At 43.1% G+C, this 65,450-nt stretch overlaps 1 protein-coding gene across 1 annotated transcript; it reads left to right on the forward strand.

The window, feature by feature from the left end:
- Positions 1-5,788: 5,788 nt before the first annotated feature.
- On the forward strand, positions 5,789-33,588 carry CASP10 (caspase 10). The gene is made up of 9 exons (XM_044913377.1): positions 5,789-6,135; positions 7,621-7,714; positions 13,952-14,087; positions 18,249-18,358; positions 23,322-23,362; positions 25,028-25,103; positions 26,301-26,409; positions 28,588-29,080; positions 32,532-33,588. Exons 1-9 carry the CDS (start codon positions 5,789-5,791, stop codon positions 32,677-32,679), a joined length of 1,554 nt encoding a protein of 517 aa, XP_044769312.1. The 3' UTR covers positions 32,680-33,588.
- Positions 33,589-65,450: the final 31,862 nt, after the last annotated feature.

Consider the following 65,450-nt stretch of genomic DNA (forward strand, 5'->3'; position numbering starts at 1 on the left):
GACCCTTAACTGACTCTGCCACCCAGGTGCCCCTATATACTAAAATTATAAGGTAGTTATATACTACAAGTGACTGTGTGTTTCTCCATCTTTCAGCTTTTCTACATTAAATATTGGAAGTCCACCCCCTCTTTTTTTTATTTATTTTTTTTTTTAAAGATTTTATTTATTTATTTGACAGAGAGAGACACAGCGAGAGAGGGAACACAGGCAGGGGGAGTGGGAGAGGGAGAAGCAGGCTTCCCGCGGAGCAGGGAGCCCGATGCGGGGCTCGATCCCAGGACCCCGGCACCGTGACCTGGGCCGAAGGCAGGCGCTTAACGACTGAGCCACCCAGGCGCCCCTACCCCCTCTTTTTTTTTATTATGAATTTTTTAATAAGAAAAGAGACATGCTAAAACAGATCACTTTGTAGTATAGAGAATCCAAAATGGGTCACACTTTACTTGTCTAGTTGCAATCTCTTGCCAGTTCACTATTTGGACATCTCTGCTGGGGTCCTTACCCGAGAGAGTCTTCCCCTTCAGTTCTTGGCTTCACCATGCTCCCATATACTGAGAATAAAACTGGTTCTGGCAAGGTCTGGAGTGTGTGGATAAGGTGTGGAGTGAGGGAGTGGGGAGGGCCTGCTACCTCAGGACCAGGGGTGGGACTGAAAATTTCAAGGCACAGAGCTCTTCTCTAGCTGGCATACCCATCTTCCCCATCACCCGTGTCCATTTTTTTTAATTCACAAGTATACACTTACAAAGTTCCCCTTCATAAACTTTGAGGGTGGAGAGCTTGGACCAAAGCCTGGATGTAAAGGAAAGCTTACTACGACCACCACCAGCCACTCTGAAGGCGGAACTAAAGAGAAGCAATCCAGTGTTTTCCTTTTGTCACCAGGGCAGCGACAGACTCTCACCACTGTAAAAGGCTATATGGGTTTTGGCTGGTTCTTCATGTCAACCCAGTTGACGGCAACCAATCAGGAAAGATGCAAGAAATGTTTATTCTTTCCACCACTCTCAACTTGCCATCAGCATGTCCTCAGTTACTGTGCTCTAAATTGGAAGAAGTATGAAATACTGAATACAAATAAAATGGAGTACCGTCTCACCTCCGTAACTTGGTTCGAGTGTTTCCACTGAGTACTAGGATAAAAGGTGCAGTTTTACTGCATGTATCTCTATTCTACTTCTCCTTTGCACGCTTAGCTCAAATACCTCCTCCTCCTCCAAGGCATCTTCATCGGGATTCCTCCCTTGTTCCTGGGTCTCCTGTGGCACTTAGGTGAAGCCTCGTTGCAGAATCACCACATCCTGCCCAGTGGTTACAGGGACCACGGCACATGGAGGTACAGGCGGCCGTAGCCTTGGGATCGAGAGCATGGGATCTGGAATCAGAGAGACCTAGAATCCCCATCTCTTCCTAGCTTTGGGATAATGGCAAGATACTTTGCATCCGTGAACTTTGATTTCCTCATCTACTGACTATAGCTAATAACACTGACTTTAGACAGTTCATCAGAAAAGAAGGGGCCAAGAAATGGGAGTAGTCAGAATTATTTGAAGGCAGACGTGTTTTATTCACCTTCCTTTCTAATTGTGCCCAATTCCGCGCTGTACACAGAGGAAGGGCTTGCTAAATACTTAATATTGTTGCATCAAATTTGAAAAATTTGGGTGAGGAGTGGTAGTTTTGCCAAACTACCTTCTGAAATGCCGCAAGGAATTGAAGACTAAGACTTAGGGCTTGTGTATCTTTATCTTTCAAAAAGAAAATTGTGGCAAAATATACATAACATAAAATTTACCGTTCAAACGATGTTTAAGTATATGATTCAGTGGCATTAAGTACACTTACCTGGTTGTGCAACCATCTCCGCTAGGACTTGTCTGTCCTCGTTTCTTTCTTCCTTCTCCGAACCATTTATTTATTATTGGTAGTAGTAAAGAACATTTCCAAATGGCATACACTCCAAACACAAATGGAACTCCCTATCTCCGTGCTCACGCCTGTCTGTAGGGGATTTATGGAAGTCATACCCACACAATCATTTCCTCATCACTCAAAGCCACAATCGGGTTTTTCACACTTGTTTCCAGGACCAACGAGGTGTATCTTTTGAACGGTTTACTAAATCGATTAAACTGCTCTGCCCATAGTATGCTTTAAGTTGTAAGTTTTTTGAAAATTAAAGTACAATTGACATACAATAGCCTGTTAGTTTCAGGTGTACATAATAGTGATTTGATACTTTTGTACATTATGAAATGATCCCCATGTTAAGTCTAGTTACCATGTCACCATACAGAGTGATTACAAAATTATTGACTGTATTTCCTATGCTACACATTACATTCCCATCACTCATTTATTTTATAACTGGTAGTTTGTATCTCTTGGTCCCCTTCACCTATTTTAGGTGTCCCCACCTCCACCCTAGTAACCAACAGTTTCCTCTATTTATGAGTCTGTTACTGTTTTGTTTCGTTTGTTTGTTTTATTTTTTAGATTCTACATATAACTAAAATCACATGGTATTTGTCTTTCTCTGACTTATTTCACTTAGCATACTAACCTCTAGGTCCATCCATGTTTTCACAAATGGCAAGATTTCACTCGTTTTTTTAAAGATTATTTATTTATTTATTTGACAGAGAGAGAGAGAGCACACAAGCAGGGGGAGCTACAGGCAGTGGGAGAGGGAGAAGCCGTCCTCCCGTTGAGCAGGGAGCCCAATGCGGGGCTCGATCCCAGGACCCTGAGATCATACCCTGAGCCGAAGGCACGTGCTTAACCGACTGAGCCACCCAGGAGCCCTGATTTCATTCATTTTTATGGCTGAGTAATAGGGCTTGTCTTTCTTAAACATAGAAGTTCTCTGGATGATGCCAAGGATATGAAAATGGCACTTTAATATATTTGTTAATAAAGCATCATAAATCTTACTTTTTTTCAGAGATAAAATATCTTTCTAAGATTCTGCACTTCTCAGAGCCCTGCACATTTGAATTAGCTGAATGAATTATAGTGTAGTGACTCAGATTTGCTGGTTTAAATTTTGGCTTTCCCGCTAGTTCACAGTGTAATCTTGGACAAATTACTTAAACTTTCTATGTCTTAGTTTTCACATCTTAATAGAGGGTCATACTAATAGTATTTATCTTAGAGATTTGGGATGATTAATTGAAAAAATTAATGTGTGCCTCACACATGGTAGTTGGCATATAAGTATTAGGTATTGTTTTTATTCTTAGAAATAATGTCCTCAAAGTCTCTTTCCTGCTGCACTTGAATGTGATGTGAGGCCAAAGAGTTCATCAGTTTTGTCTGCTGATGTGTTCCCTGCAAATCCCTCCAAATGGGCTTTTGGTCCCTTTTGGTCCCTTTTTTCTGCCTTAAAATTTTATTTTTTTTGAGAGTTAAGATGGTTGACCACTATTTCTCGTGCTTTTTGGGTTTTATTTTAAAGGTTAAGCGAGGTTGGGGAAGGAGATGGTTAGGAAAATAAACTCTCTTTTTTCTTCCTTCCTTCTCCCCTTCCTCTTCTCTTCCCTCCCTCTTTCTTTTTCTTCCTTCTTTTTTTTTTTTTAAGATTTTATTTACTTATTCATGAGAGACAGAGAGAGAGAGGCAGAGGGAGAAGCAAACTCCCTGCTGAGCAGGGAGCCCGACGCAGGACTCGATCCCAGCACCCCGGGATCATGACCTGAGCCGAGGGCAGACGCTCAACCAACTGAGCCACCCAGGTGCCTCCTTCCTTCCTTCCTTCCTTCCTTCCTTCCTTCCTTCCTTCCTTCCTCCCTCCCTCCCTCCCTTTCCTTTCTTTCTCTCTCTCTCTTTCTTTATTTTTCCCTCCCTCTCTCTCTCTCTTTCTTCTTTGATTCATCAACCTCAGTGATCCAAGGGAATTGCTAGAACACTTAGTGACTTCGAAAAGTACATTTGTAGGAGCCCTTGGTTTAACCTGGGAAAATCCCGAGCCGTCCAGTTGTGGAAAGTTGTGATTCTTGCCTGTAGGAGGCGCTCTTTGTCAGTGTTATCCTAAACCTGGAAGAGGGAGGGGGAAAAGGCAGGCGAGGCAGCCATGACGTAGGCAGGAAATAAATTGTAAGGCTACCCAAAGAGAAGATCCAGTTTTCACTTGCAGAGGCAGCAAGTCTTGGGTTCACTTCCCGCGCAAATGGGAGTTTCTCTGGAACTTGGATTACGCAGAGGATTCTAATTTCTTTAAAACTTTATTTTCAGACAATTTCCCCTGGAACCGTTTACCTCCAGAGAATCAACGGAATTGGATCTGAAGGTATGTAATTACCACCTTTCTCCTGCTGAGGTCTTGCACTCTAGCCTTGTTTCTTGCTTTAGTCACAGACTAAACTGTGTTGCAAAAACTCTTGTGGGCAATGGCATTATTTCTGCCTGGATTTACTAGCCGTGTCAGGGAAAACGAAGGTTTAAAAAGCCTTAGGAAAGCTCCAACACAGACTTTTACAGGCGGAAATATGCTAGTCCATAAATGCAAACAAAGTCCGGCGGACTCATTGAAGTCTGGCCAACTGAAGTGGAGACAAAGTCTGGCCCACTACAGATTGGAATTTTTGGGAAACTGCAGGGCAAACGTACGATACCTTAGAATTGGAATCCGTCTCCAAGAAGCCATTCATTTGGTTTCTGGTATCACAGACTACTCCGAGAAGGGAAGACCTCATGGACGATCACATTAAAAATACCATTTTTTGTTTTCTTTCTCTGTCTCCCCCTCCCTCTTTCTCTCTCTCTAAGTAAGCTACACACTCAATGTGGGACTTAAACTCACAACCCTGAGATCAAGAGTCACATGCTCTACTTACTGAGCCAGCCAGACACCCCTCTATTTTCTTTTTCTAACAATGAAAGTAATATGTGTTCATTGCATAAAATCCGAGAAACTCAACAGGAGCCAAAAAGAGAATTTATAGTATCTGTATTTATACCACCTAGGTATAACCACTCTTTGTTACTGATGTTTTTTGTTAATATTCTCCTTCCTTTGGAAAGTGGTTTCTTGTTTCTAAATAGACAAGTCTTGCAAAGAGAATATATACCTTGAGGCCTTATAGAATGAATAATATTACTGAAAAATTTTATTCGTTCATTGCTCCTCTGATTAGAATGGAATTTAGTATAGAAAATACCATATGAACTTTATGAACTGATCGGGTGGAAATACTAATTTAGGCAATTTGTGACTTCCTTCAATGATTTGAGCAACTCTTGTCCAAAACCACCCTTTCTTTTGGGGTCTAGGATTATGGCTTCTCTTTTTGTGCGATATGGACCTGTCCCGTTATGGTTGTTCTTGGATTAGTGGACACTTCTGAAATATAAATCCCCAGACTGCTTTATTTCTAAAATGAAAGGTGTAAAAAAAATAAAATAAAATAAAATAAAATGAAAGGTGTAAATCTAAGCACTATTTCTGCCATTTGGTGGAAATGAATTAAGAGTTCTAACAGGGAGAGATTGTGCTTTGTCATCTTCCCTTTTCACTAGCTTTCACCAGGGACATTTTGATTTGGGAGAAATGAAGGTAAATTGGGTTCCAAAAAAAGCTCCCTCCAGACCTCCAGAAGGGTCACCACGCAAGTGTTGGGCTCATTTTTTTGACTATTGGTTTTTGAAGCAAGCTCACAGGAATTTTTATTTTTCAGCACTTTTGGGAAAGTCTCATGCCTGGAACGGAGGAGGCCTGGGAAGTTGGGGTTCTGTGTATACCTTCTCTCTCATGTGCTGCCCCACCTCTGTCTCTTTCAGGCTGGCCATGACATCTCAACGTCAAAATTCGGGTTTCCGTTCAGATGATATTGGTCAATCGAGCTTCCGTGGGAAGCTTCTGACTATTGATTCAAAGCTGGGGAACCAAGATGTGGAGGGCTTAAAGTTTCTCTGCCGAGACTGCGTCTCCCACAAGAAGCTGGAGAAGTCCAGCTCAGCCTCAGACATATTTGATCATCTGTTGGAAGAGGAGTTGCTGAGTGAGGAAGACCCCTTCTTTCTAGCGGAACTCCTCTACATAATCAAGCAGAAATCGCTGCTGCGGTACCTCAGCCAAAGCAAAGAGCAAGTGGAGAGTTTGCTGCCTACCCGAGGGAGGGTCTCTCTGTTCAGGTGAGGAGGGGTCTGTGATCAAGACGGTGCGGGGCGTGGGTGTTCCATCTAGTTTGTGTTCATTCGGGCCACTGGGCTTTGAAAGGAGGCTGGGGGGGCGCCTGGGTGGCTCAGTCGTTGGGCGTCTGCCTTCGGCTCAGGTCATGATCCCAGAGTCCTGGGATCGAGCCCCGAATCGGGCTCCCTGCTCAGCGGGAAGCCTGCTTCTTCCTCTCCACTCCCCCTGCTTGTGTTCCCTCTCTCGCTGTCTCTCTCTCTGTCAAATAAATAAAATCTTTAAAAAAAAAAAAAACCTGTTTAAAAAAAAAAAGAAAGGAGGCTGGGATTAAGATCTTTTTCTTATCTATGTTCTTGGATGACACAGTGCTTCTAAACCAGGAGATCTCTCCAAGGCAGGTACTCATGAGATGAGAGGTTGGGAGGTCAGCAAGGGTTTTCAAAGCCCCACTCTGGGCCTGGCAGTGGCTGCCCTTGGTTGGCTTCTCACCAACAAAGGAAGCCTGCCTCAACAAAGCAGGCCTTCCCTTTCCTTTTACTCTCCCATTCACAGACAACCCTTCCTGTGAGTCACTGTGGGGACTCAAAGGGAAGGAATGCATGTGTTCTTGAGGCCAAATAAGCAAAATGAAAAAGGAGATGTGTCTCTGGGGTAGGGAAGGACATCATTTATGCCATGTCCAGTTTCAAATTTTCATACATTTTTGGGTGAAGCCCAGAGAGGTAAAATACAGACATTTTACCCGTGGGGTGACATACAGGCATCTGGTCTATCATGGGTCAGACCTTAGATAACACGATTTTATTTATTTAAGATTTTTTATTTGTAATTGAGATATAATTGACCTACAACATTATAATAGTTTTAGGTGTACAACATCATGATTTGATATATGTATATATTGTGAAATGATCGCCATAGTAAATTTGACATTCATCACCACATATAGTTACAAATTTTATTTTTGTGACGAGAACTTTTAAAACCCACTCATTAGCAACTTTCAAATATATAACACAGTTTAGTTGATCTTTGAGCCTGCCTCTACCGCTTATTGTGTTATCTTTTTAAATTTTATTTTATTTTTAATCTTATTTTTTGAGAGAGAGAGCGAGCACGTGTGTGCGCGGGGGCGCGGGGTTGGGGGGGAAGGGAGACAGAGAATCTTAAGCAGACTCCATGCTCAGTGTGGAGCCTGATGCAGGGCTTGATCTCACAACCCTGAAGTCATGACCTGAGCCAAAATCAAGTCAGAGACTTACCCGACTGCACCACCCTGGCGCCCCCTTACTGTGTTACCTTAATGTAAGAGGCCACTTAAAGCTCGGAGTTTTAGTTTTGAATCTGTACAGTGGGATTCAAAATTGTCTACTCATAGGTTGTGATCATTCACGTGAAAGAGAATGTTTATAAAAAAAGCACTTGATTTACTATGCTGTCCTCTGCAAGTGTGAGGTTTTATTTGTCTCTCTGGATGTGTGTCTTAGAAACCTGCTCTATGAACTGTCAGAAAGCATCGGCTCAGAGAACTTAAAGGACATGATCTTCCTTCTGAGGGAATCGATTCCCAAAATCCAGATGGTAAGTGTGTCATATAGAGTAGGGTATTTGTGAGCACTGCCGTAATCAGTGTTGGAATATGCCGGACAGGGTTTTCAGGAAGGGTTTTTATTTGCTGGAGATGATGTCATACAGCGCTTAGGAACATTGACTTTGGTGCTGGACGGGCCTGGGTTCTAGTCCTGGTTCTAGCGCCTTGATGTGGGGCGAGTGATTGCAGCTTTCTGAGTCTCTGTTTTCTCATGTGTCATATTGCGGACAATCACACTCCTTCCTTCCAGGACTGTTGGGAGAATTCGACAACATAATGTGGGTAAAATTCGGCACCTAGTAATCAGGTTGTAAGTGGTTAAACTGCTCTTGGCACCCACTGTGTTTTCCCGTAGAGAAATGTGTGGAAATGAGGAGGCAGGAAATCATGGCAGAGTGAGAATGAGTCGTTCCTCATCTACAGTAGGTGTGCTTTCTGAGGGACCCTGCGTGTCCTTTTGAGGAACTTTGCATTATCTCCTGTGTAGGGGTTTTGTGAAAATCAAATGAGACATATGTTTGAGGATGTGCTTTGTAGAGGGCTGTACAGGTGTTTTGAATTAATGGTAGTATTTTTAATAATAACATAATTGCTGTCTATTAATATTATTGCTATATGGGTCATATTTAAGGGTAGCAAAGTAGCAGCAGGTCTCTCTTCCAGGCCTCAAAACTTTGTATGTTTTTCTTTTGATTCTAATATCAACTTGTAACAAGCAAGTTAGTTAACTTAGGAAGGGGCCACTTTTCAAATTTTACCCTTTAACATTACTTTATAATTGTGCTATTCAACGGCTATTTTGTTTTTTAAAGATTTTATTTATTTATTTGACAGAGACAGAGATAGCAAGAACACGGACACAAGCAGGGGGAGTAGGAGAGGGAGGAGCAGGGAGCCCGATGCGGGGCTCGATCCCAGGACCCTGGGATCATGACCTGAGCCGAAGGCAGACACTTAACAACTGAGCCACCCAGGCGCCCCATCAGCCGCTATTTTTATTAGATTTTAAGTTATGCAATGTCTGATAACATACAAAAAACAAGTAACGTGTATAGAAGTTATGAAATGTAGTACTAAGTGAACAGCCATGAACCACCCCCCATGCAACTTAGGAATGCGAATATCACCCACACTCTCGAGCCTACATTGCACATGTAGCCCTCCCATATCACATTCTCCTGAGATCAACTGATATTATTGACAAATAAAATTGGTTTTCAGAAAAATCACTGAGGAGTGGGAAGCTGTTTTACATGGGGTGGGTCAAATGAGGCCTGTGTAACTAATTCATTAAATATATTTCCTGGTGTCCGACCTGTAGACCTGAGTAGGTTCATTTTGTTTACATTGCTCACAGTCTTTGAGATCTTTTTTCCTCTTTTAGAGCCCTCAGGGATTTTAGTCTCTATATCTTTTGATGAGTCATTTCTTGAGGCTCCTTTTTTCTTGAGGTTGGTTGTGGGTTCTGTGGGGTTGGGGACTGAGGCTTACTCATCATTATAGGTCCAGAACCTTGTAGAATCTGTTACAAAATGGTGCTCTGAATGAAAGCATGAATGAATGGGATGGATACAATCTTCCTTTTCTCTTTCTGAGAAAATGGCCTGAACCCTTTCTGTTTATATGCTTTTACCATGAATAACTAGAGAGATTAGCAGGATGAACTAAGCCACCTTGATGGGATGGGCAAAGATACATGGCTAACATTCTTATACTTACTGCCACTTGTCAGAATCTAGTAATTTTCTCCCTTAGATAGCCCCTGAAAGTTCTGATACATTTTTGTTTTTGTTTTTTACACTTCTTTTCTTTTCTTTTTATCTTTTTATTCTTTAAAAAAAAAAAAAACCAACAAGACACAAGTGTAGAAAAATGACATAAAACAAACATACAGATTAATGAATTATTATAAGGCTCATCCTTTTGAAACCATCACCCAGGTCAAGAATTTGAATTTTACCAGTCACTCGAGAAAGCCCTCCATTTACCCCATTCCAATCACAACCCTTCCCACCCCCTAGAAGAACCACTGTCCTGGCTTTTATAGCAACAATGTTCTGATGTTTCTTTATGGTTTTATCATTTACCTGTGCATCCCTAGATGTCAAGTTTAGTCTTGGCCAGTTTTTTTCTTTTGAGTGTTTTTTAATCTACAGGTTAAACTCCTCTCCCTCCAACCCCTCCCTTTCTTTTTTTTTTTTTAAAGATTTTATTTATTTATTTGAGAGAGAGAATGAGATAGAGAGAGCACATGAGAGGAGGGAGGGTCAGAGGGAGAAGCAGACTCCCCGCTGAGCAGGGAGCCCGATGCGGGACTCGATCCTGGGGACTCGATCCCGGGACTCCAGGATCATGACCTGAGCCGAAGGCAGTCGCTTAACCAACTGAGCCACCCAGGCGCCCACTTTTTTTTTTTTTTAACATTTATCTGTTGAAGAGGCCCGGGACAATTGGCGGGTAGAATTTCCCCCAGTCTGAGTTTTGTTGATTGTGTGTGCTTGGTACCGTTCAGCACGCTCCTGTCTTCCGCATTTCCTGCAAACTGGCAGCTGGATTCAGAGGCCAAATGTCTCAGCATTAGAAGAGATTTCCTATAGTTTGAAAAGCTCTCCAGGTTATTCTGATAATATTCTCTTCCAGCTTAGAGCAGCCTCTCACAATTTCTCTAGTCTCTGGGTTTATTAATACAATGAAACCACTCTCTGTGGTTACACCTCTCCCTGTGTCATGAAAGGAAGTTTATACTAACCACGACAGGGTGGGGGATGAGGAGATGGGCAGGAGTCCCTGGTATGCTTCACACCAAGCCATGATTTTCTAGTAGGAAAAACTGGGGAGTGTATTTCTTCCTGTACTTCCTATGTGGGTCTTAGACCTTAGCTTGCAGGCATCTGTGGTTTGTGGCCAGAAGCATTCCAGACATTTTGCCCCCTGCTAAATTAGCTTTTAAGTCATTGAAGGCCCGTTCTCAAGTGACCAAAGGATTTTATGCTTTTCTCATTCAGTACGATAGTAAAAGGAGCAATCACGGTATTTCCCTGTGGCATAGAACTGTGGGAATAGCCGGTCAGATTCAGGAAAAGTACACTGCTTGGGTTCCAAATGATCTCAGCTTTATTCCTAAGGAGATCTATTTCTTCATGTGAGAATTGTGGCTGAGTTATATGCCCTAGATAATCCAGATTGATCTCTATTGGATGTTCTTGAAGTGGGTAAAGGACAATCTCTAGCAACCCAGATGAAGTTTTAGTACCAGGGCTTCATAAGGCTGCATTATCTGCTGTTGCGATTGCAAAATATTTTGTCACAGAAATAAATTGTTTAGCAGCCAGGTGGGGAGGGCCTAAACTTCCCTCAGTCAAAAAGGAAAGGTTCTAAATTCACAGGGTCTCTCTCGAGTTAGAAAAATGACCATTGTAGGGTGTTCTAGGATTCCTTTTTGATAACTTTCGTACAAGTTCATAGGAGTATAGCTGCCTTCACACCTTCCGAGAGACCCAAAAACAGTCCGGAAATCCGTTCTCGGGTAGTAATCAAATGAACGTTGGATGTAAAGGAAACCACACCCAAATCTACTAGCTTAGCAAAGAAGCAGAACAAAAGCTTTCAGACACTTCCTGCTAGTATTTACTGGGGTGGTGTTCTTAAAGTACGGATTCTATTTCGACTGTGTGTGTGTGTGTGTGTGTGTGTGTGCGTGTGTAGAAGGTGTCATTTACCAAACATCGTATAAACTGTCTTCAAAGTATGAAGAATTTCCATCACTGCTTCTAGAATCACGTTCAGTCCGTTTTCTTCCTCCTGGTAGGATGCTGTCAAAAATAGGGGTCTGTTTTAAGGTTCAGTGAGAGCTCATTTTCATGTGACCCACTGCAGAACTTTGGTGGATTCTCTCTGACCCCTTTGCCCAGCTGATCAACTCTGGACAAATCTTTCTGCACCCCCTTCTCTCTTCTGCTTTATTCCCTGGCCAAGCTATTGGTGTGCTAGGGCTGCAGGTGGGGACATATATTCTTCTTTGCCTTTTTGGCTCTCTTCCCTGTCCCTGGAATTTCTTAAAAAATTATAATCTCTCAGGGGCGCCTGGCTAGCTCATTTGGTAGAGCATGTGACTCTTGATCTTGGGTTTGTGAGTTCAAGCCCCACATTGGGTGTAGAGATTACTTAAAAATAAAAATCTTTGGGGTGCCTGGGTGGCTCAGTCGTTAAGCGTCTGCCTTCAGCTCAGGTCATGATCCCAGGGTCCTGGGATCGAGCCCCGCATCGGGCTCCCTGCTTCGCGGGAGGCCTGCTTCTCCCTCTCCCACTCCCCCTGCTTGTGTTCCCTCTCTCGCTGTGTTTCTCTCTGTCAAATAAATAAAATCTTAAAAAAAAAAAAAATAAAAATAAAAATCTTTGAAAAAAAATTTATAATCTTTCTTTGATCGGTTGAGAACAGAAATCAAGTAAGATTTTGTAACTCTGGCCTTTCCCTTGTTTGTTGCCATCTTGAGTGCCTTATTTGGAAACACCGCACGCACGCACGCTCGCACGCGCTCAGTAACCCTTCCTCATCCTGTGTTATTGCTGTCTCCCTCCTTCCCTCTACTGCCAAACTTCTTGAAAGGATAGTTTGTATAAGCTCTTTCTCCACTAACTCAACTCTGGGTCACATTTCAGTGCATTTCAATATGACTTCAGCTTCCATCATTCCAATGAAACTTCTTGCTGAAGCCAACATGAACCTCCTCATAACCAGGTTTTTAGTTTCACATCATTTCCACATGTGGTTTACTTTGCCCTTTCCTTTCCATTGCCAACATGGCAAAGGAATGTCCTTTTCCATGTTGGCAATGAAGACCTAGTCATCCTTCAAGAATCCCCTCCCAGAGCAGCTTGTGTGAAGTCTGCTTTGTGCCATAGATGAATGTATCACCACTGAAAGTTATCTTGGATTCTTCCTTCATTTCTTCACCCACTTCCAACTGATCTCCACAACTCATCAAATTCTATTTCAGAAATACTCCTCAAACCCAGTGCCTCCTCTGTGTTTCCACCACTGGCTTTAGACCAGGTCTTGATCATCTCTTTGCCAGAGTATTTAATATTACTGCCAATATTTTCTAATTCCTTTCCTCCCCCAAACTGTTTCAAGACTTCCACTCAAAAACCAGTGTGCTCACGCTACTATTCTCCTTAAAAACTACTACTGACACTCCTTGATGCGTGGGACACATGCAAAACTCCTCACATACTGTGTGTCTGTGTGTTCCTTCACGGTCCCATAGCAGCCCCCTGTTTCGACCATGACCTAGCTCTTATTCAGGGTTTGCACTCAAGCCTCCTTCTCAATGTTCCTGAACATACTGTCCCTTTTCAGCCATTCAACCATTCAGTATGTCTGGAGACCTCTTCCCAGTTCCCACCCTGCTGATGCTCATGTACCTAGTGAGATAGTGTGCAGAGGTTCACTTTTGATGAATTACTCTTTTCTGTGGGCTCTAGTGTAAGGTCATTCGTATATATTTTTTCATAACCAGCTTAATACGCTGAGAAGCCCTGTTCACTGAAAAGATTATGGTGCCTTCCACCCCACATGTAATTCAATATTAAAATAATACTAGCCAATTTGCGATTTTTCCCAGCAGCATTTAAGAAATTTTTTTTCTTTTAAAATACTAAATATTTGCCCCCCGTGTCTTTGGTGCCTCTGTTTTGTTGCCACCCTAATCTAAGTATATCATTTACAGCTGTGAGTGAGAGGCAGTGTCGCTCAATGGCTAATTAGAGGAACTTTGACATCAGACTGCCAGGGTTCAAATACCAGCTCTGCCACTTATTGGCTCTGTGACTTTGGACAAGTTGTTGAATCCCAGTTATCTCATCTTTAAAATGGGGGTTATACCCAGAAGCAAATAATACATTATATGTTAATTAATTGAATTTGAATAAAAGATAAATAAAATGGGGGTTATATAGTATCTAGCCTTATTGGCTTGTTTTTGAGGTTAATACACAGCAAACACTGCCCGGTACGTAGTAAGTTATGTATATTTGGTATTTGTTATTAATATAGATAACTTACTTGGAAATGCCTCTTCCCCCATACTGTTGAACTCCTCAGGGACAAACACTGTTCCTTATTCATCATTGCAAAACCTGGTGACTAGTCGCCGTGCAGGTAATGTTTCAAGAATGAATGGATCATCAGAAGGCAAGTAAATGTGACTCCATTGATTCTCTTGCAGACCTCTCTAAGTTTCCTGGCATATCTGGAGAAACAAGGTCTAATAGATGAAGATAATCTGAGGTTACTGGAGGATCTCTGCAGAAGAGTTGTACCTAACCTTATGAGAAAGATAGAAAAATATAAAAGAGAGAAAGGTAACTAGCTTACACTTGCTTGCTTGCACAAGACCATGGGAATTCTTTTTTTTTTTTTTTTAAGATTTTATTTATTTATTTGAGAGAGCGAAAGAGAGAGAGAGCACAGAGGGAGAGGGAGAAGCCAACTCACCTCTGAGCGATCCCAGGACCCTGAGATCATGACCTGAGCTGAAGGCAGACGCTTAACCGACTGAGCCACCCAGGTGCCCAAGACCATGGGAATTCTTAAACTAATTGGTCCTATATGACGTTTACTCATCACTCTGATAATATTCTCTTAGGAAAGCCAGAACTTTCTCCCCATCTGTTCATTCAAGACATATTTATTGAATACATACTCTGAACTAGGCTCAGTTTTTGAAGGTGGAGACACAGAAATGTATATAAAGCAAAGCTCCTGCTATCTTGGAGCTTATATTCTAGTGAAGAAAAGTAGTTTCATTTTATTTTTTTTTTTAAAGATTTTATTTATCCGACAGAGGGAGAAACAACGAGAGAGGGAACACAAGCAGGGGGCGTGGGAGAGGGAGAAGCAGGCTTCCCGACAAGCAGGGAGCCCGATGTGGGGCTCGATCCCAGGACCCCAGGATCATGACCTGAACCAAAAGCAGACGCTTAACGACTGAGCCACCCAGGCACCCAAGAAAAGTAGTTTTAGAAAAATGTCTTTTCCTCCTTACATGGGGGTGAGAGTATAGAAAAAACATTTTGAATGAAATAACAAAAAAGAAGGAGGCAGGATAGCTTAGGGATTAAGAATGAGGTCTATGGAGTCAGATTGCCAGGACTCCACTTATTAATGGGGTAGTGGTTCTTTTCTTAACCTTTCACTTTCCCCATCTGTAAAGTGGGGATAATAACAGTACCTACCTCATGGGTGTTTTGAGGATCGAATGAAGTAATTCCTATAAAATGCATGTCTGGCATAGAATAAAACATGTTGCTATGAATATGTTTGTCAGAAAGTCATGAAAACTTTAATTTTCTCAGAAATTACTATCAGAGAAGAAGAATTTTATTTCCTTGATTTTTTTTTAATCCTGTCTTGTGAAGGTAATATCACTAAAGGTAATAGCAGAAGGTGGAAATCAAACCTGGTTGCCTTACCATATATCAATATGCTAAGTATTTGTGTTTTTCCAGGTCCTGTTTCTCCTCTGTTAAACAAGAGCTACAAATAAAAATGCATGAGTATAGGGGTGCGGGGTGGCTCAGTCGGTTAAGCACCTGCCTTCAGCTCAGGTTCTCCCTCTCCCTCTGTTGCTCCCTCTGCTTTTTCTCTCTCTCTGTCAAATAAATAAAATTTTTTAAAAAAAATGTATGAGTATATTCATGAAGCTTTTATACCACACCCATATTTTAATTCAGTGAGTCAATTTGGTGTACAAATGTCTTTGGTTAAAAACGAAACTAGCTAAAAGGAAACTTCTCTCTAAGAATTCTATAAATAGGGATCCCTGCTCAGCAGGGAGCCTGCTTCCCCCTCTCCTGCTCCCCTTGCTTGTGCGCTCTCTCTCTCTCTCACACTGTCAAGTAAATAAAAAATAAAATCTTAAAAAAAAACGAATTCTATAAATATAAAATGAGTTGAGGAACAAAATATCCTGTTGTTAAATTGATAAAATCTCAAAAAATAACTAAAGCAATGAATAAATGCATAATTTAAGTAAAAGTTATGAAGAATAAAAATGATTCTTATAACCAAAGTTATCAGTGAGAAATAAAAAGCAGGGAGTTGATGTCAAAAGTACATTTAGAATCCTCACTGAACGCTGAATGCTGAGATTTTTTTTTTCTGATTACAATTGCCATTTTCCTGTAGTTAGTATCCCCCACAAAATAAACAGGGTGGGTGGTCACGTGATTTTGGATACTTGAACTCTGGAGAAGGCACTCTAATGTTTATGTAGTAAATGCCTCAGTGAGTCTTGAGACCTGAGCTTTATATCAGAAGAAGAATTCTGATTGTGATTTTTCTTTTCTACAACCTCCCTGCTGTGTGATCTCTTTTGGGTGTCAAAAGAAAACAACTTGTTTTCCTCTGCTACTCTCACACCAACACTTCTGGAACACTTCTGACATAGATGGCTAGGATTTTTCCATACCAAGCAATTCTCTAAGTCTCTGCAGATACCAGCTGGGTGTCGTATGATTTAATCCCATTCTGACACTAACCAGAGTTAGCACAGACCTTAACTAAATTAGGTTAAGGGCTCAGTGCCCTAAGACTGCCCCCCCCCTCTTCAGACACCAGTCGCAAGTTAGTCGGTCCCCAGAACACCCATGGCTTCTGACCGATTTGGCTACAAACTGAGGGTTCCCATGACCCCCTTCAGGTTCAGTCATTTGCTAGAACAGCTCACAGAACTCAGGAAAACTGTTTACTTACTAAATGACTTGTTTATTATAAAAAGATTTGACTTAGCAACAGCCAAATGTAAGAAATGCATAGGGCAGGGTATGGGGGAAGGAGCATAAAGCTTCCAGGCCCTTTCCAGGCAGCTTACTCTTCCAGCATCTCTACATGTTCACCAACCTGGAAGCTCTCCAAGCCCCTTCAGTTAGGGATTGTTATGGAGGCTTCATATGTAGGCACAACTGAGTAAATCGTTGGCCATTATGATTAATTCAACCTCTAGCCCTTCTCCTCTTCCCAGGGGTCTGAGTGTGGGGTGGAAAGTTCCAATCCTCTGACCACAGGTTTATTCCCCTGGCTCCCAGCCCATCCCCCTCTGGAGGCTGCCCAGGAGCCCCAATCACCAGTCATCATTAGCCTCTTATTAGCAAGAGACACTTTGCATTTCCGAGATTCCAAGAGTTTTAGGAGCTCTGTGCCAGGAAAAAGAGGGCAGAGATCAAATATATATATTTATTACTATATCATAGATATCAATTAATATTTCAGTATTGACTTTAGTATAGTCCTAAGAGCTTGGGCTTAATTCTTCCATTTAGGATGAAGGACTAAAGAACTGAAAAGATGGTAAGGGTGCAGATTTTGGACTTTCCCTCAAGTGTATGTGATCCAAAGACAAAGTCCATTGTATCCGATTAGGACACAAGCTCTAATTAAGGACCACCAGGATAATTTCCTGAGTTTTCTTAGCCTTGATGTTTGCTTTAGTATTTTAAATTTATTAAAAATAATGTATCATAATTAGAATAAAATTAAATAAAAATTCGAATAATGACAATACAGTTTATCTACTGTCAGCCCATTCCCCAGAGATAATCATTGTTTGCTGTTTGGAGTATATATAGAGAGACAATTTGTGTGTGTGTGTGTGTAGATAGCTAGATGAATATATATTTAACTAAAATCATGCTAATCATATCCTATAACTTGGTTTAGTCCCACCTAATATATCTCACATTTCCCCATGTACATAATACAGACATAGCTCATTGTTATTAATGGTTCCATAGAAATACATTTTATATACATAACATTTATTTAATCACCACTTTTGAATGGTTTTTTCTTGGATTTTTTTTTTCTTTTCCTTCTTCCTTCCTTCCTCCCTTCCTTCTTTTCTTCTTTCTTTATCTTTTTTGCTATAGTCTGAATTCTGGTTTTATTTTTTGAGGTAATGCTTTTGTAATCTCTACTTGGCCATTATCTGACACATTAAATACCATAAGTTCTCGGGGTGCCTGGGTGGCTCAGTCGTTAGGTGTCTGCCTTCAGCTCAGGTCATGGTCCCGGGGGTCCTGGGATCGAGCCCCGCATCGGGCTCCCTGCTCTGCAGGAGGCCTGCTTCTCCCTCTCCCACTCCCCCTGCTTGTGTTCCCTCTCTCACTATGTCTCTCTCTGTCAAATAAATGAAATCTTAAGAAAAAAAAAAATACCATAAGTTCCGAAATAGTATTTAGTAAAGCATATAGTAATTTTAAGGAACTAATAAAATTATAAGAATAATAAAAACATAACTACAAAAGAAATAAAATATAATAAAAGGAATGAGAATGTAATGATAAAGAAAAACAATTTATAAGTTCACATTTTTTTTTTCTAGGTGTATGTGTAGGCCTCTTTAAGCAAATGGTACTATAAATCTTCAGGTCCCTATAAAATAATTTCTTTTGATGATTGGTTATCTTGGATTGCTACTAGTCAGATGATGATTTTTGTCTTACTATCTGTGATTCTATTTGCAGCCTCCCAGGTAGTGAGACCTCCAATAGACAGAGAACCTGAGTCATTGCATCAAAGAGGGGAAGAACCATTTTCCCGTTCAGACCTTGAACAGTTGTTAGAAGCCTTACCAGCCTTACCGGTAGGTTCATTGGTGTGTTGGTAAATGTTTAACCACCAGCTCTTCTCTCCGCCCTCAACACCCCACCCCAAAAAGAAAGAGAGAGAGAGAGACCCTGATGTGTAGTGTTTGGTGTAAATGTTCCCACCATGGCTGATTTCATGTTACCAACATGACATCAATTTGATTGCAGAATTTCTGAAACTCTGACAGATGGCTTTCACTAGCTGGTTTGAGTTGACTCCAGGACACCACTGGGTTGTTGTGAGATGGTTCTGTTCTTATCGATGTGATTTGATCAAGGCCAGCTTCCTGAACATATAGCCTGTGTAGTCCCCACACGGCCCATGCTTTTTTAATGCTCAGCAGTCACTGTTTCAGAATTCTTAATAATGTTTGAACAAGGGGCCTCACAGTTTATCTTGCATGGAGCCCCACAAATTATGTAGCCTGTCCTTTCCAGAGGACAAGATTTGGGTTCCTATAGTGCCCAGCAGTAGAAAGGTGAGTACAGGGGAAACACCGGGAGATTTGCAGTCTGTTTCTTAACAACATGATCATGATCCTTGAGAGACACATATGACATTCTTTCCTGGGATTTATGTTTCTTCCCAGCAGATTTGGGCAGTTTTATTTTGCTAACATCAATCAGGATCAATGAAGTTACCTTGGCTTTGAAATTTTTTCTTTTTAATTGTGGTAAAATACAACATAAAATTTACCATCTTAATTATTTTTAAATGTACAATTCAGTACTGTTAAGTACATTTATATTGTTGCATGACCAATATCCAGAACTCTTTCTTTTTTTTTTTTAAAGATTTTATTTATTTGACAAAGAAAGACACAGTGAGAGAGGGAACACAAGCAGGGGGAGTGGGAGAGGGAGAAGCAGGCCTCCCGCGGAGCAGGGAGCCCGATGCGGGGCTCGATCCCAGGACCCTGGGACCATGACCTGAGCCGAATGCAGACACTTAATGACTGAGCCACCCAGGCGCTCCCCAGAACTCTTTCTGTATTGCAAAACTGAACCGCTATATCTATTAAATAATAACTCCCCATCCCCCTTCCCCCTAGTCCCTGGCGAACACCATTCTACTTTGTATCTCTATAAATTTGACTACTCAATTTACCTCATGTAAGTGGATTCATACAGTATTTGTCTTTTTGTGACTGGCATATTTCACTTACTATAATGTCCTTAAGGTTCATCCATGTCAGATTTTTCTTCCTTTTTAAGGCTGACTAATATTTCATTGTGTATATCTACCACATTTTGTCTATCCATTCATCCTTCAGTGGACGTGTGGGTTGCTTCCACCTTTTGGCTCTTGTGAAATAATGCTGCTCTGAACATGGGCATACAAATATCTCTCTGAGATCGTGCTTTCAATTCTCGTGTGTATGTACCTAGAAGTGGAACTGCTGGATCACGTGGTAATTCTCTATTTCATTTTTTGAGGAACCTTCGTACTGTTTTTCATAGCAGCTGCGTCATTTTGCATTTCTGCCAGTAATACATAAGAATTCCAGTTTCTCCACATCCTTGTCAACACTTGCTATTTTCTTGTTTTAATGGAAGCCATCCTAATGGGTGTGAGATGGTATCTCATAGTAGTTTTGATCTGTATTTCCTTAATGATTAGTGATGTTGAGCATCTTTCCATGTACTTGTTGGCCATTTATATTATCTTTCTTGGAGAAAGGTCTATTCAAGTCCTTTGCCAATTTTTTAATTGGGTTGTTTGTGGAAGTTTTATTTTTTATTCTTAAATTCTTTGATAGCTTCTTTACTACTTTCATGATTTCATATTTTTACACTTAACCATTTTTAATCTTTAAATTTGGAAATAATTTCAATCTTACGGAAAAGTTGAAAGAATACAAATAATAATAAGAACGCTGTATACCGTTTTACCAGATTCACCTACCTGTTGACTTTTACCCCATGTGCGTTAACCTCTGCGTGCTTTCTCTGTCTTTCTCTATCATCCATTTATGTAAACACATAATTTTTTTCTGAACTTTTTGAGAGTAGCTTGCACACATCATGGCTTTTTACTGCTGAATACTTTACTGTGTATTTCCTAAGAATAAGGACATTTTTTTTTACAGAACTATAGTACAGTTATCGATGCCAGGAAAGTTTACTTAATACTTCCACCACGTTCAGGTGCCACATTTCAATTTTGTCTGTTGATCCAGTAATAGCCTTTATAGCTTTTTCCCCTCGAATACATAATTCATCTGGAATCACTATGGTATTGTCATGTCTCTTTAGTCTCCCTTAATCTTAAACATTTCTACAACTTTTCTTTATGACATTTTTGAAGAATACAGTCACCCCCACTATCATCTTTTGTAAAAAAAAAAAATAGAATTTTCCTCATTTTTGGTGTGTGGTTTGCCTGTGATGTGTTTCAAGCTACATATTCTCACCAGAATATTACCTGAGTGAGGTACCCTTCTCAGGGTCTTACTTGTGGAGGCAGCGGTGCCCACCTGCCCCCCCCATTTGTGATGCTAATTTTGATTATTTGGTCAAGGTGTTGTCTGATTTCTTCGCTGTACAAGTTAGTTTTGTATAGTTACTATTTTTCCCTTGCAACTAATAAGTGGTGGGGAGACATTTTAAGACCGTACAAACATCCCACTCTGCATTAAGAATTTCCCCTAGATTGAGTATCCATTGATGATTCTAGTGTGATTCAATATTTACCTTGTTGGTTGCAAAGCAATGATTTGGGGCGTCTGGGTGGCTCAGTCCTTCGGCTCAGGTCATGATCCCTGGGTTCTGGGATCGAGCCCCTGGTCGGGCTCCCTGCTCAGCAGGGAGTCTGCTTCTCCCTCTCATCTGCCTGCCGCTCCCCCTGCTTGGGCTCTCTCTCTCTCTCAAATAAATAAAATCTTTTATTTAAAAAAGAAAAGCAATGATTTTCAAACTCCAGTATTTTCTCCACGTTTATGTCAGCACTCAGCATTCTGCTATATGTAAGAGCCCTCCTTTCTCCCCCAGAAGTTTTTTTTGCCCACTAAATTCAATCCTTCCCCCACCCACTTTTTCAACTAGTTTTGTGTATGCTCAGATACTTACATGCATGTAGAAAATACACACACACACACACACACAGAGGACTTTGCTCTTTGCCGTAGAAATTCAGTAGTTTGTAAGGGGTGTGGCTCAACCTTGGTATCTGAAGTGTAGCTGTTTTACGGACCTTGGACTCTGGCCATGGCCTGGTGGAGGGGGCTGGCTGTCGTGGTGCTGAGAGTGTGGGAGGCTCTGGGAGGCAGCACCTCACATTACATACTTTTTCCTGGACTCTCGGGGTTGAAAGGTGTCTTAAAAGTTATCTAGGCAATCCTGCCCCTGGATAAAATGAAACTTGGTAAATCATCTCATGTTTCATTTGCACCTGACAGATTTTCTCATGTAAAAGAGCACTGCCAACCACTGCATTTAATGAGGGTATCACACCCCCTAATTAATGAATTTAACATTAAAAACCAAATCAATATTTTTGAGCGTGGCATAGGATTTTCTTAAGGAGAGCCACGTCTCTCTATTGAGGAGACCTAACAACAGCTTCTTTTTAAGGCCTTATTTTGGGCCCTTATTATTTGTAAACAGTGGAAAGAAGACTGAATGTGGCCAGGCCACAGGTCATTCATTCCTTCCTCTCTGACACACAGATTTAGGGGTGTCAACAGAAGATGCAGCATTTTCAGGGAAAGAGCCAGGCAGACCTTAAAGCTGACCTCTCGTCCCTATTCTGGCTGCTTTTATCAGCACAAGAAAGGAGACAAATCAAGAAAACCTGGGGCAGAACCTGGGGAGGCATCTGTGTTGCCCTTAATCCCAGAAAGTTCACTCAGCTGCTTTCAGAACCAAATGGACAAACCCAGTAAACGGCTTGCTTGGCCCTTGGTTGTTGCCGAGAGAAACTCTAGCATTTTGCAGGAAGGAAAACGGGGCTTGGGGAAAGAATGGCCGGAAGTGTTTTGGAAAGTGAAACCGAAGTTCTTTTGCATTTTTGTTCCCTCAGAGTCAGGGAATTCTGGTATTGTGCAGCCTGGGAGTGAGGCAGTGCAGCTTTGGTAGGGCTTGAAGATAAATCCCCCTCTTGCAGCCAGAAGCCCGGAGGGCTCCAGCAGGGAGGCATCCCTAGAGACTTGGGAGCAACTGGCCGGTCACCTCAGACAGGTCTCCTGGGGGTGCCCACCACACAGCCAGCGGCAGGGTTAACACCTCCCCAGAACACTTTTGCGGCATTCTGTTGCAGGCTGAGGGCAAGGGGTTTGGGGGTGGAGTGAATGGGGAGAATCATGCACAAATGATGAGGGCCCTCGGTGATGTTTCGATTTTGTATTTGAAGATCTAGAACGTTTATGTGGGACTGAAGTCAAAACTGTCAAGAGAGTATACTCAGAGGAGTCTGGTATTCCTGCCCCTCTTCCCCTCCCTCATAGATTGCCTTTTTTTTTTTTTTTAGTTTATTTTTTTATTTATCCTATTGCTACTTTTGGGAAAAAAAAACCCAACCATCTCTCCCCTTTATTATAAGAGGGAGCCCATTAAAATACTGTTCTTCACTTTACTTCCTTCATGTAATAGTATCTCCTGGAGACGTATACAATGTCTTCTGTGTCCTGCTCCACTGTGTGGATGGACCACAGCTCTTTCCTGCACTTTCTATTGCTGGGCATTCGGGTTATTTCTAGTCTTTAGTTATTCCAAATAATGCAGTGAATAAATATCCTTGTGCATGTGCCATACATCATATTTTTGTCACTGTGTCTTTGTGAACCTCCTCCTCTGAGAAAGCAGAGTTGATTCTCTTTTTGTCAGTCTCTGCGGATCTTTTCTGTGGCTGGGGACAAGGTATCCGTCCTTCTCTGCATCAAGTCCAGCTTTTCAGCCCTCATCCTAGCTGTGGATTTCCTGTGTTTCATTCATTTCCTGTCTCCTCAACAGAAGGGTTCCTGGCAAGATCAGCCTTCAAGGAGTAATGGTAGGTGTTTCTAATACACTTTACATAACTTGCATCAGTGTGGCAGGAGTAGAAACATCTGATACACACCAAGCAATTTGAGGTGACTTGGGAGAAGGTTAACAAATGAGTGGAGAATTCATTTCTTATCTCCATTCAGGCATGGATTATACCAGGCTTTTCTGTGGGAGGATGGAAAGGGCGGGGTGGTTTCTGCTTTGAAACCCTTGCGCAATAGCATCTGGGGAATGCGGCAATTCCTTCTACCCGTCACCTCCCCCCGCCCCCAATGAGCTCACCCTCTGGAAGGAGGGATGGGAAGCCCTGGTAAGGCTGGAACCCACAGGCCAGCATGACAGAGTGGAATGCTGACTCTGTGGAAACGTCTGGTGTGTGGCTCCAGATGCTACTTGTATTTTTTGGAGGGAGAAAGGCCAGAGGGAGAGAGGTCACTGGTGTGTTTAGTGCCCTGAATCCTTGCCCAAAGACCATGACCTCGGGGAAAATATTCCAGAATCTGCTACAGGGTTGAATGGCTTATGAACAAGTTTTTGGTGTAGTCTCTCCATGATATGTAAAGTTTATCAGAGGCCATTCCTTATTTTTTTTTTTTTTCTGGAAATTTAAACTTCAGAGTCCAAACACTTCGCTTTCCTAGGAATCTCTGCCTTCGGCCTAAGTAGGAGATTGCATGATACAATCTTGAATGAGAGTTACTATTACTGAGCACTTGTCAGGTGCCAGGCCCTGTTCTAAGAGCTTTCTAGGGCTTATCTCATTGAATCCTTCAATCACCTGGAGATGGGTACCACGGTTATCCTTGCTTAATGATGAGGAAGTGGAGACTCAAGAGGTCTAGTACTTTCCTGAAGGGTCACACGACTAGAAAGGAGTGAAGCTGGGATCTGAACCCAGCAGCGTGACTCCAAGGCTCCCCCTCCGAAGCCCTAGCTCTATTACTGTGTAGCTCCAGGAGCTTAGGCAATGGCTTCACTTCTCTGAAAAGTAAGAGTTTCTTTCAGTTTTGCAATTCTGTGGTTTGGAAGTTTGGACATGACTTCCCTGAAGCATTACCTTCTCCTAAGGTGAGGAGGAATTTACAGGTACTCTGTACAACTACAGTTTGGCTCCCTTTTGGTGTGTTCTATGGTCTGGGGAAACTGGATTCACTCAGCCTGAGCTGCGCACCCAGGACTGACCCTTAACTATGGTTAATAATTAACTCAGGCCTCAGAGACTGGGGCAGAGCTAACTGGATTCTACTGAAAACTTGTGGGGTGTGGGAGAAGAAAAGCTTGAAGTTTCATTTTCCTGTACTGTCATGTGACAACCCATCATTGGCTTCATCTCTGGGGTGGATTCTTGTTTAGAGGAGCCAAGGAGTTTGCAAGAACACTTCAGAGCAATGCATTCCTTAGCCAGGGCTCAAGACATGACTGCATTAATCCCTGGGCTGTGGACTGATTTTCTCCCTGTCCAGACTGGGTCTCTGGGTTTCCCTTTGTCTCCCCTCTTTCTGCTTCGTGGTGTTCGCATAGCCCCTCTGTATCCAGTAACAGACCCATGCTGCGAAAGCCCATCCAAGCTTTCTGGCAGAAACCCTGGAGCGGATTCCTGGGATCCTGACTCCCAGCCCATCCTCTGTCAGGATATCCTTAATGTTTGGGGACGTATATTGGAAGAGTCTGAGAACTTCTTTTTCCCTGGTCCCCACGGAGATGCTGGGAGCATCTGCTGCCACTCTACCTTCTGAAACCAGCACAGAGGTTTGGACGGTTTCTTCAGGTCTCTCTCGAGGGTCTATCCCTTAATGACTTTGAGGGCTCAGAGCTGTTTGTTTCTGTCATTGTTCTTCTTCCTCTCTCTGTGATTATCTCTGCCCTTCCCACCTTTCTCTGAGACACTCAGAGGTGTGTTGACCTTTGGCCATGAGGGAGGCCGTTCTGTTGCCCTCACAGCCTCCCAGGGCCTTTGAATGATTTCCGGGTAGAGTTTTCTTTTCCGTTGGCCGACGCGACTTCTTTTCTCCTCGGATCAAAGACACACCGTGTTTTTAGGAGATCATGTTAGCCACACAGAGGCCCCACTGAAGCCAACTCAGCTTATTTGTCATCACATGCTGTTAACAATAGCCTTCAAAAATAATTGCGTCTGCCTTCGGCTCAGGTCATGATCTCAGGGTCCTGGGATCGAGCCCCGCGTGGGGCTCCCTGCTCAGCGGGAAGCCTGCTTCTCCCTCTCCCACTCCCCTTGCTTGTGTTCCCTCTCTCGCTGTGTCTCTGTCAAATAAATAAAATCTTTTAAAAAAAATTGCTTGTATTTTAAACTTCTCACTGTGATCTCTACAGAAGAGATTTCTGTGTTTTCAGAGGAGTCAGATCACTCCAGGATCTTACCGTCAGACAATTGATAAGCATTTGATAGATTTGTTGTCTCATTAGATCCTTACTTACGCTTTCTTCACTTTGCTGATCCAAAAAGGAAGACACTTTTGCATAAGCTCTTGGTTTGCCAAAGTTAAAATACATATTCTGTTATTTGATGCTGCTAATTGACAGTCTGCAGTCTGAATTTTTTTTTTTTTTTTTTTTAAAGATTTTATTTATTTATTTGACAGAGAGACACAGTGAGAGAGGGAACACAAGCAGGGGGAGTGGGAGAGGGAGAAGCAGGCTTCCCGCTGAGCAGGGAGCCTGATGCGGGGCTCGATCCTAGGACCCTGAGATCATGACCTGAGCCGAAGGCAGACGCTTAACGACTGAGCCACCCAGGCACCCCTGCAGTCTGAATTTTAATCACTACCTGGCATTCCACCTTAGACTTAAGTGCTTAATTCCAGGCCAGGACCAGAATCTGGACAACTCTCCGCCTTTGGTACTGATAAACGGAGTGGTTGGTTAGAAACGTGAAACCCTTAAAATGACGATTCCCTAATAAGTGGTTCTATCTCTTCTTCTTTCAAGGAGGCAAATGTGTACAGGATGGATCGGAAACACAGAGGCCACTGTGTTGTTGTCAATAACCACAAGTTTACCTCAATGTTCGATAGACCAGGGACTGACAAAGACGCTGGTAAGAAAATCTGGAATAGTGTATCACATGCAAATTGAGGATCTTAAAAAAATCACTTTTTTATTTTCACATTTTCTTTCTGTAATTTTAATCTTCCGTTTAAATGTAAGGGTGATATCGTAAATGTTTCTGGCCTCTTGTATGTCCCTGGTGTTGTAGTCCACCTGGGCTGCTCTAACGAAATACCATAAGTGCGATGGCTTATAAACAACAACATTTATTTCTAACAGTTCTGGAGGCTGGGAAGTCCAAGAGCAAGGCTCTGACATTTTGATGGCTGGTGAGAGCCCGCTTCCTAGGTGGCGGTCTTTGTGCTGCGGCCTCGCTTGGCAGAAGGGGCGGGAAAGCTTTCTGGGGTCTCCCTGTGGGCTCTACCCTCCCGACCTCATCACCTCCCAAAGGCCCCACTTCCTCATACCCTAACCTAGGGGTTAGGATTTCAACTTACGAATTTTGGGGGACACAAACTTTTTTTAATTTAAATTTTAGGTAGTTAACATACAGTGCAATATTGGTTTCTGGAGTAGAATTTAGTGGTTCATCACTTACATACAACACCCAGTGCTCAGGGACGCCTGGATGGCTCAGTCGGTTAAGCGACTGCCTTTGGCTCAGGTCATGATCCTGGAGTCCCAGGATCGAGTCTCGCATCGGGCTCCCAGCTTAGCAGGGAGTCTGCTTCTCCCTCTGACTCTCTCCCCTCTCATGCTCTCTCTCTCTCTCAAATAAACAAATAAAATCTTTAAAAAAACAACAACAACCCAGTGCTCATCATAACAAGTGCCCTCCTTAACACCCATCTCCCATCTAGCCCATTCCCCGCCCACCTCCCTCCATCAACCCTCAGTTTGTTCTCTAGTGTTAAGAGTCTCTTATGACTTGTTTCCCTCTTTCCTTTTCTTCTTTTTCCCCTTCCCATATGTTCATCTGTTTTCTCTCTTAAATTCCACATATGAGTGAGATCATATGGTATTTGTCTTTCTCTGACTGACTTATTTCACTTAGCATTATACTCTCTAGCTCCATCCATGTCATTCTTTTTGATGGCTGAATAACATTCCATTATATATATATATATATATATATATATATATATATATGGAATATTCCATTATATATGTATGCACACACACATACCACATCTTCCATTATGCATTCATCAGCCGATGGATATTTGGGTTCTCTCCGTAGTTTGGCTATTGTTGATAATGCTACTATAAACATTGAGGTACATGTATCCCTTTGAATCTGTATTTTTGTATCCTGTGGGTAAATACCTGGTAGTGCAACTGCTGGATCATAGGGTAGTTCTTATTTATTTATTTATTTATTTGAGAGAAAGAGACAGACAGAGCAGGAGCAGGGGGAGTGGGAGAGGGAGAAACAGGCTCCCTGCTGAGCAGAGAGTCCGATGTGGGACTCGATCCCAGGACCCTGGGATCATGACCTGAGCCGAAGGCAGACGCTTAACCGACTGAGCCACCCAGCTGTCCCAGGGTAGTTCTATTTTTCACATTTTGAGGAACCGCCATACTGTTCTCCAGGGTGGCTGCATCAGTTTGCATTCCCACCAACAATGCAAGAGGGATCCCCGTTCTCCGTATCCTCTCCAGCACCGCTTGTTTCTTGTGTTGTTAATTTTAGCCATTCTGACAGGTGTGAGATAGTATCTCATTGTGGTTTTGATTTGTATTTCCCTGATGATGAATGATGTTGAGCATCTTTTCATGGGATATAAACATTTAAACCATAGCAGGGGTGTCACCAACCTGCTGAGAGTGACAAGGGTCCCTGACCAGTTAGAACTCTGTGGTTTGGGGGAAAGCATGGTGCGTCAGCTAGAGAAAATCCCTATTTGAGTTCTGGTTCCATCACTAACCAGTTTGTGACTGTGGGAGAGTCCTGGGGCCTTGGCTTCCTTATCTGTGAAATAGGATGAAACTTGGGCCTCTGCCGACTCTCAGGACCATTGTGATAGCACGGTGGGTACTATAAGAAGGCAGGTAGTAAGTTGTAAAATTTTATTGTTATGAAAGTAGAAAAACTCCCAAGCTTCAGGCTCTTGGCTGTGCAAGTTTTATAACTATTCACATTGTTTCATCCCTTCATTTTATTGCATTCCACTCAATTTCATTTCATTTTATCATTTCCCCTTTCTCTCCTTTTTTTTTTTTACAGAGCACTTGAGGCATGTGTTTGAGTGGCTTGGGTTCAGTGTACATGTATATGATAATGTGACCAAAGGACATCTGGACAAGGTTCTGCAGGAATATAAGTGTCATCCAGGCCATTCTGATGGAGACTGCTTCGTGTTCTGTGTTCTGACCCATGGGAAATTTGGAGCTGTCTACTCTTCAGATGGGACCCTTGTTCCCATTCAGGAGATCACATCTCACTTCACAGCCCAGCAATGCCCTGGTCTGGCTCATAAGCCCAAACTCTTTTTTATCCAGGCCTGTCAAGGTGAAGAGATACAGCCTCCTGTATTTGTTGAAGCAGATGCTGTAAATCCTGAGCGTGTATCCCCTTCCCTTAAGGACAGTATTCCCGATGAGGCGGATTTCCTTCTTGGCCTGGCCACTGTCCCTGGCTACGTATCCTTTCGGCATGTGGAGAAAGGCAGCTGGTATATTCAATCTCTGTGTAATCATCTGAAGAGCTTGGTCCCAAGGTGAGAGTTTTGAGTTGTTTCATCCACCTACCTCTTTATCCATCCATCTGTCTACCTGTTCATCTGTCTGTTCACACACCCTCCCATGCACCCATCCATCTGTCCGTCCATCGATCCACTCATCCATCATCCATCATCCATCTGTCCATCTGTTTATCCATCTGTCCATCCATTCGTCCATCATCCATCCATCCATCCATCCATCCATCCAAACATCTGTCCATCCAACAAACCTGTACTGAGCACCAGCATATAACTGGAAGAGAAGATACAGAAATTGAAAAAAAACCCACAGTCTCTGCCCTCAAGTTGCTCACAGTCTAGAGGGATAGAAAAAATAGATGGGGGGAAGAGCATCCCCTGTGGCCAACGCACATTGTAAAGCATAGGTGTTATGGGAACACATAGAACTAATACTTCACCCAGATTTGAAGGATCAGGGAAAGCTAGAGATGACAGATAGATGTTGGGTAAATAATTGGGATGAAAGGCATGCTGGGCAGAGGGAACAGTATGAGTAAAGGTAGGAGGGCCTTTTATTTGTTCGTTTGTCAGTGACTCATATTTGCTGAGTGCCTGTGTGTTGCCTTTGGCATTATAATACCTTTGATCTGCCACTGCTCTGACAACTTTCCTTCTGGATCTGTCACATGCTGCTTACGTGCTACTCTGGAAATGGGCCTTCACCATGGTTTAGTCCCAGACCCAATTCTCGGCTCTCTATAGCTCTTGGCAGCTTAAGCTATCCCTGGAAGCCACTTTCTCCATGAAAATGTCTCCCAGATTGCTATCTCTGGTCCATTAATCTCTGAATTTTTAGAGGGCAGAGTTGTTTGATTCAGCTTTATATCCTCATACCTGACACAGTACCTTCTCTGCTGTTGAGCTCCATAAATATTTTCTGGATCAATTAATGACTGACTGAGAATCTCCTTCTTCAGGTCAGTCCTATATATTTCTTGCAGCATGCCAGACATCCCACCCTTTTGGTGCCCTTGGACCTCACATTCAGTATGCCTAGTCCTAAATTCATCTGCTCAGCCCTCTCCAGCAGCCTCCTACTCCTGAATCCCCATTTCTAGGAATGGTCACCATGATCTTCTGGGGATTAAGAATTGGAAACTCAGAACTGGAATCTTGACTCAACTTTAGCTTTTCCTTCTTCTTCGCTAACCCCTCCATCCCCACCATAGCCATTGAAGACCAATGTCCTATGACTTCAGGGACAAGGCAGTATTTATCAAGGTCTTACTACATGCCTACTGTACTGGGCACTAAGCTAGGAACTCGGGGTACAGTCGTGAACAAGAGAGACAGAATCTCTTCATGGAGCTTATTGTGTAGTGAGAGGAAAGGAGGTAATGAAAATGTAGGAAGTGAGGGGCGCCTGGGTGGTACAGTCAGTTAAGCATCCGATTCTTGGTTTCAGCTCAGGTCGTGATTTCAGGGTCATGGGATTGAGCCCCATGTTGGGCTCCACGCTCAGTGGGGAGTCTGCTTAAGAGTCTCTCTCCCTCTGCCCCTTCTTCTCTCTTTCTCTCAAGTAAATAAATCTTTAAAAAAATGTAAGTAAGTGAATATTTAAAATAATAAGATAATTTCAGGAAGGGATACCTGCTGTGAAGAAAACAAAGAAGATAATATAGAGAATGGGGTGGGGAGCTCCTTGAGCAAGGCTTCTTGGTAGAGGTGATATTCCAAGTGAGACTGAGTGATCGGAAGGAGTAGCCGCAGGAAGAGTCAGGGGCAGGGGGCTCAGCTGGTGTGAGACACGACGCAAGGACTAAGAACCAGGCAGGGCCTGCACTCCCACCTGAAAATAGCAATCATGATGAGGGTAAGTAGTAGTAATACAATGATACTAAAAATGATGGTCAGTGGACTGTTACAGTCAGCGTTCTATGTGCTTTACGTAACTCACCTCACTTACGTCTCATGCAGCCCCTAAAATGGGTACTCTTAGAGTCTTTATTTTAGAGCTGAGAACACTGAGGCTCAGTGAATTTAGTGTGAAGTCAGTCACTGTGTCTACGGCCGCACAGTGAGTGATGGAGCCGTGATTCACACCCAAGGTCTGTCTCCAGAGCCTGTGCTTTGCTTCCAAGGATATGAATTGCCCACCCCTGGAACATTTTGGGAAATGCTACATATCCTGCAAGCCCAGGCTCAAAAGTCACCTCCTCTGTGGAGTCGTCTTCTCCCAGAAGGAAAGTGCTCTTCTTCCTCTGAACTTGCAATGGACTTTGTCCGCTTTTTTTTTTTTTAAGATTTTATTTATTTATCTGAGAGAGTGAGAGAGTGAGTGAGTGAGAGGGAGCACAAGCAGGGGGAGGGGCAGAGGGAGAGGGAGAGAGAAATCTAAGCAGGCTCCCCACCGAGCAAGGAGCCCGATGCGGGACTCGATCCCAGGACTCCGGGATCATCACCTGAGCTGGAGGCAGACGCTTAACTGACTGAGCCACCCAGGTGCCGCAACAGAGGATTTGTCCACTTTTTATATGGTGTTGATCACATTCTGCCGTGTATTATGAATTTTGTGTATATACCATACTTGGTATGTGCTTCATGTCTGCATTTGAAGTGTTTAAGCTCAGGAACGGTGTCATGTTTATCTTTGTATCCCTCCTCAAACCAAGAATAGAGAGGGCATTCTTAATAGTAGGGTCCCTCTCTATCTTTATCCCCTACCTATCTATTCTATCTATCTGTCTGTCTATCTATCTATCTATCTATCTATCTATCATCTATCCATCCATCCATCCATCCATCCATTCATCCTATTTATCTATGCATGTATCATCTATCTGTCTGTCTATATCCACCAGCTTGGAGGAGGAACAAGGAAAAATATATATAATTATATGCAAACTTCCTTTGTGGACTAAGTGCCTTAAAGTGCAGTATGTGAGGCACCTGGCTGGCTCAGTCAGAAAAGCGTGAGACTCTTGATCTCAGGTTCATGAGTTCAAGCCCCACGTTGGGTATAGATTGCTTAACAAAAAGAAAAAAAGGGCACCTGGGTGGCTCAGTTGGTTAAGCATCTACTTTCAGTTCAGGTCATGATCCCGGGGTCCTGGGATCGCGCCCCACATCAGCTCCCTGCTCAGGGAGGAGTCTGCTTCTCCCTCTCTCTCCGGCCCTCCCCCTGCTCATGCTCTCTCTCTCTCAAATAAATAAAATCTTAAAAAAAAAAAAAAAGAATTAAAATGCAACTGTGACTGTTATAGTGTTCTTAAACACTAAATGTAGAACTAAAAAACTTCATACGTAATTTAGCATTTTTTTTTTCAACTTTGAAATAAGCATTTCTTTATATTTGGCAGGACTCCAGTTAGCATCTTGGCCTATTCAACTAGGAAGAAGCCACATGTTTTTGGGTTTCTTCCTATGACCTTTCTATGATGTGATTTTTGTCTCCTGATTGAAAATATTTTTTCTTCTCTGCCTGCAGAAATGAAGATATCTTATCCATCCTCACTGCTGTCAACAATGATGTGAGTCAACAAGCAGACAGACAAGGAACAAAGAAACAAATGCCCCAACCTGCTTTCACACTACGGAAAAAGCTAGTATTCCCTGTGCCACAGGAAAAACTTTAATAGTAGAGAGTTCTCATTGACTCTTGGACTTGAAATGAGGCTTTGGTCATCCATTCCAGTCTCCCACCCATCACAGGAATCAGTGATAGATGGTGAGCTGGCCTGCATATGTCATTCTAATTATTGGAAATACCCTATTTTCTCATGCAGCAAATTCTTTTTTTTTCCCTTGTTCTTTTTGACAAGTCTGAATGTTTGAACACTTTCTTGAAGCTTCGGACTGTAGTCTTGGCTTTGGTTGCACGCCCTGGGAAAAAGCAGTTGGCCTTGGTTTGTGCATCCGTGAGGTAAAGGGTGGAACCACGTACGTTTTCAGATTCCTTTGAGCTTTAAGAACCACCGTTCTTAGCCTCAGTTGAGCTTCGATTTCCTCTCTACGTGACCACCCCTTGTTACCATTCTGCATCCCCTCTGCATGGCCTTGTTGTGGACGTTGGATAATGGTAGAGATCACACATGGTTCATTGACCTTCTCTGCTCTCCCCTTCCTACGGTTCCTCTCCTGCACATCTACCTAGGTGAAAATTTGGTCTATACGGTGCCATTTCCTGCTTTAGTGTAAGGAAGGTATTCCTGCAGGAACTGTTTCTCTTGGGTCAGGAACAGGTTCGGCTCTAGGATGCTGATAGCCTGAATGAAGAGAGACACACTCAGCAACTCTGGGAGCAGAGACTTTACAGCCTGAGATTAAATCCCATGTTGGTCAGACCCTTTCAGAAGCTGATAACCGAACACCCATGTCAAGCCAACTAAAGCAAAGAAGGGAATTTATTGTCTTAGTCGTCTGAAAACACACATATGGGTGGGCTGGCTTCCGATGAGGCTTGAATCAGGACTGAGTCTGCACGATAGCATGTCTCTCTTGGTCAGGGGTTCTCTCGATGGCTGTGCTGTACTGACTATGGTCAACAGCCCCTCTCTGTTCCTCGGTCCAAAGGATGGAGGAGGGAGGCAGCCTGAGGGTCTGAAGCTGTTCACAGGGGATGTTGTTCTCTCCTTAGTCAGAGAGTTGTTCGGCTGTGCCTTGGAGGGTGTGGTTCTGTCTGGAAGACTTGATACTTCTTACATTAAGGCTTTGAATATCTTTATTTATGTGAACTTTTTTTTTTTTTCAATTTCAAGAGGAATTTTTTTTTCTCAGCTCCTGCAGGAGGGAGGTTGAAAGTCCTCTCCCTAAGGCCTTTATTTCCAGATGAAGAAGTTGAGGCCCCAGGAGGCAAAGTGATTTGCTACAGTCCCCCAGATGGCTACTATTTATAGGATTTTATTTCCTACTTGAGTGAACTGGAATATCATGGATATAGCAGGGCTTTAGGAACATTTCCTTGGGTATTCAGATGTTCATGAAAGGTGTCAGGGAATGAAGAAAAATAACTCTCAGTAATGCCTGATTTTGCAGTTATTCATGTGAAAGTCACATTAATTTATGGTGTATTTGCTATGAGAACTACTCATAAGAAGTTTTTTATAATAGTAATTATGTAGATGGAGCTAGTCATTACGTGGATTTGAATGTAGCTTGACCAAGGAAAGGAATGTAATAAATATGTCAGAATAATCTTCCAAAACCAGTGTTTATACAAGTCAAAGCTAACCGCTGGTGGTTACAGTCTTTGTCCAACTGAATATACACAGCTTTTGGCCATTTCATAAAAGCTTCTCTGCGAGTGAAGGATGGTGTGGTTCAAAACAAAAAAGCAAAGAATCTGGAGAGGGAAGCCTTGGGTTTCCATGTGGCCTTGTGACTCCCTTGCTCTGAGACACTAAATCAAGGTAGTTTTTCGAGCCTTATGTATGAAGTAGAGAAAAATGACCTATTTAAGATAAGGATTTAGGGGAATATATAATATACGAATATCATAATAAATATATATCTCTCCATTTAAATCCAGTTGTTGCGAGGTCCTATAAGACCGTTAGGTGGCAGATACCTCTGGCAGTAACCTCAATGGAAACAGCAGAGTTTGAGTTCCTTTGCGTCTAATTCCAGCTGAGTTTTAGCCGCAGATCAACCCTAGCAATCCCCACCGGTGTCCTCTGAGTGAAGTGCTGGTTCTTCCCTCACTGATCACAGTGTCCCCAGCAGTAACAGGCCAGCTCTCGGCTCTGAGTCCTGCTGGACGAAACACCACTAAGGAGCTCTCCTTCAGCAGCAGCTTCTGGGGTTCGATGCTGAAGTGCCCCGGTCCTGTGGGTCTAGTCCATACTGCCCTTGTGCTGGAGCTTAGTGCTTACGTAAGGTTAAATTCTGGAATCAGGAAACGAGCTACGAGCTTTCTTTTCAGACTTCTCCGGCAAACACTTGAGGAGTCACTGGAGACGTTGATGACTGTAAGTCATGGGCCTGTGCGGACACCAGGAACACACCCATCCTTCAGTCATTTCTCCTAAACGGAGCGTGTACACACTTGTCCCTTGTCTGTGTGTGTGTGTGTGTGTGTATGGGAATTTAGAGCAAAACACTGGAGGTGATTTGGTCCCAGGTATTTGGCAGTGGCCATCGTCAGCCCAGACATTTATGAAAGAAATGTGCAGATCGAGTGAGGTCTCTGTATATTTTGAGTAGTTGTGCTCAACTTACAAGAGCTATGGTTAATTTTTTCTTTCTTTTCTGCTTTTTTTTTTTTCTCGAAAGTCTAGCTTCTACCAAAAAAATGAAGGGTGAGGAAACGTTTTATAGAATATTATGCAAACATTAGTTGTTTAAGAATGATACTCCTGGTGTGACTGTTATTAGAGATACTGGTCACCCCAGCATCCTCCTGCTCTCTGCTGCAGGGCCTCACCATGCGAGTGGGCAGGTTGGATATTGCCAGGGCTCCCCGTAGCCAGTGCTCAGATAATGCAGACTTACAGGCAGCTGATACGGTGTGGTTACTGATCCATCCAAACAGCCACTGACCAGTATAACACTATGGGGAATGCCACTGAAGAGCAGCTCTTTATCAGTGATCCCGTCTCCACTGAGGTAGACCAAATGAGAAGCTGACCTCATTTGGTAGATAACTTCTGTGCCATATTTGAGTCCTAAAATCTTCCAGGACCGATACTTTCTGAATGATTTAGTCATGTTCTTAACCTGGAATTCTTGGGTCCTTGGATGTTTGTGGATTTATTCTCAGGGTCTATGAGTCTTCCACCTTCCGTTTGAAATGCTTCAATTAATAGAGGTGGATCCTGGCTCTTCTGCATGATCTCTTTGTATCTGAGCACTGACAAACAACTTTTGTGTCCGCATCCTGGTGCCCACGGGAGTGATGAACTTTATATCGAACTTTTTAATGTAGCATGGATTAGGGTTCAGGGCTAGAGGTCCTCAGACCTGTTGTCAGGTACCAGCACTTAATCTACCTGAAACCTGCTCCAGTCCATCCTCTTAAGTCATGACAGACTCCTAGTCTACAATCCCTCAGCCCCTGCTGAACTCTGGAGGGAACTCACACTACACCCAAAATCATGGATTTGGGACCTTGGAAGGACCGTGGCTAGGGAACCCATGGTCCAGCCTTCAGGGTCAAATGGCTTACTCAAGTCTTACAGCTCTTAGTGCGGGATTTGCAGTTGTGTGTATCTCCGGCTTTGCCGTCTTGCCACCTGGTTTCACTGTGAGACAGCTTTATTTATCCTTTCCCCTGTTGTGATTTGAACCTGCTTAGAACGTACTTAAACCAACCCTGCCTCTCATTCTGAACTCTGAAGCCCTGCCAAACAATTGTAACTATCTTCCGGTGACGTACATGTTGCTGGTGACAAGTTATTTAACTTTGTTTCTGGTAGGGTCTGGCTCTCCTCAAAAGTCCGCAGTTTGCCTTTAAGGACCTGGTAAGAATATCGCATGTGTGGTAAGGACACGTTTGTATCTTTAAACAGCAGCTAAATTCCTGAAAATGGAACCCTTTTTAAAAAGTACTAGGAGAAATTCCTTGTTTAAAGAAAGACTGATTTGCCAGTATAAACAACCACTTTGTTTTTTTTTTTTTTTAAGATTTTATTTATTTATTAGAGAGAGAGAATGAGAGAGAGCACATGAGAGAGGGGAGGGTCAGAGGGAGAAGCAGACTCCCCACCGAGCAGGGAGCCCGATGCGGGACTCGATCCCGGGACTCCAGGATCACGACCTGAGCCGAAGGCAGTCGCTTAACCAACTGAGCCACCCAGGCGCCCTAAACAACCACTTTGTAACATAACTTTTGCAGATATGAATTTTTAAGAGGATTTTTCCTCTTTTAAAATTTTTAAATTGTATGGATTTTTACTTTTTAAATCTATTTTTGAATAAGTAATATCTTTACATTGCTCAAAGAGAATACAAAAAGGTATTCAAGATTAGTCTTGCCTGAATTTCTGTCCACCAAATGCCCAGTCCTCCCACCTCTGAATCCCAGAGGTAATTTCAGGATTTCTTAATGCAGATGGAAATACAACAAATACAAATATATATGTATTTTAAAGGAGGCATTTCTTGAAACAAAGGACATACACTGTGAAACTCAAAACCCTCATTTGGTCTCATTTTAAATGATTCTGTAAGATGCCTGGAAATACTTGTGCATCTTTTATGAGTTTTGTGGACTGAGTACCTGTAAATAGTAGTAATTGTCTGACCAATAAATAAAGGGATTTTTTTTCCTTTTTACCTTTGAGTAATATCTTTGATTTCTGCTTACGTGGTAACATATACACATTGTGGAATATTTGGGAAGTAGAAGAACCCACAAAGAAGAGTTAATTCATTTATGATTCCATTTTGGCGTGCACTTTCCCATGATTTCACTCTGCATTTGTCTCTGAGCTTCCCCACCACCTTTAAATCAGCCTAACCACCATGTCCTCCCTGTCTTGCGTCCAGTAAACTCTGTCATTACCAATATCGGTACCTCCACCCACATCTCAGCTGCAGACATGCCTCTCTGACAGTTGCCTCCTACCAGTCCATCTCACTTTCTCTAGGACCCTGCCCCCAACAGTCTTCAGTGCCCCTGGGGCCTCTGGTTAGTCCATTGACTCTATCTGCCATCTTTCCAATGTCAGCACCACCCCTCACTTCTTCCCTCCCTCTTTATCCAGCTGGAGTCCCATGTGTCATCATTGAACTCACTTTCTCATGCCCACCCTCTAAACCCTTGCCTTTCCCACAGTCCTCATGGGGCAGGATCCAAGCTCTGGTTAATCACATATGCCTACTTACCCCCATGTTTGTACTGGAATTCCTGGTTGAGGCTGTTGTAAAAATATACAGTGTTCCAGGCCAGTCTCATTTAAAACCAATGACCATAAACTTCAAACAGGCTTTGGGTAGTTCTCAGCAATCCTGTTAACATTTCCCTGGTTATGTCACCCTCTGCTTTCTCAGTCTATTTTACACTTTCTTTTGAATTCTCTTTTGCATTTTCAGACCTCTATCATCCTCCACTCTCCTTACTTTAATTTGATGGTCTCAGTGGCTTCACTAAGGGAAGTAATCCGAAAAGAGTTCTACCTTCCACCACCGAGTCCGCTGATCCACCTGCACCCTAACCCTGTTTACTGCTTTCTCGCCTGTCAACAGTGGGTGCGCCGTCCGGTCCATGCTTCTCGCAAGAGTCCATGTTTCCATCTTGTGCAGAACTGTCCCATCCTGCTCACTCGAGGACACCACTCATGTAGCCCTTCCTCCTCTCTCCTGTTCTATTAACTGTCCCTCTCACCCAGATCATCCCCCTCAGCACACAAAACATGCTGTAACTTCTCTTCCTTCAAAGCTAAAACTAAAACAGAACCAAAACCCCTGAATGCAGATCTTCTGTCACGTGCTCAGAGTCATACCCCGAGAGGAGGATTCGTGTGCGAGCGATCTGTTCAGGAATTGCTCTCTATCCAAAAGGAGTAAGAAAACTGGGCTTCCATCCTCCCTCAGCCCTCCATCCTCTCCTAAGAGCTGCCCCAGGTGGGAGACCTCAAACTTCCAGGCGCTTCCCGTGGTCTTGATATAGTTTTGGAATGTAGGTGAGGTTTGGTGGGGTGAGTGAGGTCCAGAGCCGACAGCCAAGAAAGAATTCTTGAGACGTCTTTGGTGCAAAATGGTGGTTTTATTAAAGTGCGGGGACAGGACCTGTGGGCAGAGAGAGCCGCTGCACCGGGGTCATGAGGGGTGACTGATTATATACCGAGGGGTTGGGGGACATAAGGAGAAGGGAGGTTTTCAAAATAACTTTTGTATGCTAAATTCCTGAAAATGGAACCCTTTTTAAAAAGTACTAGGAGAAATTCCTTGTTTAAAGAAAGAGGTCCTACCAGATATTCGAGGCCTTGCCGTTGTCAAGTTAAGGTGGTTTTCCCCTCTAGTAAAGCATTAACATTAAGACAGTTGGGAGTTTCCTGGAGGAATGTTATACTCTACCTATCACAAGTCCTTGTCCATAGGCTGCGGGCTATAAGGAAATTTTATTTTATTTACGTTCCTTTCTACCTTTGTTCCCACATCACTGTGGATGGGTGGGTGATGTTAGGGCTCCAGGAAATTGAGTCTATGGATCTCTGGAAGTTAGGCTGTGGATAAGAATGCTTTTCTCTTGTAAATTGCTAAGACATTTTGTAAACTGAGGGAGACTCCTGTCTTGCAGGACTGTGATCTCCGTCAGTTAACCATTGGTTTTTTCCTTCCCTTAGCTTTAGGGCAGCCAGGAGTGCCTGAGGAATGTCGCACCTGTCCCACCTGGGAGTCGGGGGTGGGGGGGGGTGGCGGGGTGGCAGGGTGTCAGCTTGTGCTGGTGCGGGGTGTCCTCCGCTTGCCTTGTGCTTCCTCATCAGTCTGATGGGGTACTCTCCTGGCACAAAGGTGAGACTCTTTAGAAGCAAAGCCCCTGCAATCTGGCAAGCTGGCCAGACTGGCTGGCAGGTGGGGCTGGGGTGGGGGCAGGCAGAAGGGGATTAAAATGGATCAGAAGAGATCTGCCTGAAGCATGACTGCACCCCCTACACCCCTCTTGACCCCATATCCTATCTTATCCTCCGCCCTCAACCTCACCCAACATTTGCAGGGCCTGGGCAACAGTATAATCTGAGGCCCATTACCTATATGTCGAAATAGGAATATGAACAAACTTTTTTTTTATTATTATGTTATGTTAGTCACCATACAGTACTTCATTAGATTTTGATGTAGTGTTCCAGGATTCATTATTTGCGTATAACACCCAGTGCTCCATGCAATACGTGCCCTCCTTGATACCCATCACCGGGCTCACCCAACCCCCAACCCCCCTCCCTTCTGAAACCCTCAGTTTGTTTCCCGGGGTCCATAGTCTTTCATGGTTCGTCTCCCCCTCCGATTTCCCCCCCTTCATTTTGCCCTCCCTTCCCCTATGGTCCTCCATGCTATTCCTTATGTTCCACAGATAGGTAAAACCATATGATAATTGTCTTTCTCTGCTTGACTTATTTCACTTAGCGTAATCCCCTCCAGTTCTATCCATGTCAATGCAAATGGTGGGTATTCATCCTTTCTGATGGCTGAGTAATATTCCATTGTACATATGGACCACATCTTCTTTATCCATTCGCCAACAAACTTGTACTCCTACTCTTGCTTTGGAATGGCTTAAAAGGCCAGGTTAGAATTTATCATTGTTATGGTGTGCAGAGTATCTGCCTCTGGTCCACAGCCTGTGCCTTTCTCTTCCCACCCCTAGGTCCTTCTAGATTACCTGATGCCCTAATAGATGCAAAAGAACATGAAAAATGTCACACAGAGTCGGATCAGTGTACCCTTCAGCCCAGATTTTTGTGAAAGAATTTTTTATGATCTCAAACTAAAAGATTAGAGCACTTTCTTGGATAGGCCCACCTTTTTCTTAACTAATTCCCTATGGATCTGTCATTTGTGAATTTATCTAAGCAAAAACGCCCTTTTTCCTTTTAACAATTTAAAAACATCAAAAACAATGTTGAAAAACTAAAGAATGAGCCACAAACTGGGACATGGTATGTACCACATATATAACTGACAAGGGATATGTAAATACATATAAATGTACATAAGTATGTATATTCTACAATTTTATAAAATAGTCTAGTTAGATGGGCGAAAAATATGAACCATTGGTTAAAAGAAAAGGAATACAAATGAGCAATAAACAAATGGGAACATAATCCGCTAAATAATCGGAGAACTGCAAAACTGAAGCCACAATGAGGTACCATTTTGCACCCATCATATTGACAACATTTAAAAACCTGTCAGTAGCAAGTACAGGTGAGGATATAGATCAAAGGGGAGTCAATTATGCTGCTCAGAGAAATGTAAATCAACACAATCACTTTAGAGAACAACTTGGCAATATCTATAAAGGTTGAATATGTGCACATATCCACATTCACATTCATTGTGAAAATATTTCCTGAGAGGCAGGGGGCAAGCCTAGGTGAGTAGTATGAACCAGCAATTCCATGTCTGGGTCTCTGCCCCAAAAGAAACTCTTGCACCTGCGAGGGGAGACACAGAGGAGAATTTTCAGAGCATCATTGCTTGTAAGAGAGAAGAGAGAGGGGAAAAACAAAAGGAAGCAGCTTAAGCAACCAAAATATCCATCCATAGGAGGTTAGATGAATTGGGGTATAGTCACATAGAGGAATACCACCAAACAGTGAAACAAAATGAATTGGGATTATTAGGTTGAACCATTGAGGTTGCCATTCGCTAGGTCAGACACGAATCCTGGCAGTTTTGTATGGGTCGGTCATACACGTGCACTGCAGCACGATGCTTTCCGGAACTGAGTAGTGGTGAATGGGAACATTGTGAATGTACTAAATGCCACTTTAAATTGTTCAAATGGTAAATGAAATTAAAAGTCTATCAAAAAAAGAGCATATGCAATATGATATAATTTTTACAGAGTTAAAAACCCACATGACAGTCCTATAGGTTGCTTGTACATTCATATCCATGAATACAATAATATGCATGGGGGTGATAAATACATTTTGGCTGTTACCTGGGGTGGGCCTGGGATTTGGGGAAAGAGGGGGGAATGATGCAGGTGCTTCAGCTGCCCTGGTCATGTTTATTTCTTCTGCTGGGTGCTGGATCTGGGGGTCTTTCTTCTAAAATCATTTTGTGTTGCCCCCCCCCACCCCAACCCGGGGTCAGGCTCCCTGCTCAGCAGGGAGTCTGCTTCTCCCTCTCTCTCTGCCCCTCCCTTCCGCTCATGCTCTCTCTCTCTCTCTCAAATAAATAAATAAATAATCTTTAAAAAAAATAAAAATTAAAAATAAAATCTTTTTGTGTGGTCGATGCTGGTTAATGTAATTTGGCCACCAGACAGGGCGATCTCTTAGCTTGCTGCACTATGAATATTTGGCCAGCTCAGGTGCACAGGGTGGTTTTGCCCTCTTGGTTGGGGCAGACTGAGTTTCTTCCACTCCGTACCTGTCTGTATTTTTAGTGGTAGTTATTGCTGTGGTGGCGATGTAATTCATGTTGCCAAGACAGGCGTGAGGGGCGTGGGCTCACTTCTTAGAACCATCATTGCTGCATGTTTAGTCTGGAGAGGAAGCAAGCTGCAGATGAGAAACCCCCTTCTGATGCCTCTGAGTGCCCCAAACCTGTTCTCATAAGATCAGGTTCAAATGCAGACTCAACCCTCTTCATCTGTGACCCCCACTCCCACCCCAGTTGCTGCTGACATTTTTCCACCCCCAGAATGCACAATCAGAAGCTCAGGGCTACATCTGATCATCCTACATTTCTGCTTATTCTACCACTTGAAAGCATCCTTGTCCCTCTCCTCACGTCTGCCTGGATCTCCAGCTCTGGCAACCCTTCAAGGAGACAGTGAGCCACTTTCAGCGAGGTGCTTCTTGCTGTTGCCAACGTAGCAACTTCAGCCCTTGGGTCTAATCGCTTGCCAGTGCTGAAAATGATGACTCTGTGAGCATGACAGAGAAGTGTTACTGTGCCCATTTTATGGATTAGAAAATCAAGGCTCAGGGAAGCTAAATAAGAAACAAGGTCACACGACTAGAAATGGGGGAGAACCAAACTTGAACTTCATTTGGCTGACCTCCACATCCAGGGCCCTGTCCTTCCTCTTTGTACCACACCGTTCTTGTGAAAATATTTCCTGAGAGGCAGGGGGCAAGCATATACAAGTAGTTTGTGCCCTGTCTCGGGGCTTGGAGACAGGAGCCTGTCCTCCCTGCTTGAGTTATCACCCTGAAATGTTCTGGAGAAGCCAATTTTATCAACAGTTTCAGGCCGGTAAAAAAAAAAAAAAATGGGGGGCTTGGCCCAAGTTAAAGATTGTGATCAAATATTAAAATAGTTCTATCACTTACAAGAAAGATGATTCATTCTGCCAGTAATCGAAAGCACAGCTGTGTGGAGAAGTTAGGCGGGCCCAGCCTCCTCAGGTTCCTGGCACTGTTCCTGTAGGTCTGGGATCCCTTCATGTGACCAGCGCACTCAGCCAGGTGCCCCCTTTCTTGCTCTGTGTTCAGTAGGAGGTTACAACTGCCGGGAAGGACAAGGAAGCGAATTCGGTGGCGGTCAGAGAACACATATCAGGGCCTGAACAGATCTCAACAACTTCCTTGCCTCGGCCGGCCTTTGCTTGGATGACTTGACCCGGCACAGGCCGGGTGGTCGCTGCTGTCAGTCTTTTCCAGAGGCTTGCTCCTCCTGCCACCCGCCAGCCGCGGGACCTGCCATCAGCCTTGTGCCGAGCCCCGGAGCGAGACATGTACCTGGCCCCTTGCCGGCGCCACCTTTCCGTTTTGGAGCCGTGGACTTTAGAATTCCGTGGACTTTAGAAACTTTTGTTTCATGTGTCTGTGTTTCTATCTCATTTCTTTTAAGAATTCCTGTTTTCTGGCACCTGGGTGGCTCAGTCGGTGAAGCGTCTGCCTTCAGCTCAGGTCGTGATCCCAGAGTCCTGGGATCAAGCCCCACACTGGGCTTCCTGCTCAATCTGCTTCTCCTTCTCTGCTCCCCTGCTTGTGCCCGCCCCCTCTATCAAATAAATAAATAAAAATTTTAAAAAAATTCCTATTTTCTTTATTTGGGAATATAATACAAGCATCTGGTAAAGCATTTAAACAGTGCCAAAGGATACACAGGGAAAAGTAGGTTTCACACGGATCCCCGTCCCCCAAATCCCCAGTTCCTTCCACAGAGGAAATTATTGTTGTTGTTGTTTTTAAATTTTTAAGTAATCTTTACACCCAACACAGGGCCTCCAACCCAGAACCCTGAGATCAAGAGGCGCATGCTCTTCCGACAGAGCCAGCCAGGTGCCCCCAGAAGTAATTATTGTTTCCAGTATGTTGAATATCCTTCAGAGATATTTTTTCTTATACAAACACATATGTGTCTGTGTCTTCCTCTCGTTTTTTCCCTTCCCAAATGCTAGCAGACTGTTCTGCGCTTGGGTGTTTAAATTTAAGAGATCCCAGAGAGCCAATTCTATATTAGAACCTCTAGGTCTCCCTGATCCTTTTCACGGTGGCCTGTGTTCCATCACACGCATGTATCATGGTGGTCTAACGAGACTCCTGCTGACGGGCACTCAGGGATTGCAGACTTCATGAGGGTAGGAACCAGGTCTTACCCATCCTTTGTTTCCTATGCTCCAACCTAAAACAGTGCTCTGCCAGAATCATTTAGTAATTCATACACAAACACAAACCACAAACACGTTCATTCATGCAAATTGGGGAACAGCTCTTATTTTTTCTTAGCCCTTAGTTCTGCATCTGCTGTTTGCTGCTCTGGAAATGAGCTAGTTTTCACTCAGTTTTCTCATCAGCCACACCATCAACCAACAGGTACTTGGCTCTGCCAGGTTATCAGGCAGTTAGAGAATGGATGGATGCCAAATATGTCCCTGCCCTCTGAGAAATTATAATCCGGTTGGGGAGAGAAGAAAGGTGCTTTTTTGGCAAAAGTGACATAACAACATGATCAAGAAAGGATTTAAAAAATGGTATTAGGACAATTGATTCTCCACCATCAAGAAAAAAATAAAGTTAGATGCCTACCTCAGACCATACACAAAACTCCAAAACACACAAAACTCCTAAAATATAAATGTTAAAACAAAACTATAAAGGCATTAAGAGAAATTTAGGCAATAAGAGACCAGAGAAGGCTTCCCTAAGCACCATGCAGAAGCTAGAAGTCACAAAGGAAAAGACAGATATATTTGACTACATAAAAGTGTAAATCTTCTGTGTAATCAAAGCCACAAAACTGCATTAAAAGAGAGGCAATGACATTTGGGAGGACGAAAAAGATGCCCATTATATCTTGATAACTAAAAGGAAAGCAAACTATAAGCCATATATATATTGATATAGATGCTCAAGAGTCCAGTGTGAGCCGGAAACCACACCTGTAATTTGAAATGGAAAATTTAATAGGAAGCATTATTAACCAGTAAAAGAAAGTTAACTACTGAAAGTAAAATCCCTTTAGGGCTGAAAGAGAGTACCCTTGGAAGGAAGACATTTGGAAGACTCCCCAGCCCACCAAGGTTGGGAGTCAGAACCTGTTGAAGATGTGGCCGTGCCCACTGACGGTAGAGAAGTTCACGGGCGTGTCACGGGTCAGAGGTCGGCAGCCGCGTGCAAATGGAGGCTGGTGAGCAGGCTTCCTGCTGGCACGCTGACAAAATTCTCTGGAGTGCGAGCCCCGCTAGGGCTTCCGCAAGCGGCTGGCAGCTGTGCCTTAGAAGCAGGAAGAAAATCGCGCTGAACTTGGAGGAGAGGCCCTTCCTCGGCTCTGCCTTGCGCTCTCCAGCGTCCTCTAGGGACAAAACCGAAAATTGTACCGGCGGGCGAAGGAGCAATTGTCATTGGGTGTAGCTACAGGGTCGCCAAGCAGGCGGTAGGAGAGTGGATTTGGAGCTGAGAGGCGGTGCTGAGTGGATTGATTCTCATAGTAGACTGAGCCTGCTTTTGCAAACAAAAGAGCGTATATGATGTATGTGCATATTCACACTTCTTTGGTATTTACTCTGTACACCAGGAGCTGTTCTAACTCTTGCATGTATTAACTCATTTGATTTTCACAATAACCCTCAAATTCCTCAAAGGAATTAATATTAACATTAATATTAATGTCAGGACACGGAAGCACCAAGCTGTGAAGTGACTTGCCCAAGGTCACGCAACTGGTACGCGGCGGAGCAAGAATCGTGAAGGCTTCATAAGTATAGATGGAAAGAATCAAAGCAACAGTGTGATCTCTCAAGTCCGTATCGAAGAGGTCACGGAAGAGGCTTTTATTTTATTTTTTTAAATCAGTGCTTCAATACACAACTACAATGATAAACGACTGCTTTTTATTTTGTTTCTGTATATGTGTGGGTGGGGTGCTTTTTCGGGGAGCGGGTTATTTTCCAAAGAAACAAAAATAATTGATAAATGACACCTGTCTGTGCGGGGCGGTAAGAACCAAGTGTCCCGAGAGCACGAGAGAACTCTCGGTGGGAGGAGGGCATTCCTGGAGGGAGGGGCAAGGGCCTGAGCAAAAGTTTAGAAGAGGGTGAGTCATCCAGTGCCAGCCGCAAGGTGTCGGGTCTGATCCGTGGCCGGTTATCCACCCTGCGCTGTCTGCCCTTCTCATCCCGACAGCTTCAGGGAAAAAGGTGGCTAGTGGCTGCCTGAGGGAAGCCGGAGGGCAAAGGAACGAGCAGCTGCTCTCTGTGAAGTAATACATGCAAACACCACAGATACTGCTTTACTTATCCCCCCGCAACACGCAGCAACCTCAGAGAAGTCATCAGTATTCGACTCCCCACAGGACAAGATCGAGGCTGAGTGAAGCAGAAAAGGTATCCGGATCCTCAGCAAAAGGCAGAGTCCGGGTTGGAGTCCAGATCCGGTCTGATTCCCAAGTCCAGGCTCAGTCCACCACACCCAGCTGCTTTCCAGATGGTGAAACACCAGGCTCCTTTCCTTGACAGCCCGCTTCAGGAATGCTGACCCTGGTGGCCGGTCAGCAACTTTAGATCCTTCCGCAGAGACAGAGGGCTTCAGGTCAAAGTGTCAGTGGAGAGCCCAGCTGAAGGGCTGGTATTGGCTTTCAACTCATCTCTCCTTCTAGGAGGGGCCCCCCCACTGGGCTACACCCACTTTCAGACTGTGGGGCTGGGCCTGGGCAGCCGAAACACAGTTGGCACTTGAACCTTGGGACCACTGAGATGAGCCTGGAATTTCCAAGATGGGCTTAAAAGAAGTGGTGGGCACTGCTGCCCGAGGGGCTGACTGAGAAAGGTGCTAGTTGGGACCTACCCACTGTCTGTTTCATTAGGAGTCCACTATTGTTACCCACAGGCTGGGTATACACGGAGGGGGCGCTATTTAGCCACGTTCTTGATACCGGGGCCAATGAGCTCAGGCAATGTTCCCTTCTAGCCTGGGGCCCACTGGTGATACTGGGCAGTATGTAGTCATTATGCATTAAACAACAGCGGATCACATAGTGAAAAGTCATTCTCTTTATAATTCTCTTACATCAGGGGAAAAAAATCCACTGTCAGTGCTAATCTATCTTTAATATATTTCAAAATATGCTAACTTCCCTTTTTGACAAAGGAGAGAAGGGTCAATAGTATCTAGCTAGAAACTTAGTTATAGCAACATTTTCATTTTATTTACTCTTATAGTTCCTCTTCTGTAGCAAATGTAATGCTTTTCCATTTATGGTAGTGATATAAAACTTCCTTTTTAACAACATTTATGTAAATTTTTATTTAAGGAAAGAAAGTGAGTCAGTTAAAAATTACATGAATAAGAATAAATAAACAGGGACCATGACAAAAATTGTCAAAGTCATTTAGAAATGACTGAAGGGAGCAACTTGGTGCCATTCATGATGAAGGCCAGCCTGCTGTGACAGACAGCATCTAAATTGCCCAAGTGGTGATTCAGCTACAGAAGCCCAGACTCTTGAGGGAAACTTCTAGAATAAGCCTTGTGTAGAGATCAGTGATTTTAGGATAATATTAAGGAGTTCTTTCATATCTGAGTCTCTTGCTGCCCATGTGCTTTCTCAATCTGGGAAAATTGAGAGGTGTGGAATGGACCAGACTATGAACAAGTGGCAGGAAGTTGGTGGTTTTTCTAGTTGGACACAAGGAGTGGGAATTAGCAGATATCCTAGCTGTTCGGGAAGAGAAGGACACAGCAGCATCTGTTCACCAGTGGGAGATCCCACAGTCCCCACCTTCCAGTCCTTCTCCCTGTGGTGTCTACTTTGGACACTTAAACTTGTTCTTCTGGTATTTAATTCCACATTTCTATGTAACATGCTTATCCTTCTAGCTTTTGATTAATCAGTTTTGTCATTTAGGTCAAGATGGTTAATTATGTGATGCAAGTTGCCAATAGCTCTAGTGCTCTTCCTCTGTCTTGTCAATTACTGAGAGTCGCACAGATACCTCCTACTACAATCATGGATTGTCTATTTCTCATTTTAGTTCTGATCACTTTGTTCTAGGTCTGCTTGGTTTGATATCAGTATAATGATACCAGGTTTCCATCCTTATATTTTCAGGATTTCATGTGTCTTTACACTTGAAATGGGTCTGTTGTAAACAGTTGTAGGGGAGGAAAATTTTTCCCTTTTTCCTTGTAGGTTCTTTGACTGGCTTAATAATTAAATTGACACAGGACAGACTAACAGAAGAAAAACAGGGGCACCTGGGTGGCTCAGTCGTTAAGCGTCTGCCTTCAGCTCAGGTCATGATCCCAGGGTCCTGGGATCGAGCCCCGCATCGGGCTCTCTGCTCGGCGGGAAGCCTGCTTCTCCCTCTCCCACTCCCCCTGCTTGTGTTCCCTCTCTCGCTGTGTCTCTCTCTGTCAAATAAATAAAATCTTTAAAAAAGAAAAAAAAAAAGAAAAACAAAGTCAATTTTGTATGTACAGGAGCTCACAAAAATATCAGACTCAAAGGCGTAACCAAAGCAGACAGCTTTTACACCTTTTAGACAAGGAAATAAAAAGTTTGTGAAGAATTGACAAAGAAGTTTGGGATTGAGGTAGCAGATTAGTGAGAAAGTAGCAAGGTTTGTTTATATGCTCTTTTTGGCCCTGAATTCTCTATTTCTAGTGATAAGGATGTCTCTCTCCCTGCTGGTACAGGGAGGGTATCTCTCACATCAGAGATTTATTTTCTGCTGTCAGCGGGACAAAGGAGGGTCAGAGTGTCTTTCTTGCACTGGCTGTTTCTTAAGTAACTTTAATTCAAAATAACCTATGTGCTATGTGGCATATTTGGGGATGGTGTATTTTGCTAAGTGGCATATTTTGGGATGGTGTATTTTGCCTTTCCTCCCCATGTATTGTCAGGTTTTACAATTTTTGCTTTGTTTTTGCTTTCAAAATCCAGTCTGGTTTCTTCTTAAAGTTAAAATATTTAGTTCATTTTCATTTAATGTAATTATTGATATAATTGGGTTTAAAGCTGCTATTTTTCTAGTTGTTTTCTATTTGTGGCACCAGTTCAATTTTCTCTACTTAGGTAATTTAAGTAATTTTAAAAAGTCTACCTTACCCTTTCCTAGCTTGTTAATTATCTATTCTTTTGGTTTTCTTTTCGTGGTTGCTTTTGATCTGCTTCTGATAGTGCAGCCACTACCCGCATGTTGTTTTTTAAGATTTGATTCATTAGAGTGAGAGCGAGCGAGAGAGTGAGCGAGGGGAGGGGCAGAGGGAGAAGGAGAGAAAGAATCTCAAGCAGACGCCACACCAAGCTCAGAGTCCAATGCAGGGCTCAATCTCATGACCCCGAGATCATGACCTGAGCTGAAATCAAGAGCTGGATGCTTAACTGATTGAGCCACCCAGGCGCCCTCCCCACGTGTCTGTTTAAAACAGTTTTACTGAGGTGTACTGATAAACAACAAATAGCACATACTTGAAGTATATTATTTGATAAATTTTAACATATCTATGTATATCTGAGAGATCAGATCATCACCACAGTGAGATAGTGAACATATTCATCACCTCCAAAATATTCTATGTGCCCCTTTTCATCCTGCCCTGCTGCTCTTCCCCACCCCTGCTTCTTATATGCATTTGGTGCTATACATTTCCCCCCTGAAAATTGCTTTAGCGGCATCCCACAAATTTTGATACATTTGGTTTTCATTTTAATTCAATTCAGAAATACTACCTAATTTCCTTTTGATTTCTTTTTTGACCCATGGATTATTTAGAAATATATTACTTAGTTTCCAAATATTTGGGAATTTCCCCCATATTCTTCTGTTGTCCAGGCCAATAACAAATTTCTGGCACTTGAAGTCAGAGATCCTATTCCTCAGAGGGAGGCCACCCAGCTGCCCCTTTGTTGGTTTTTTTAAATGTAAACTTTTCCTCAAAATATTCCATAAATACTGAAGATGCACAAGAGTCATAAATGTACAGCTTAAATCATTTTGATTTTTAGGCAAGTTTTTCCCCCCCACTTACTTTTTTCTTCTCCAGACCTAGAGTCTCACTTTTTCTACCAAGTACATTGTGCCCCTGTTTTGTTTGGGGGACAAATTTTTTTTTTTAAAGATTTTATTTATTTATTTGAGAGAGAGAGAATGAGAGACAGAGAGCATGAGAGGGAGGAGGGCCAGAGGGAGAAGCAGACTCCCTGCCGAGCAGGGAGCCCGATGCGGGACTCCATCGGGGGACTCCAGGATCATGACCTGAGCCGAAGGCAGTCGCTTAACCAACTGAGCCACCCAGGCGCCCCTGTTTGGGGGACAAATTAATGCTCAGAGACTGACATTGTCTTTGCCAATAGTTCATCTAACACAGGTTCACTGCGGGAATTTTACAAGCCAATATAGCATACAGGATAATCTCTCTCTCTTTTTTTTTTTAAAGATTTTATTTATTTATTTTAGAGACAGCACAAGAGGGGGGAGCGGGAGAGGGAGAAGCAGACTCCCTGCTGAGCAGGGAGCCCGATGCGGGACTCGATCCTGGGACTCCAGGATCATGACCTGAGCCGAAGGCAGTCGCTTAACCAACTGAGCCACCCAGGCGCCCCTGTTTGGGGGACAAATTAATGCTCAGAGACTGACATTGTCTTTGCCAATAGTTCATCTAACACAGGTTCACTGCGGGAATTTTACAAGCCAATATAGCATACAGGATAATCTCTCTCTCTTTTTTTTTAAAGATTTTATTTATTTATTTTAGAGACAGCACAAGAGGGGGGAGCGGGAGAGGGAGAAGCAGACTCCCTGCTGAGCAGGGAGCCCGATGCGGGACTCGATCCTGGGACTCCAGGATCATGACCTGAGCCGAAAGCAGTCGCTTAACCAACTGAGCCACCCAGGCGCCCCCAGGATAATATCTCTTAATAAGCCAATAAAGAAATAACATACTCCAAATTAATGATAGCTTAGTCACACTATTGTTTCAGGCAAGAGGAGATGAAAGAGAGAAAGTCCAAATTTAGCTGGGATGTACCTTTATGCAAGTTGGCAATGGGGAGAGAAGGCTTAGCCAATAGCAAGCTGACCCCGCCAGGGCAAACGTGAAAGTCCCCTGTTGCTGGAGCACATTGATCGGGAATGTGCCCCAGTACTGATGCGCAAGACTGCTGCATGGTTCTCACCCCTGCAGGTAAGAGTTGCCTTTCCTGTAGCAGGAGCCAAAGCCCCAAGGTCTTTGGAGCACTAGCTAGATTAGCAGAATCGCCTTCCCAAGACTGAACACTCTCAGATGGTCCTCACAAGCTCTCAGTATTTATTTATTTATTTATTTTTTAAAGATTTTATTGATTTATTTGACAGAGAGAGACACAGCGAGAGAGGGAACACAAGCAGGGGGAGTGGGAGAGGGAGAAGCAGGCTTCCCGCCGAGCAGGGAGCCCGATGCGGGGCTCGATCCCAGGACCCTGGGATCATGACCTGAGCCGAAGGCAGACGCTTAACGACTGAGCCACCCAGGCGCCCCACAAGCTCTCAGTATTTAAAGTCTAAATGTCCCCTGGCCATAGTTGATTCCTCTAATTTTTTTTCTTTTTTTAGAAGAGAGAGAGAGTACAGGGTGGGCGGAGGAGGGGCAGAGGGGAAAGAGGATCTTAATTAAGCAGGCTCCACGCTCAACATGTGGAGCCCGACATGGGGCTCGATCTCACCATGACCATGAAATCATGACCTGAGCCCGAAATCAAGAATCAGTTGCTTAATCAACTGAGCCACCCAAGTGCCTCTCCTCTAATGTTTTTATTGATAAGTCCCCAGCAGCACCCCTCAGGAGCTGAGCTATTGAGTGCTTATCAACAACAACAGATAAGATGAGGACCTCCTGATACAGCTTACTTCACTCTCATTTTTTTTTATCTTTGCCATAAACCAGTGGATTTAAAATCATATCAAACCAATACAGAACATCCCCCCAAGAAAGCCAGCTGCTTTGTAAAGTCATTTAGTTTATTTGTGCCTCAGGGGATAGTTCTGTCATCCAGCTTCATCCTGCTCAGAAAGACAGAAGAGTTGAGAACGATAGTCTTCGGTTCTGTGTCATCGCCACCTGTGGGTCAACTTTGTGGGATGATGAAGCCGCAGCCTTAGGCGTCAGGCACGACAAGGGTTAAAAGGCTAGCCTGGGGAACAATGGAAAGGGGCATTTTGCATTCTCATCTAACTCCCTGTGGGGTCCTGAATAAACATGCGAGAAGTACTTGGACCAAAGAGACAGCCTAGGCTGGAGTGGTCCCAGAGGGCTTCCTGGAGGAAGTGAACAGTGTTGTGTGGACTCACACTTTGGAGTATCAGATGGAGAGTATTCCAAGCTGGGACAACAAATAATGGGGACAAAAGAGAGAAAGGTGGGTGGAGTAGCATGATATTACCAAGGAGCCAGTTCTGAGCTGGAGTTGAGACGTTGTAGAAGAGTCCCGAGAAGACTTAGGTTATCTTTTGGGACAAGCAGAGAAGTGGCTCTATTTGAAAACTATGCCTTGAATATGTGGGGTATCACTGAAAGTTCCCCAGGGTTATTTATGAGGTAATTTCAGGGAAGAGTCACTCCCCGTTTCACACAGGGGCACTTAAACTTTTATTCTCTTTTGTCTTCTGAAATGCATTTCTCCTCAACTGTTAGGTATCTTCACCTAATTTCTTTATTTTGTTGCCTAAATTGCTTTTTATTTTTTGTGTAATAACAGACCTTTTTAGAAGTTTGTAGACACCTTATCAGCTTACTTTTCTATCATGTTTTCTCCTTAAATCTCAGGTCTCTGGGCTGATTGTGCTGTGGGCTAATTTGCTTTCCCTTGGTGATCACATCTTTCTGTTTCCCTTCCCTCCTGGCTTGGCAATTTTCACCCTTTTCAAGCAAAAGACCCCTCCCGGTCCAGTTGTCACTGGCAACGGGCGATCATCACCCCATCGTCTCTGAGTTTGCTCTTGTGAAGCTCCCACTGCAACAGAATTGTGAAGCTTTTGACCTTGTCCCTTGGTGGCTTCAGGTGCAATCTGGTGCAGCATTTGCCTGTTGATAAATGAAACCAAACTCATGACCGGACTCTCCTCTGCCTCTTTTCCCCAATACCCCTACTCTCAGAGCACTAGGGAGACTTTTGATCCCTTTTAGCCTGTTTATTTGTCTCTCTTCCTTCCTGAGAGGTTAGTCTATAAATAAATGATCTCAAATTACTGCATAGATATTCCTGAAGTCCCCACGTTACTGAAGCCAGGCCCGTTTCTAGCATGTGGGAGGTAAGGCCTAGACCTGCAACGTCTCATAAGGAAACAGACCCAATCCCGTGCGGGATACAGAGAAGAGGTGTTCTTCTCCTTCAGGCCCATTGCCTTCAAAAGAGAGAAAAATTTCAAAGCCGATTTACCAGCTCACATTATCTGTTATTTTTCTGCTTCTTCCTTTCCTCCTCTACCCCCAGAGAAACATCAGGAGTCATCCTCCCTGAGAAGAGCAGACATAAAATAATGCCTCCTGTCCTCAGTCTTATTTTACCCTGTGAAATAGCTTATGCTGGTCATCTAAGAGGGAAAAAAACACACAAAAAAAAGAACTCAGGAAGAAAATTAAACTTATACTCTCCGTTGACCAGATAAAATATAGACTTATAGTAATGAAAAGGCTAAGAGAAGAACTACATGAACAGAAAAATGGAACAGAGTAGATAGCCCAGAAATAATCCCTAAAATATGCAAAAGCATCATAAAGGCAAAGGGGTAGCACAAATCAACAGTGAATATGGGAATACTAAGTAAGAGGTGCTAGACGACTAGTTGACCACTTGGACAATGAGTCAAGCTAGACTCTCACTTTCCATTGTACATCAAAAGCAAATCATTGAACTGGCTATTTAAATTTAAAATACAGGGATGCCTAGGTGGCGCAGTTGGTTAAGTGTCTGCCTTCAGCTCAGGTCATGATCCCAGGGTTCTGGGATTGATTCCCTGAGGCTCCCTGCTCAGTGGGGAGTCTGCTTCTCCCTCTCCCTGCCGCTCCCCCTGCTTGTGCTCTCTCTCTCTGACAAATAAATAAAATCTTTGGAAAAAATTTTTAAATACAAAAAAAATCCATTAAAATTTTGATTGAATTTCTTATCTCTGTGTAGGTAACATCTATCTAGGCTTGAATACATTTAGAGAAATTGACAAAGGAATATAGTGAGGGGAGTGGAATATGCCATTCCAAAATGTGCCACATGTGGATTATTTCCAGCTGAAGACAATTGGGGCCCAGCGGACTCAGGAGGAACTTTTTTTACCTCCCCCCTTAACTGCCTAAAAGAACTTAGGGAGCCTGTACTGGGAAGAGAGCTAATACCAGAAATAGCTTTTTATATCAGAAAGACTTACCTGCTTGGCACCGCAAACATTTCTTTACCAAACATTTGCTCTGCTCATCTTCCTGTGAACGATCTTCCTCCACCTTGAAGCTCCAGACCCCTACCTGGTTCTCCTTAGCTCAGGATGATATATAAACCTCAATTACCTCATTGCTGAGGAGTCTCATATTTTTATGGGGCTCCCATATGTAAGAAATGTGCTCTTCTAGGGGCACCTGGGTGGCTCAGTCGGTTGAGCGTCTCCCTTCAGCTCAGGTCATGATCTTGGGGGTCCTGGGATCAAGTCCCATGTTGGGCTTCCTGCTCAGCGGGGAACCTGCTTCTCCCTCTGCTGCTCCCCCTGCTTGTGCTCTCTTGCCTGCTCTCCCTCTCTCTCAAATAAATAAATAAAACCTTAAAAAAAAAAAAAGAAATGTGCTCTTCTACTGTTAATCTGTCTTGTGTCAGTTTAATTATTAGGCCAGCCAAAGAACCTAGAAGGGAAGAAGGGAAAGGTTTTCTACACCTACAACAGATATAATTTCATAAACACAAAGCATTTTGGTATACCTAAAAATCTTCCTGAGTGGCAAATTAGAGATCAATACCAGAGATAAAATAAGTAGGTTTCAATATCCAAAAATTTAAACTCTGTCCCTCTCACAAATAAAACAAAAGAAAACAACAAATTTGGAAAAATATGTGATAATGGAAAGAAAAGCTTAGTAAATCTATATTAAGAATTCATATGCCTAACAAAGCCAATACCTCTCATCCATTTAATAAGTGACAAAAAAATAATAAGTGACAAAAATAGATGAACAGTCAATATATACAAGAAAATTTCTGTTGTTGAAGAAATTATAGGATACAGAAAAAGAGATTTTTTTCAACTCATTTTGTGAGGTGCACATAGCCCTGGATCTGTAAGCACAGTGCAAGCAATTTATTTTTAGGAAACTGAGGTAGGAAAATCCTATAATCAACATCAAACATCCTGAAAAATTTTTTTCTTGATAATTTAACACCCCTTCCTGATTAAAAAAAAATGCTAGGGAGCTTAAGTTGGAAGGAAGAGTTCCTAACTTGAAAAATAACTGTCAAATCCAGATGACCAAGAGACACATGAAAAGATGCTCATCATCACTCATCATCAGGGAAACACAAATCAAAACCACAGTGAGATACCACCTCACACCTGTCAGAATGGCTAAAATCAACAACACAAGGAACAACAGGCATTGGTGAGGATGTGGAGAAAGGGGAGCCCTCTTGCACTGTTGGTGGGAATGCAAACTGGTGCAGCCACTGTGGAAAAGAGTATGGAGTTTCCTCAGAAACTTAAAAATAGAACTACCCTATGATCTAGTAATTGTACTACTGGGTATTTACCCAAAATATACAGAAACCTAAGTTCAAAGGGATATATGCACCCCGAAGTTTACAACAGCATTATTTACAATAGCTAAATTATGGAAGCAGCCCAAGTGTCCATTGATTGACGAATAGATCAAGAAGATGTGTTACATATATACACACAGTGGACTATTACTCATTCATGAAAAGGATGAAATCTTGCCATTTGCAACAATATGAATCCATAACACTCTAAAGAGTATAATGCTAAGTGAAGTAAGTCAGTCAGAAAAAGACAGATTTTGGGGCGCCTGAGTGGCTCAGTCGTTGGGCGTCTGCCTTCGGCTCAGGTCATGGTCCCAGGGTCCTGGGATCGAGCCCCACATCGGGCTCCCTAGTCTGCAGGAAGCCTGCTTCTCCCTCTCCCACTCCCCCTGCTTGTGTTCCCTCTCTCGCTGTGTCTCTCTCTGTCAAATAAATAAATAAAATCTTAAAAAAAAAAAGAAAAAGACAGATTTCACTCACATGTGGAATTTAAGAAACAAAAACAAATGAGCAAAGGAAAGAGAGAGAGAGAGAGGGAAACCAAGAAACAGATTCTTAACTGTAGAGAACTGGTGGTTACCAGAAGGGAGATGAGTAGGGGGATGAATCCTGGAAGAAAAGTAAGACACTGAATGAAAAAAAAAAAGCATATCATTATGTACTCATTAAATGTTTGGACTGAAAGTATTCTTAAAAATTGTCTAGTCTAACTCTCTAACTCCCCTATTTGGGAAGGTAGACATTGGACTGAGAGCTGAATTATGCAGTTCGGGTACCTCACTTTCTGGTCTGTGCTCTCTCCCCTCTGCAACGTGGCCTGTCCTGCTGCCATGACATGGAAAAAGGTGTGTCTCATTTCCTTCTCAGATCCTCACCCTCTCACATTGATTTGCTGGGTCTGTTCTGCCTGCAGAAATTCCAGAAGTTGTGTTCACAGGGAACACTGGCCAAATATTCTTTATTAGGCTTTCATTACATTTTTGGAGGCATTTCTTGGAACACATCCCAGAAAGAAGCACCTATCTTTGCCCTCTGGTAAGATTTCTTAAAAAAAAAAAGATTTTATTTATTTATTTGACAAAAAGAGCGAGCGGGCATGAGCAGGGGGAGTGGCAGGCAGAGGCAGAGGGAGAAGCCGACTCCCTGCTGAGCAAGGAGCCCTATGCAAGACTCGATCCCAGGACCCTGGGATCATGACCGGAGTCGAAGGCAGACACTTAACCCACTGAGCCACCCAGATGCCCCTTATTAGGATTTTAGGAAGGAACCAATCTCTTCTAGAATTTTCTACGCTGGTAGCCACTGAAATGTCCAGATGATATTTTTTTTTTGAACTGAATATATGTAAATTACAAGTTGCTTTTGTAACCAACTGACAACCCAGTTGAGTCCTTGTAGTTTTCAGGTTGGATGTCCTTCCTCCTGGCTCTGTCCTTTACTCTCAGCTCTACTTTCCCCCAGGGGTTGCTGGATTTCTCAGAATTCCCTTGCACAATTGATTAATGAATAACAGCTTCAATTTTTGAGGTCCAAATACCCTATTTCCTTAGTCATGGTAATTATTTCTCTTTTTCCCCCACTATTTAAATAATTAACAAGATAAAGACAAATATCCAGAACAATTGGGTTCAATTAATTTGCTAGAAGGGCTCAAAGACCTTAGGGAAGCACTTTTAACTGGTTTACCAGTTAAGTAAAGGATATGATAGAGGATACAAATGAACAGCCAGATGAAGAGATTTAGAGTGAGGTCTGGGAGGGTCCCAAGCACAGGAGCTTCTGTCCTCATGGCATTGGGGTGCATCACCCTCCTGGTGTGGATGTGTTTGCCGGTGTGGAAGTTCCCAGAGCCCCCACTACTGGGATTTTATGGAGGTTTCCTCAGGGCCTGATCAATTACTACTCCATTTCCAACCCCTTTCCCCTTTCTGGAGGATGAGGGAGGGGGTTAGGCAGAAAATTCCAAGCTTCTAATCACGGCTTGGTCTTTCTGGTGGCCAGCCTTCATCCAGCAGCCCACCTAATGTCACCTCATTAGAACAAAAGATGCTCCTAATGCTCATAGCACTTGCGGATTTATAAGGGGCTTAGGAGCTCTGCGCCAGGAACCAGGGTAGAGACCAACATGTGTATTTTTCTACTATCTCATAGATGGGGACATGGCTGACTGAGGTGGCTGTGGCAATGATCGCGAGTGGCAACATGATCCGTTTAGGTTTTCAGCTTGAGTGACTCTGTCAGTTAATACTCACCTCAAGGCAAGATGCAGATTTCCCCTCAGAAAAACGTCTGAAGGTTTTTCACTCTACAGCTATGACATCAAAGGGGTTGGGATGCAGGGGAGATGTCATTATGTGTTTTCTGGTGACCGCCCTGTATGTAAATGTTTATTGTTCTAGTTACACTGCTCTGCAACACCCCTTTCACTTATCAACCCACCTGGAAGAGGGCTCCCTTTCCTACTATTTCTTCCCTTACTGTCTGGCTGGCCTTCATGCTTCTGAACAGAAGCTCTTAATTCTCAAACACTCCAGCTGATCAGGTTCTCCTTTATGGTTAGTACTTTTTGTATCCTATTTAAGAGCCTTCATTTACTTCAATACCATGAAGACCTACTCTTAGGGTTTCTTATGGAAGCTTTATTGCTTTCCCTTTCTTATTTAGATTTATGATCCATGTGGATGTGAGTTTTCTGTAGGTAGGAGACAAAGGCCCATTTTATGTTTATATGGCTGGATCCAAATGATCTGTCCTTATTTATTATAAAGACTATCCTTTTTTCACTTCACAGCAGTGTCATCTTTATCTGTTAATCCAGGGATCATGAATCTGTGAGACTTTTTTTTTTTAAGGAATAGAATTAATTTTTTAATTTTAATTTTTTTTTTAGGGAGGCTCCACACCCAGCATGGAGCCCAATGTGAGGCTTGAACTCACGACCCTCTGATCGAGACCTGAGCTGAGATCAAGAGTCGGACATTTAACTGACTGAGCCACCCAGGCACCCCAAGACTTTATTTTTAAAAAGTAGTTTTAGGTTTACAGAAAAATTGAGCAGAAAGTATGGAGTTCCTGTATATCTCTCCCCAGCCTTTCTTTCTCCACACACTTTCCTCTATTACTAACATCTGCCATTAGTGTGGTACATTTGTTACAATTGATGAACCAATATTGACACATTATTATTATTACTATTATTATTAACTAGAGTCCATATTTTACATCAGGGTTTAGTCTTTGCATTCATTGTACATCGCTAGTGGTTTTGTCAAAATGCAAAATGTCAAATGCATCACAGTATCATAGTCTCACTGCCCTGAAAATTCCCTGTGCTCCACCTACTTGCCCTCCTTCCCCTAAGCTCTAGCAGATGCTGATCTTTTTTTTTTTTAAAGATTTTATTTATTTATTTATTTGACAGAGAGAGACACAGTGAGCAAGGGAACACAAGCAGGGGGAGCGGGAGAGGGAGAAGCAGGCTTCCCGCCGAGCAGGGAGCCCGATGCGGGGCTCCATCCCAGGACCCTGGGATCATGACCTGAGCCGAAGGCAGACGCCCAACGACTGAGCCACCCAGGCGCTCCAATGCTGATCTTTTTACACCAACCTCTATCCTCCAAAACTAATGTTTATTGTATTGATTGGCCTGAACTCACTGGCCTACCAATAGGAACTGCCTTTATTTTTCTTCCATCACTTTCTTTCTTTCCTTTCTTTTTCTTTTTCTCTTTCTTCCTTTCTTTCAAGTACAGTTGACACACAATGTTACATCTAAGTATAGTCTAATCTAAGTATAGTTGACACACAATGTTACATCTGAGTATAGTCTAATCTAAGTATAGTTGACACACAATGTTACATCTAAGTATAGTCTAATCTAAGTATAGTTGACACATAATGTTACATCTCCCATCATTACTTTCAGTGATGATATATCTTCTGTGACAGCCCTGACATTGGGCAGATCCCACAGCTTTCGGTTCTCTTTTGGTTATAAGAAGGATATTATTTAGTAATATTTAGTAATTATTGCTCATTTTCACCCATTAAAAATTTAGTTCAGATATTTCAAGATTTCAATCTCAACAGAAGTCAAAGGATCTCCATTACCCTCAGCTCAGGGGTGAATCCTAGCTAGGGGACCTTCAGTTGGGGAGGGGACTATTTTCTTTGTCATTTCACTCTCCACCCACGCCACGGTCTCTGGCACCCCAGAGTGGTGCAGGGGGAGAAGGTAAACAGGCAAAAGCCCTTCTGCTTAGCTGTAGATCTCTCTTGTCAGTCAATGTCTACTATCATGATAAGTAACCAAGTTCTGACAATGTCACACACAGATGTGTGAGGAATTCCAACTTTCCACAGTTACAATGGAGTTTTTGAGAGTGAACACAGAATCCTGCTCATCACAATCAAGCTCCTAGCCCTTGGGATGAACTCCACAATATCAAGACCCTGGGAAGCAGTTATTCTGGTTGGGATCCAACCAGAGGTTTTGAGCCAGGCAACTTTTGTCCCATAGGAAAATCCTGAATTTTACCTCATTTCCTCCCTGGTTTCCCTCTGCTGAGTAGTGGTAACGTCAATAATTTTTTTTACCTTCTTCATGTTCTAAGTGGGATGCAGGCACCAGTCTACACATTCATGTTGCCCCCAAATACCAGGGATTGCAAGCGAGGCTCTCCCCAGAACTTCCTCAAAGCATTCCACTTCAATGGACATACTATAATGGTCCTCTGAGCTTCTGTGGTTCTTCAAGCTTCCTGTTAGGGAGTGAGGTGCAAGTCTTATCTTTTTTCAAGCACCCTGATCAACTTAAGTATGTAATAAAGAATTGAACTTTGCCCAAAGAGAGGGCTGAACTTTACCTTTGGCCGCCTGGGAGGTAATCTCTGTGATATGGAATGTCCTGCTTGATAAGGTGTCTTTTTTGCCTAGAGGACTTGAACTAAGCCAGAAAGTTTAAAAATGTGATTTATGGTAGGGGTTTTGGGTATCAGCTCAACCTCCCAGAGAGACTGGAGATTGAGGTCAGCCATGCAGGCTGATGGCTACAGATCCTCAGTAAAGACTCTGAACACCAAGGCTCAGATGAGCTTCCTTCATTGGCCATGCTCAGTGTATATTGTCATACCTCATGCTGAGAGGATTTAATGCTCTCCATGACTCCACAGGGAGGGGACAACTGGAAGCTCAGTTTTTGGAATCCTTCTGGACTCGGCCCCATCTCTCTCTTCCCTTGGCTAATTTTAATCTGTATCTTTTATAAGATACACACAACCACAACCATGTAATAATACCACAGCCATGACTATAACAGCTTTCAATGATCAAACCTGAGGGCGTTTTGGGGAACCCTCTCTACTTGCAATTAGCATCAGAAGGGAGGGTAGTTTGTGGACAGTTTCCTAACTCTGGTGTGTGTGTGTGTGTGTATGTGTGTGTGTTTCCTCACACTACCAAGCCATTTACTCAACTTTCTGTGGATATTGACTGGATGTCCCACAAATTTAACTCATTTCTGACACTATCTACCTGGAGATAGGGTCAGATTCCACAGGTGAAGGGCTCAGTTCCACAAGACTGCTCCCTCCACCCCCACTTCAGATGCTTATAGCAAGTTCTGGTTTTTACCTGTGTTTCTGACCAGTTATAAACTGGAGATTCCTATAATCCCTTCTTTGGGTTCAACTGACTTATTAGAGTGGTGTATGAAACTCAGAGAAACATTTTGCTTACTAGATTGCCAGTTTATTACAGAGGATATTAAAGGAAATAAATGAACAGCCAGATAAAGAGATACATAGGGTGAGGTCCAGAAGGGTCCTAAACACCAGAGCTTCTGTCTCTGTGGAGTTTGGGGCCTGGCATATGGATGCATTCTGTCTCACCAACCTGGCATCTCTCCTAACCCCTTCCTTTTGGGGTTTTATGGAAGCTCCATTATATAGGTATAAGTGATTAGATCATTGGCCATTGGTGATTGGTCCAAACTCTAGCCTCTTTCCCCTCCTCAGAGGTCAAGAGATGGGACTCAAAATTCCAACCCTGTATTCATGGTTGGTTCCTCTAGCAACCAGCTCCCCCATCCTTAGGGGATTTCCCAAAGTCACCTGATTAACGTAAACTCAGTTGTGGTTGAAAGGGGCTTGTTATGAATAACAAGACACCCATTTCACCTTCATGGCTCTGAAGTAATTTCAGAACAGATGACAAAAGACCAAATATTATAACAAAATAAGCTCTTATTGCTTTTATCAGAACTTCCAAGTGTTTTGTGAGTTGTGAGCCAGGAACAGTGAATGAAGACTAAACTATATATTTATTGTAAATCACAACATCACATTAACTTTACACTAAGTATTTCCCCCATCTCCCTCCTCACTAGGACACTGTGGACAAGCGCAAGTCCTTTCTCTTCCACTGGACCCCCTCTTACCCACACTTCAGTTGTCCTTTGTTAACCTTAAAAACAAAACTGCCAGTTATTTTACCAGCAAAAGATGGGTTTATTTGGGAATAGCAGAGAATTGCAATCCAGAACAAGCAAGCAGCGGCAAAACCATAGGCAAGTCCACAGAACAAAGGAGAGGAACACTCTTTTACAGAGGAAAGGGGGGTAAGTTGGGAAGGTCGTTTTAAACAAAAAATCCATTGGAATAAATTGGGAGTTTGGAGTATGGTAGCTTCTCACTGGCTGGGTTGTGACAGTCTCTCATTGGCTGGGCTGTTGCTGGGAGAGGAGGAAAGCCTTCCTTCCTCCTGCTGATATGGTAAGGTAGTATCCATGTATAAGATCTTTCTCTTCCCCTTGGGTTTGCAATTGACAATGAGTGGCAGGGCTGATTAGCCTCCTGACTCCACTCTAAACAAGGTTTCCTTTTATTAATTTTCACACCTTCTGCCATGATTCTCTCTCAAGGAACTTCATCTTCTGCTCCTGTAGACTATACAGAGTGGGGATGAAAATGTTGAAAAACCAGGGTGGCTGTCTTTGTGAAGGGTACTTGGGATTTGTTTTAGTCAGCTATGGGAAGACAAGCAGACCTGCAAATGATGGTCTTGAGGGAAGAGTTTCTATTCACAGATCCCAAGAGGAGGGGCATACCACGCAGGTCCACATGGGAGAGTACCAGCCTGCTTGGGAGGCAGAGAGAATGAAGGGGAAATGTGGGCAAGAGCTTTTATTGGAAGGAGTGGGTAAGACAGGGTAATCAGGCTTAGGGTGGGTTAGTTTGCATAACTTCAGTGAACTAAAAGGGGATGTAGGGCTGGATGTAGGGACTGTCCCTTCAGGATGTAGGGGCCATCCCTAGTCATCTGGTACCTGGCCTCCAGTGAGTAGGGCAGAGGAATAGTGGCCTGGAGTAAGAGATCTCATGAAAGAGGTGATTGGGGGATATGGACTCTCCATTAGTTGATGTGCATTTGAAAGACATGCTCACAGGCAAGTTGTTTGCTCTCTCTAGGAATTAACTAACTCTGGGAGGGGTAGTCTCTCCAGGATCAGCAAAGCCTCAAAATGTCAAAGCATCAAAAGTATAAAATAAAAGATATGACTAATACACTGTCTTTGATTATTACTATGAGGATGTGTCTAGCATATCCTCTAGTATTTGGGGATACAACTGTCCTTACCAGTGAATATTTAGCTGAAAGTCTGAGCCACCAGGAAAATTTCATTTACTGCCCTTTCATAAAAGAAAGAAACAAGATGGAGAGACAACAGGCCTGGCCATGATACTTTGCCTCTCCTCTGCTCTGTCGGTGGGATGATTGTTGACACTGTAAAGAAGGAAAAACTTTTCCCCTCTACCCTACTAAGTTCTCTGTCTGGGGCCCTGAAAGCTAGACCAACAAAAGACAGATGAACAAGAGAAAAACAGTTTATTAACGCATCAAAGCACATCAAGTAGGAGAAACCTCAGTGACTGGTAACTCAAAAGGGTAGTTAAAGCCAGGGCTTTTATAGGATCTTTGCAAAGAACAATATGTACAGAAGTGAAGGCAAAGGCTTTTAGACTTCCAAGAGCAGCAAACTGTAGGAAGGGAACTATATGGGGCAAACTAAGCTGGTGTCAACTTTCCTTCTTTTTCATGGCCATAAAAATTCCCTGAGAGAGGGATTTATGGAAGTTCTCATTTCTCAGAAGCTTCTACTTTTAGTCAGATAGGGATGCTCCAGAAGGCTTCTCATTTGCCTCTAGCTCAAAATAATCTTTGTGCCAAACTGGCATATTTTGGGGTGGCATATTCTGGTCCCCTATATGTTGTGTCAGGTGAGAGATGACTCATTCTCTCAGAAAGTGGAAGTCTGTAAAACAAATACGGTAAATCACAAAAGAGTTAATTTTATAACCTAGCTTCTATGTCTACTCATGACTTTTTATTTTGTGAGACAATAAACAATTACTGAGCGCTTAATCAATGTTTGTTTAACAATGAGTGAATATAACTTTTATCAACACCTCTAATATGTTATTTGGAATGACTATCATCAGGACTCTTTCATTTAATCCCCTTCTGAATAGCTTTAGAGAAAAGAAACAGTCTAATTTGAAGAGTTCATAACATGTCCAACCCTGGTGGTAGAAGACCCACTTCTAAAATCTGGCCCTTTTGCTCACTAACCAACTATCACTGACTGTGAGGGAATCAAACAGCCATGGCTCCCAGGGTCAGCCTCAGGGTCAACATGGCATTTTTACTCTTCAGCACTGTTGTTCTAAGGAACCCAGGTGGGCTCACAGAGACTCTGACTTAACTGCACGTTGTCCCAAGCAGTGTTAAACTCTAGCCTAGAAGCATGGCGTGGTAATAAAGGATTGAAATGATTCATACGTCCTGCTGTGGAAAGAGCCACAAGATGGAGTTAGATGAAAAAATTGTAGAATGCACATCTTTATACAAATATGCAAATCATTTGCACAGAAATTAAAGTTAATGCCAATATATGTTTACTTTTGGTTTTGTATAGACTATCTCAAGAAGGATAAATAAGGAACTGCATTAACCCTCCTAATACAGCAGGTGAGTTGTCATTTTAGTTGAATGTCTATGCAGAGCAGGATTTGGTAGGAATAGGATATGGACTGTGAACCTGAGAGGACACCTCTGGGGGAAGGAACAGTGTCCTGTGTGGGGAAGACACCAGAAACACGCCTGGCCTTCTCAGCTGTCTCACCTGGGGCTTGCCAGTGCCTACGGGCCCACTGTCCTACTGACGACGTGTATATTACTATTTTTACTAATCGTGTTGAGGAAAAACAAAATCATTGCCCATTTTTCTAATTGAATACTTTGTAATTGTTACTATTATAGACATTCTTGAAATCCTTCTATATGGGGCACAAGTAAAATGAATGTCCTTTGCAGAAAGTGAGGAGTGACTTCTTTTAAGATAGAGAAAATACCGGTTTCTGAGAATAACCCACCCATCTTTTTTTAAAGAAGCAGTCACCAGCAGCCGTGAAGCCCAGTCACTGCACCTTTCTGAGCTTTGGTTTCCTAAATGTCTTGGTAGCACCTGCCCTTCCAGCCTTAGACCAAGAAGTGTGGTTACTGACAAGGATCAAAT

Source organism: Neomonachus schauinslandi, chromosome 3, assembly GCF_002201575.2.
Source record: "Neomonachus schauinslandi chromosome 3, ASM220157v2, whole genome shotgun sequence".
NCBI lineage: Eukaryota > Metazoa > Chordata > Mammalia > Carnivora > Phocidae > Neomonachus > Neomonachus schauinslandi.

Excerpts from the sequence above, each read along its gene's own strand:
- CASP10 (XM_044913377.1), top strand. The coding sequence starts at position 5,789 with ATGACATCTCAACGTCAAAATTCGGGTTTCCGTTCAGATGATATTGGT. Across the intron at positions 7,715-13,951 it reads CGATTCCCAAAATCCAGATG|ACCTCTCTAAGTTTCCTGGC; the intron begins GTAAGTGTGTCA and ends ATTCTCTTGCAG. Across the intron at positions 26,410-28,587 it reads AGGGACTGACAAAGACGCTG|AGCACTTGAGGCATGTGTTT; the intron begins GTAAGAAAATCT and ends TTTTTTTTACAG.